Below are 71,083 nucleotides of genomic sequence, written 5' to 3'. Positions count from 1 at the left end.
GGCAGTAGGTAGCAGAAGCCCACTCCCAGCATGGCAGCTCCACAGGGTGGCGACAGCAAGGGCACAGCACGGCACACACAGGGGCACTGTTAGAGCGGTGGTGGGCAGAACGGGTGCCACCACGGGAAGCATGGCACACACCGTCCCCTTCATCATCCAGTACACATCGCCCTGTCCCCTCTCCACCCCCTACACAGCGCCCACACAGGGTATGGGAGCATGGTAGGAGAAGAGCAACGTCAAAACCACGCCTACAGGACGGGCATAGAGAGGATTTAGCCAAATCATGATGACCCTCTTCTTCTCCCTTCTCTTCCTCTTCTTGTTCTGTCTCTTTTTCCTCCTCCTCTTCCTCAACCTGTTGCTTGTTGTTCTTCTGTTGTGTTCCGTCAAGACGGGGTGGTGTCCTACGCATTATTAGCAGATGAAAAGTTGAGTTGAATGCATTTATAGCTCAATATCATATCATACTTGTCATGCGATTATTTTTTTGTGTTCACCAAAGCAGTCAGCATAGTCAACGATTCAATAGTGAGTGGGCCATCCCTGAATCAAGTATTTTCTATGGGTTGATGCAATGTAACATGTGCAGCCACAGTATCCTATTAACCATAACAGTATTCCGAGAGCCTTGCCTTGGCCAACACAAAGGACACACGCTCTCCTATCCTCCTTAGAAATACACAGTGAGGAGAGATCCCCCACTGTACAAAGACATCCTTTTCTAGTAGATTTCAAAATAGATTTTTCCACAACAGGTCACAAAGATATCCAACTCTGGTAAATCAAAGATCCTCTTCTTTGACAGATCAAAGATGTCCCCCACACAGATGGATGATGGATGACACAGCAGGCTGCATTCACAGAGGGCTCCACTCGATGGCGGAGTGAGATGTTAGAGCTAGTCATATTCCTGTCCTTTTCTTCTGCCTCGCTTTTGCTGTTCTATCTATCTCCCTCTGCTGATGTTGAGCATGCTGTGCTACGTAGGTTGGCAAGACAGACAGAAGAAGAGAAAGGAAGTGAAACAGAGAAAGAGAAAGGCAGATAGGAGAAAGAGAACGACAGCCAGAGAGGAGAGCAGCCTTTTATTAGACACTCATTGCTTGCTGTTGCCATGGTGATGGCCTTCCATAAAGACGTCAGTAAAGCCGGCCCACTAAATGAGCACACACTCACACACATACACACACACACACACACACACACACACACACACACACACACACACACACACACACACACACACACACACACTAGTGATTAACGTAATGGTCACACACAGACTCTAATAGACACTAACTTGTCATGCAAAGCTTTTCCTTTCTGTTCCCCTCTCTCCGTGTCTCCTCCTGTACTACATGGATTATCTGAAAGGGTTTTCACTACATGATGTGAATTTAAAGATCTACCCCAGCTCTATCACCGTGGTTACACTTTCTGTCTGTCTCCACATGGGCTGGTGGGGCCATTGTTCCCCAGGCCAATCCACCACACCAGGACCAGGTTGGGGTCAGCTCAAAGGGTGCAGGACGGAGGAGGGGTAGGAAGTAGGAGGAGGAAAGGGTGGAGACAGGAGGATAAAGTGGGAGCTCAGTTGGTAGAGCATGGCGCTTGCAACGTCAGGATAGTGAATTTGATTCCCGGGACCACCTGTACGTAAAAATGGCATATATTATTATATATACTGTTTATTATAGGAGGACTGCGGCGGCTGGGTAGAGAGGTGGGGGGGGTTATTTCTCCACTGAACTACCAAGCACTACTTTCTAATCCAATCTTGATATCTTGAGATTAGGCAGTAGCCTCTATACATCCAGATAGATTATCAATATCCTATAGGGATTAGATTATCTATTGACTCATGAAAGGAAATTGAGGTTGCCTAGGCCTACTCACAGGGATAATGACAATGTAGGAAATAAGAGATTATAAAATGATAATGATATTATTTTCTCTTCTTTGAGATAAAAGAAAACCGGTTTGTCTTGTCGCTTTTGGGAGAGTTTTCAGGAGGACACAATCAATTGTTCCGCTTATGTGCGCACCGTAGACAGGAGGATGGCCGGCTGTCAAACATTAACGCCAGGGTAAATCAAATATGACGTTCACTCTACATTTTTTTAGATTGTTTGGATTATTTGATTTGGTCATACATTTTTTCCAATTTCCGTTTTTTTATATTAATCAAAAGTTAGGCTATACACACTCGCTAACTGGATATTATACGTTTTATGGGCGTGGGAAATTACATATTGCTACATTTCAGGGATCACAAACATTGTCGCACATTAGGTCCAATTGTTGGCAGAAAATAAAGTCAACAAACAAAACAGAGGCATGCGCCAGGATAAACAGTTCTACGGAGCAAGAAGGCAGACCAAAGTGAATGTACGATTTGGTGAATATAAGAGACTTTCATCCTTTATAACGGTGTCGCAAACTCCTATGATTTCCCTCCTGGATTAAATAGAACATGGGGATGAGCACCATGGAAGAAAAGCCGCTATTGAGGGGCGTCATGCGTACAGGAGCGGGTTATGGCTTTTAGCAGTGGGTATCCAACTGCTCTTTGCAATAGGCCTATCATCATACTATACTAATACACATGCAATGTTAATTATTTATGTTTTTCTTGAATAGATCAGTTATCAGCTTGGTTTATTAGACCCATCAAGTGATGATATCTTAGTAGAATAAGTATAGATTTATGCATTGTGACGACCCTCCCACTTTGTCTGCCGTATTCTCTCTCTTTGCTCTTGTTTCCTTATTAGGATGCCGGTGGGCAGAGTTGGGAGGGTCGTCAGCTACATGGGAAACACCTGGGCTTGGGTGTGTCCCAGGATAAATGGACCTCTTCCACATTCATTGGGGAGACTCTCTCCATGCAGACACCTTTATTGATTTTTGTTGTGGTATTTTTGTGGCTTTTTGGTTGTTTGCTTTGGCACCTTTCAACACCTTGCATTATTACATTTATGCATGCAAAACACTCACTTACACTACTGATTACTGATTACACACACCATTGGTAATTGTACTTAGTTTACTTTAGTTAATAAATATATATTTTGGTATTCCTTGTCTCCACGTTGTCTCCCTTTTGTTACGAACTTTGAGCCGGTTCGGGATCTTGAAAGTGGGAGAAAACGTGGAGTTAATGTTAAATTCTGTAGGTGCTTTGGTTGTATATTTTGTTAGTTTGTTTGAGTTTGATAGGCCCAGTATTGGTTGCCTTTGGTGTTTTGGGTTGTGTACTGCATTGGAGAGAGTACATTGGTTAGTTTCCAGGCCCTGCCCAGCCTGGAAACTCTTGCTCTACTCGCTGTTGGGGCATCGGTCTGAGGAGTTGAGTACAATCGGCTGTGTACCTCAGTGGGAGATTTGAGATAGGGTAGGGACATTTGCTACCTGGAGCTATAGCCTTTTCCTCTGATAGGCTTAGTGACGTGTTATGTTTTGGAATACGTTGGGCATGGTTAAATGTTTGTTGTTTTTGTGTGGTGTCTGTGGACTGAGCAGTTGTCTCAGGGGCATATCCATGGCTTCTATATAAATAAAAACCATCTACCAGCGTGCTGGGGGGTTTATTTCCTTGCCAGCGGGCTACAGTGCGTAATTACCCACCGCGAATCCGCACGAAGACTAGGGTTGAGTTATTGTAGGTTTTGGGTAAGCTCCATATCCCATCTCTCTTCTGTGGTGCTCGGTGTGATTGTCATTTCTCGTGTTGTGTCTGGTGTGCTCAGCAGAGGGATTGAGCGAGATTATTATAATACTTTTTTTCTTCTCTTGATTATGGGGTCTAATGTAGACGAGTTCATTCGCTTTCCATCAGAGGAACTGTTAGAATTATGTACTAAAGAACAGCTGTTGAAGGTTGCTGAACACTACAAGGTTGAAATTAATGATAAATGTCAAAAAAATTATATTAGGTTAATATTGAAGGCCAATTTGATGGAGAGTGGTATTCTTAAAGTTACCACTGGGGCAGCCTCTGCTGAGGACTCGTTGTCTCCCCGATATGTTACAATGACCGCTCCATCGGTTAGTCATAGTAGTCTTCTTTTTGAACAGCAGAAAGAACTGCTTCTGTTACAGCTAGGGCATGATCGTGTAAAATATGAAAGGGAATTGGAATTTAAACAGGATATGGAGCGTGCTAAAATCAAGCTGCAACAAGAGCGACTAGAGTTGGTTAGGGAAGGAAAGCTCTCAGGGGAGAGTTTGCTCTGGGAAGGTGACCCAGAGTTACCTAGGGGTCGTTCCTCTTTTGGTCGTGACCCAGACACATTTGATATTGTTGGGAACTTACGGTTGTTGCCTCAGTTTAATGAAAAGGACCCTGAGACATTATTTTCGTTGTTTGAGCGTGTTGCTGACGCTAGGAGTTGGCCTGATTCTTACCGCACTTTGATGTTGCAGTGTGTGCTGACTGGTAAAGCGCAGGAAGCATATGCAGCTCTTAGTGTAGCTGACAGTGTCAGTCATGATAAGGTTAAAACGGCTATGTTACAGATTTACGAATTGGTCCCCAAGGCTTACCGCCAACGATTTAGAACTTTAAAAATGGATGATCAGCAGACATATGTTGAGTTTGCGCAATAATTATCTTCACAGTTTAATCGCTGGTGTTCCGCCTCTGCAGTTATGACTTTCCAAGGGCTGTGATCTGATTATGTTAGAGCAATTTAAGGACACAATCCCTGATCGTATAGCGACGTACGTTAATGAACGAAAAATAAAGACTGTCGCTGAGGCTGCGGTTTTGGCGGATGAATATGTTTTGACTCACATTTACATTTACATTTTAGTCATTTAGCAGACGCTCTTATCCAGAGCGACTTACAGTTAGTGAATACATAGTTTTTTATACTGGCCCCCCGTGGGAACTCACAAAAATGTTTTAGCAGAACCCCGTATTCGGAGTGAGTGGGGGCGTTCGCAGAGATTTGGGTCTCGCTCACCGAGATACTTAGGTTTACGGGCAGAGTTTCATTCAACTAGGGTTGAGCCCGACTCTCGTGGGAAAACTGACTTTGGTCAAGAGTGTCACTACTGTCAAGACTTAGGTCATTGGAAAAACCAATGTCCGGTTCTCAGCTCTAGGGGTAAATTCAGTACAGGTGCTTATGTTAAATCTAAGCCTATGGCGTTAGCTGCGCCTGTTCCACATCAGTTCACTCCTGACACATTTTCTCATGCCCAGGGGCATGTGAAAGTCCATATTGATCCAGGCTATTTACCTTTCATTACGGAGGGTTTTGTGTCTATGTTAGGAAGTAAGAACCTAGTGCCAGTGAAGATCCTAAGAGACACAGGTGCCTCTGAATCGTTTGTGTTGGAATCTGTGTTACCCTTCTCTGCGGAGACTGATTCGGGGAATAGTGTTCTAATTAGGGGAATAGGTCAGTTCCATTGCATAAACTGATGTTGGATTGTGGACTGGTGAAAGGTGAGGTTGTTGTGGGGGTGCGTCCTTCATTGCCTATTGAGGGTATCAACGTGGTCCTTGGTAATAACTTGGCTGGTGAGCGTGTGTGGCCTAACATGTTTCCATCTTTAGTGGTTTCCACTAAGCCGTTCATTGTAGGGATTCCTGATGAGAGTGCACAGAATTTCCCAGAGGTGTTCTCTGTGTGTGCAGTGAAGCGTTCTATGATCCATGACGACCTGGTCACTGAACTGGCTAACGAGAATACCACAAAGAAGTCTGTCACTGTTTTCCCTGTTATCCCGTTATCTGTATCCCGCTCCGATTTAATCGAGGCGCAATGGATTGACCCCACATTAGAAGAGTTGCGGGACCAAATTGTGCCTGTGGAACAGTTGGGAGATGTCGCACAGGGCTATTTTCTCCAAGAGGAGGTCCTGATGAGAAAGTGGATGTCTCATTGTAGTTGTTTTCTGGGGGAGGCGATTAGTCAGGTTGTGGTACCAGTTAAGCTTCGTGAGTTGGTGTTGACAACTTCTCACAACGACGTTGCTGGACATATGGGTGTGAGGAAAACCTACAATCGCATATTAAGACATTTCTTTTGGCCTAGATTAAAGAGGGATGTTTCTGATTTCATCAAAACTTGTCACACCTGTCAATTAACTGGTAAACCTAATCAAGCTATTAAGCCGGTACCACTGTTTCCTATTCCTGTACTCAGTAAACCTTTTGAGTATCTGATTATTGACTGTGTTGGTCCTTTGCCTCATTCTAAAAAGGGTAGTAATTATTTGTTGACTGTTTTGTGTCAGACCACTAGGTTTCCTGCTGCCTATCCTCTCCGGTCTATCACAACTAAGTCTGTGTTAAAAGCTTTGACTCAGTTTCTCTCACTGTTTGGAATCCCTAAGGTCATTCAAAGTGATCAAGGATCTAATTTCACCTCTAATCTCTTTGGTCAGGTTCTCTAACAGCTCCATATTAAACACAATTTGTCTAGCGCCTATCACGCGCAAAGTCAAGGAGCACTGGAACGTTTCCATCAAACACTTAAGTCTTTGTTGAGAGCGTATTGTACTAAGATGGATAAGGATTGGGAGGAGGGGTTGCCTTGGTTACTGTTAGCCGCTAGGGAGGTTTCACAGGAGAGCACGGGTTTTAGTCCAAATGACCTTGTGTTTGAACATAGGGTGTGTGGGCTTTTATCTGTTCTCCAGGATGACTTGAAGTCTCCCGAGCCTCCTCAGTCCCTGTTATCATATGTGTGTGATTTTCGGCGACGCTTGTAGGCCGCTGGTGAAATGGCTAAAGAGAAGCTATCATCTTCACAGGACAGGATGAAGAGCATATTTGATCGCCGAGCTGAGCCTCGTCACTTTAGTCCAGGTGATCAGGTTCTGGCTCTGCTGCCAATTATTGGTTCTCCTTTTCAAGCCAAGTTTCAAGGTCCATATACAGTGGTGCGCCAGTACACTGGGCAAAATTATCTAGTTGCCACTCCAGAACGGAGGAAAGCACACCAACTGTGCCATGTAAATTTGTTAAAACCCTATTATGCACGTTCCTCTGAGACTGAACAGTGGGAGTCTACAGAGGACGGTAAAACTGTTATTTTGGCTGATGCTGTTATTTCCCTGGGTTCTGGTCATGCTAGATCTGTGCATGAGGAGGAAGATGTTCCTGGTCCTGACGATTGCATACTGCAGGGTAGATTGAAAAATTCAGAGACACTGGATATTTTAGATAGCCTTCTTACTCATCTACCTGTTGATGGGCGGAAAGAGATGGTTGGTCTGATTCTGAGATTTCCAGGTTTGTTTTCTAATACACCTACACGTACAAACTTAATAGAACATGATATTGACATTGGAGATGCTGACCCCATTCGTCAACCGTTCTATAGAGTTTCTTCAGAGAAACTGCGTTGTCTGGATGCTGAGGTCAGGTACATGCTGGAGAGTAAAATAGCAGAGCCTAAAATAGCAGAGCCTTCTTTCTCCAGTCCCTGTATCTTGGTCAGTAAATCGGATGGAACAAACAGATTTTGTACGGACTACCGTAAGGTAAATTATGTCACTAAACCAGATTAATTTCCTCTTCCTCGGATGGAGGACTGCGTTGATCAAGTCGGCGCAGCTAAGTTTGTGAGCAAATTTGACCTGTTAAAGGGCTATTGGCAGTTGCCACTGACGAGTAGGGCACGGGAAATCTCTGCCTTTATTACACCTTTTGGTCTGTACTCGTATTCGGTTATGAGTTTCGGCCTGCATAATGCACCTGCCACTTTTCAGCGACTTATGAACAGGGTTGTCTCTGGTCTGGCCGGGTGCGCTGTTTATCTGGACGATGTAGTGATATATGCAGATACTTGGGATGAACATCTGTCCCGTATCCAAGCCTTGTTCGAACGTCTGGCTACGGGTCGCCTCACGATAAATTTGGCTAAATGTGGGTTTGCTCAGGCGACTGTTACATACCTTGGAAAGGTGGTTGGGCAGGGTGAGGTACGTCCTGTTCGGGCTAATAGGTGCGTCCTGTTCGGGGGGGGACGACCCTTCCACTTTGTCTGCCGTATTCTCTCTCTTTGCTCTTGTTTCCTTATTAGGATGCCGGTGGGCAGAGTTGGGAGGGTCGTCAGCTACATGGGAAACACCTGGGCTTGGGTGTGTCCCAGGATAAATGGACCTCTTCCACATTCATTGGGGAGACTCTCTCCATGCAGACACCTTTATTGATTTTTGTTGTGGTATTTTTGTGGCTTTTTGGTTGTTTGCTTTGGCACCTTTCAACACCTTGCATTATTACATTTATGCATGCAAAACACTCACTCACTTACCTTTTCTGACAATGTGACACACTAACATAAAATGTGACATACAAAGGGGAATTGTGTGCATTATTCATTGACATGCATTTCTTTAAGATGTTATTGGAATACACCAAAAGTATGTGGACACTTGCTCATCGAACATCTCATTCCAAAATCATGGGCATTAATATGGAGTTGGTCCCCCCCTTTGCTGCTATAACAGCCTCCACTCTTCTGGGAAGGCTTTCCACTTTCCACCATTGCTGCAGGGACTTTGACTTTCTTCCATTCAGCCACAAGAGCATTAGTGAGGTCGGACACTAATGTTGGGCGATTAGGCCTGGCTCGCAGTCAGCGTTCCGATTAATCCCAAAGGTGTTCGATGGGGTTGAAGTCAGCGCTCTGTGCAGGCCAGTTAAGTCCTTCCAAACTGATCTCGACAAATCATTTCTGTATGGACCTGGCTTTGTGCACGGGGGCATTGTCATGCTGAAACAGGAAAGGGCCTTCCCCAAACTGTTGCCACAAAGTTGGAAGCACAGAATCATCTAGAATGTCATTGTATGCTGTAGCGTTAAGATTTCCCTTCACTGGAACTAACGGGCCTAGCCCGAACCATGAAAAACAGCCCCAGGCCATTATTCCTCCTCCACCAATCTTTATAGTTGGCACTATGCATTCGGGCAGATAGCGTTTTCCTGGCATCCGCCACACCCAGCGTCGTCCTGTCACGACTTCCGCCGAGGCTGCCTCCCCTCCTTGTTCGGGCAGGCTTCGGCGTTCGTCGTCACCGGCTTACTAGCCATTGCCGCTCCATATATCATCATTTCATTTGTCTTGTCTTGTCAATTACACACACCTGGTTCATATCCCCTCATTAGTCCGTCAAGTGTTCCCTCTGCCCCCTTGTCCTTGTGGGTGAATGTTTTATGTGAAGATGAGTGTAACTCAGTTGAGTACTTTGTATTAACGGGGTTATTTCTCCCCGTGTGCCTGTATTGTGTTCCAGTACCCCTGTATTACGCCCTGTGCTGTTGACGCTATCCAGCGTAACTGTGTACTATGGAATAAACTCTGTATTCGGTGATTTACCCTCCTGCGCCTAACTCCTTCCAATCACACTCTAAAAGAATCACCCACCCGCTATGGAGTCAGCGGGAGAGGAGCGCATGCCTGGAGTCGTGGCACGGGTCCAGGAGCATTCCATGATGCTGGCCAGCTTGGGAGAAGCGATGGATCGGGTTCTTCAGGTCGTCCAACGCCTGGAGAGGAGAGGATCCGATCTGTCGAGACCAGCTGGCCAACCGGATCCAGCCACCCAAACCCCAGCACCCGGAGGGATCCAGATATCCCGACCACAGGAGTTCGACGGGACGGCGGCTCTCTGCCAAGGATTCCTCCTCCAACTGAAGCTCTATTTCTCCAGCATCAGGCCGGCCCCATCGGAGCAGGAGAAGGTGTCCGCCCTCGTCTCCTGCCTCTCGGGGAAAGCCCTGGAGTGGGCCAACGCGGTGTGGAACGAAGGAGGAGCCGCGTTGAAGAACTAGGGGGAGTTCGCTCGCCTCTTTCGGGCTGTCTTCAATCACGTTTCATGTGTCTCTACTTAGGCCGGTGGTGGCTGGTCCGCTCCAGGAGTCTGAGGTGCAGGAGGTCCCTCCACCTCCTCTGGACATCGAGGGGGCCCCGGTGTACTCTGTCCGTTCCATCTTGGATTCGAGGCGTCGGGTGGGGGCCTTCAGTAGCTCGTGGAGTGGGAGGAGTACGGTCCGGAGGAACGGTGCTGGGTCCCGGTGAGGGATATCCTCGATCCCGCCTTGTTGCGGGATTTCCACCATCGCCATCCGGCTCGCCCTGCTCCGCGTCCTCCTGGCCGTCCCCGAGGTCAGGGTCGGCGCGCTGCTGGAGCTGCGCGTCAAGGGGGGGGTACTGTCACGACTTCCGCCGAGGCTGCCTCCCCTCCTTGTTCGGGCAGGTTTCGACGTTCGTCGTCACCGGCTTACTAGCCACTGCCGCTCCATATATCATCATTCCATTTGTCTTGTCTTGTCAATTACACACACCTGGTTCATATCCCCTCATTAGTCCGTCAAGTGTTCCCTCTGCCCCCTTGTCCTTGTGGGTGAATGTTTTATGTGAAGATGAGTGTAGCTCGGTTGAGCTACCCGTACTTTGTATTGCCGGGGTTATTTCTCCCCGTGTGCCTGTATTGTGTTCCAGTACACCTGTATTACGCCCTGTGCTGTTGATGCTATCCAGCGTAACTGTGTACTACGGAATAAACTCTGTATTTGGTGATTTACCCTCCTGCGCCTGACTCCTTCAAATCACACTCTCACATGTCCGTCAGACTGCCAGATGGTGAAGCGTGATTCATCACTCCAGAGAACGCGTTTCCACTGCTCCAGAGTCCAATGGCAGCGAGCTTTACACCTCTCCAGGCGACGCTTGGCATGGTGACCTTAGGCTGCTCGGCCATGGAAATCAATTTCTGACGTTGCTTCCAGAGGCCGTTTGAAACTTGGTAGTGAGTGTTGCAACAGAGGACAGATTATTTTTACGCGCTACGTGCTTCAGCACTCGGCGGTCCTGTTCTGTGAGCTTGTGTGGCCTAGCACTTCGCGGCTGAGCCGTTGTTGCTCCTAGACATTTCCACTTAACAATAACAGCACATACAGTTGACCAGGGCAGCTCTAGCAGGGCAGAAATCTGACGAACGTATTTGTTGGAAAGGTGGCATCCTATGACCAGTGGCGGTTCTAGACACATTTTACTAGGGGGGCCAAGGAGGGGCCAGTGTTTAATCAGGGGGGCACACATAAAAAAACTGGCAACACATGATATTCAAAGATTATAAACTTTATTTTACTTTAAAATCATATGACATTTATTATAACACGTATTTTGTACAAGAGTGCAGATGCAAGAGAGATAGTGCCATAAAAATAAAAATATATATATTTTTTTTTAAATTAAAAAGTACAGGGTACAAATACAGGGTTCATATTCAATGTGAACAAAACTCCAGGATACAACAAAGGGTACAACAATGTGCCATTTCCTATTTATGGAAGCCCCACTACTGTGGACAGTTGATTCCACATTTTGTTTTAAGAAAGAAAACTTTCTGAGTGATTTATAAACAAAACACACTACCCTGTATCCATTTAGGTAAAATAAACCAAATCAGAAAAGAAATTCAATTCAAAGAGGCTTTACTAGCATGACCATATTGACATACAGTATTGCTAAAGCACATAAACAGGGAAACGTGTTACACATTAACATCCAGTAGTCCAATAGGATGCAGACAATAAACATTAAGTTAACATTCGTTTAAAAGCAACAATCATGTCAACACAATGTAGCAATATGAACAACACTGATGGATATCAGCAACAACATGAAAACAAGAATATTACAGGTGTCTGTGTGTGTGTGTGTGTGTGTCTGTGTCTTTGTGTACTTCACTGTCAGTTGATGAGCAGGTGTACAAAAAAAGGCTTTACAACATATATGGGCAAGTCCATTTAGGACAGCACATTTCCACCATAGTTCACATTAGGAAAAAATGACAGCATGAATGCTCACTAAACAAACATATACTACATATACCTTTTTATACACATTTTTTTTCAGTAATTTTTTAAGAGTGAAAGGGAAGTAAGCAATCGCTCATCATAGGATCATACATATTTCAGTTACAATATTAGTTACAATATTAGTGTTAGTTAGATCATCATGTCAAAGCTGGACCTGCAAAGTCTGAACGACACAAGTGTGCAATGATTGGAGGGATTTTGTTTCTTTTTTTTCTTGCTTTGCTTGTTTTCAAAAGGAAAAATCATAGTTGGTAAAAAAATAAAATAAACTTTCGTTGAAAGGTATCACACTGTATAATTTACAAATATCTAAAGAGGTTTAGTGGATGCCATAAAACATCTGTGGAGCTTGAAGATTTGAGAGAGAGAGAGAGAGAGAGAGAGAGAGAGAGAGAGAGAGAGAGAGAGAGAGAGAGAGAGAGAGAGAGAGAGAGAGAGAGAGAGAGAGAGAGAGAGAGAGAGAGAGAGAGAGAGAGAGAGAGAGAGAGAGAGAGAGAGAGAAGTGTTTCCTTAGAGCAGTACATGCAGCAATCACTTAATGGAGTGATGTCATAATGGGCCACAAAACTTTGGGGATGTGGATGGAAAGTTACAGGCAGGAGAGGGGAACCAACAGAAGCAGGTCTTGAGACATGAGTTTGCCCCTTTTTGAAAACCTCTTGAGAGAGGATTGGTGGGATATATATACATACATACAAACATACATACACTCTAGTAGTGTGTGGAACTACTGGTACTGTGAGGAAAAAAAGATAGATGATGTAAAATGAAAAATAAAACAAGCTTCAGCTTCTTAAGACACGTTTCTGGGACACTTTTGACTACATCAACTAACACTAAATTCAGACAATGAGCACTACAATGGACGTAGAAGGCTAATTTAGCCTGTTCTTTGATCCTTGCCTGAACCCCTGAATGCTTACCGCTCATAACGGCAGCGCCATCGTACGCTTGGCCTACGAGGTTATTTTTGTAGTCCAGGCCATAACGTTCCAGTAAGTGTACTATTTTTCCAGTAAGCCCTGCTGCATCTAACCTCTCTGCAGATTCAAAATGGAGAAAACTCTCCTTAATGGCCCCATTGTAATAGTACCTGAGTGTGAAGGACATCTGTTCTTTTTTTTGAAATATCCTTTGTTTCATCTGCCATGACGCTAAAAACCTCACTTTTCTTCACTTCTTCTATGATTTCAGACCGAACCATTTCTGCCAAACAACCCAAAACCTCATTCTGGATGATCTTGCTTGTGTACTTTGCATTGTGAATGGAAGTTAATCTTCTCTTAACAAGTTGGTCGTGGTTAGCAACTGTGTTAAGAATTTCCCTAAAGTTTCCTTTGTTAGTGGACCCTTCAGATTCATCATGTCCTCTTTGTGCTATGTTTTGTGTAGCTGTAAGCAACAGCACTTCCCCAACTGTTTTAATGTATGCCTGATTTTCTTGTACTTGTTTAGTGTGTTCTTTGTCAAGGAGATCTGTTAGTGTTGCGTCAGTTCTAACAGCTCTTTGATAATCCCTCCATGCGATCATTGCACACTTGTGTCGTTCAGACTTTGCATGTAGTGAAAACCCTGCATTTCTCATAGTTGCCTTTTTCCAGTTTGTAAAACCAGGTGTTGAAACAAAAACGGTGTCTGGGGCATTTGGTGTGCTAAAATGTCTACATGCATAGCAACATGTAGAGTCCGTCATTACAGAATACTCAAGCCATGGATGAGTAGTGTACCAGTTTGGTCTGAAGCTTCGTCTTCTGTCCCCCATCAGTGTGGTTGGGAATATCTTCAAGTTCGGCTGTACTGGTACGTCATACTTAGACTTGCTGATATCTGAAGAAGATGGACAGTAAACATAGGGCACAACTACAACATTTATTTACTGTACATCTGCATGTATTTCAAAATGTAGGCAAAGTATTTACTTAAAAAAAAAACAGAGCCATATTGACACAAAAAGAATTAACAGCAGAAAGCAGCATTTTAAGGACACCCAGCAGGCCTACCATTACATTGTAATTGCATTGCTTTGCAAATAGTAAGAACCTTCCTCATCACAAACCTGATGGTGCAGTACTTGATCCACATGGATCCACTTGCTGTCCCTCTGGCTGTTCATCTCTCTGTCCCTGTATGCTTTCTTCTTCATGCTTCTCACCCTCTTCTTCATTCTCCTCGCCCTCTTCTTCATTCTCCTCACCCTCTTCTTCATCCTCCTCACCCTCTTCTTCATCCTCCTCACCCTCTGGAATTTCCCTCTCTTTGTCAGACCCCTCACTTTCATCACATGCTGGCTCTCCCTCTTCCTCAACTTTCTCAAAACCTCGATTTGTTTCTCTCACTTTTTTGTTTGCTGGGGCAAAAAATGACTTTATGTCCCTTCCTCGTTTCATGATAACTATTAGAAGAAGAAAAAACGTAGGGGCATGCATTACATTTTGTTACCTAACCATCCCTCCCTACTTAACACTGGCAGATAACCTGTTGATTACTTTACTAAAAATGTATTTGTTATCGCGATGCAACAGCCAAGACGGATGAAGTTACGTGGTTAACATCACAACATTGTGTAGACCTAGCAAGGATAGCCTACTAACATTTGGATATTTGCTTCTGCTTCGATGAGTTTGCTTAGATATGATTACATTTCTAAACAAATCGAGACCAGACATTTAAAAACTTGATTTGATTTATGTGTGAGGAACAAAAGGAACATGTAGGCTATGTGCAAGAACAACAAGTCACTTATGATATTAAATCGTTTTGCTTACCTTCGACTCCTGCAAATCCTCTCGCAAATAGTAGTTGCTGAGCTCTCATTCACCGAAGCAGCACCACACGTGGCAGGCAGGCAGATGGCAGGATACAGTTTTTGGGTGCGCCACTCTAATTTACCCGTGTAGAACGTTGCCGTGTAGAGCGTTGCATTAGTTCCGCTTTTGGCGCTCGCGTGTAAAATAGTTATAAATTCATAATTTTTTATTTGGTCAGCACGGGGGGGCCACAGGGGTGGCCAGGGACATTTCCAGGGAGGCACGGGCCTCCCCCGGCCTCTGTGTAAAACCGCCACTGCCTATGACGGTGCCACGTTGAAAGTCACTGAGCTATTCAGTAAGGCCATTCTAATGCCAATGTTTGTCTATGGAGATTGCATGGCGGTGTGCTCGATTTTATACACCGGTCAGCAACGGGTGTGTCTGAAATAGCTGAATCTACTAATTTGAAGGGGTGTCCACATACTTTTGTATATATAGTGTGTCTTTTAACATTTACCCCAATACATATTTTAGGGATCTGTCTGATGATCTTTTGTTTGTGCAAAACAATAACCATTTTTAAGGGAAATATACACATCAGTTTAATAGTAAATATTATATTCGGTATAATTGTTTTTGTCCAATTTTGTCTTATGGGCCTATCCTTTTAAGATCATACATAGAAATATAATGTTTAGACTTGCCCAATAGAATTATGAACTTTGTTTTTATATATAGAAGATAAGATCTCTGGTATGGTCTTTTGTTGGACCACAGGGATATCAGAGAATGGAACTTGGCATTATGTTTATTATTGAGGAGAACTTGTTGAAGCAAGGAAGATCAGTTCAGTTCACCAGAAGAGTGTTGGGTAATCTATGGACAGTAATAAAACTATGCCTTTTCTCAAGATACAGTGTGAGACAACACTTGGCCTGTGTTGAAGGAGTTGCCAAAAAGTATCCAAGAAACACCCTGTGTAAGAGACATTAGGTGGAAACAGTTTGTGGAAATGTGGTCAAATCTACCTCTTTTAGAGCCACTGAACTGGTCGAGGAACAGAGGCCATCTTGGTATTAGTGTGGGATACATTCACCATTGTAATCCAGGAGCCTAGGTAATCTCCGTTCTTCACTCTTTTAGGACTTCTGCTCCTTCTATTGTGCGTGGTTTCTTCTGAGGTACCCAACGTCCAGATGAGACCAATCGACTTTGTGTGACGCACATGCCAGGAGAAACATGAACAACATGAAGGACCTGGAGATTGCCACGGTGAGAGACAGAGACTTGTCAATCACACAGAAATCTACACATTGTGTGTATCTTATCTGTTTTATATATACTGAACACAAATATCAATGCAACATGCACCAATTTCAAAGATTTTACTGAGTTATAGTTCATATGGGGAAATCAGCCAATTGAAATAAATTCCTTAGGTCCTAATCTATGGATTTCACTTGACTGAGAATACAATAGGCCTCAGGATCTCGTCATAGGATATTTATGCATTCAAATTGCCATCGATAAAATGCAATTGTGTTCGTTGTCCGTAGCTTATGCCTACCCATACCATAACCCCACTGCCACCATTGGGCACTCTTTTCACAACATTGACATCAGCAAACCGCTCGCCCACACGACGCCATACACATGGTCTGTGGTTGTGAGGCCGGTTGGACGCACTGCCAAACGATGTTGGAGGCGGCTTATGGTAGAGAAATGAACATTCAATTCTCTGGTAATAGCTCTGGTGGACATTCTTGCAGTCAGCATGCTCCCTCAAAACTTGAGACATCTGTGGCATTGTGTTGTGTGACAAAACTGCACATTTTAGAGTGGCCTTTTATTGTCCCCAGCACAAGGTGCACCTGTGTAATGATCATGCTGTTTAATCAGCTTCTTGATATGCCACATCCGGTGGATGGATTATCTTGGCAAAGGAGAAATGCTCACTCAAATTTGTGCACAGAATTTGAGAGAAATAAGCTTTTTGTGCATATGGAACTTTTCTGGGATCTTTTATTTCAGCTCATGAAACATGGGACCAACACTTTACATGTTGCGTTTATATTTTTGTTCAGTGTATCTTTACTGTTTCTTTGATCCATCCAGGTTGGCTGTAGTGGTTCAGACCAACTCCTCTCCACCCTTCAGCTACCCTATGTCAGGATTCTAAAGGCATCCTGTGATCAGAAATCTGTACGTGTTTCTCTCTATAACATTTAGATCTATAAAGCTCTATCTCTCTCTCTCGTCCTCTCTCCTATTCTCCCCTCACAAATACTTGACTGTGTGTCTGTTGGTCCACAGGGTGACTTGACAGACCCAGATCCAGACCTAGGCTGTCCCAGCCAACAGAGCCAGAGTCTGACCCAGGCTGTCCCAGCCAACAGAGCCAGAGTCTGACCCAGGTGCTGCAGCTGTATGGCAGGCCGCTCCGGGGGAAGCAGTGGCTCTCCCTGGACCTTAGAGACAGCTGTCTGGACCAGAGAGGATAACCTGGGATTTCTTCTATCAATATAATTCAATTCAATTTCCATTTATTGGCTTTATTGGCTTTATTGGCATGGGAAACATGTTAGAATTGCCAAAGCAAGTGAAGTAGATAATACACAAAAGTGAAATAAACAATAACAATTAACAGTAAACATTACACTCAGAAGTTCCAAAAGAATAAAGACATTTCAAATGTCATACTATGTCTATATACAGTGTTGTAATGATGTGCAAATAGTTAAAGTACAAAAGGGAAAGTAAATCAACATAAATATGGGTTGTATTTACAATGGTGTTTGTTCTTCACTGGTTGCCCTTTTCTTGTGACAACAGGTCACAAATCTTGCTGCTGTGATTGCACACTGTGGTATTTCACCCAATAGATATGAGAGTTTATCAAAATTGGGTTTGTTTTCAAATTCTTTATGGATCTGTGTAATCTGAGGGAATATGTGTCTATAATATGGTCATACATTTGGCAGGAGGTTAGGAAGTGCAGCTCAGTTTCCACCTCATTTTGTGGGCAGTATGCACATAGCGTGTCTTCTCTTGAGAGCCAGGTCTGCCTACGGTGGCCTTTCTCAATAGCAAGGCTATGCTCACTGAGTCTGTACATAGTTAAAGCTTTCCTTAAGTTTGGGTCAGTCACAGTGGTCAGGTATTCTGCCACTGTGTACTCTCTGTTTAGGGCCAAATAGCATTCCAGTTTGCTCAGTTTTATTTTGTTAATTCTTTCCAATGTGTCAAGTAATTCTCTTTTTGTTTTCTCATGATTTGGTTGGGTCTAATTGTGTTGCTGTCCTGGGGCTCTGTGTGGTCTGTTTGTGTTTGTGAACAGAGCCCCATGACCAGCTTACTTAGGGGACTCTTCTCCACGTTCATCTCTCTGTAGGTGATGTCTTTGTTATGGAAGGTTTGGGAATCGCTTCCTTTTAGGTGGTTGTAGAATTTGACGGCTCTTTTCTGGATTTTGATCATTACCGGGTATCGGCCTAAATCTGCTCTGCATGCATTATTTGGTGTTTTATGTTGTACATAGAGGATATTTTTGCAGAATTCTGCATGCAGAGTCTCAATTTGGTGTTTGTCCCATTTTGTGAATTCTTGGTTGGTGAGCGGACCCCAGACCTTACAACCATAAAGGGCAATGGGTTCTATAACTGATTCAAGTATTTTTAGACATATCCTAATTGGTATGTCGAATTTTATGTTTCGTTTGATGGCATAGAAGGCCCTTCTTGCCTTGTCTCTCAGATCATTCGCAGCTTTGTGGAAGTTACCTGTGTCGCTGATGTTTAGGCCGAGATATGTATAGTTTTTTGTGTGCTCTAGAGCAATGTTGTCTAGATGGACTTTGTATTTGTGGTCCTGGCAACTGGACCTTTTTTGGAACACCATTATTTTTGTCTCACTGAGATTTACTGTCAGTGCCCAGGTCTGACAGAATCTGTGCAGAAGATCTAGGTGCTGCTGTAGGCCCTCCTTGGTTGGGGACAGAAGCACCAGATCATCAGCAAACAGTAGACATTTGACTTCAGATTCTATTACGGTGAGGTAGGGTGCTGCAGAATGTTCTAGTGCCCTTGCCAATTCTTTGAAGGGCTTAAGCTGCATCCCTGTCTCACCCCACAGCCCTGTGGAAAGAAATGTGTGTGTTTTTTGCCCATTTTTACCGCACACTTGTTGTTTGTGTACATGGATTTTATAATGTCATATGTTTTTCCCTCAACACCACTTTCCATCAATTTGTATAGCAGACCCTCATGCCAAATTGAGTCAAAAGCTTTTTTGAAATCAACAAAGCATGAAAAGACTTTGTATTTGTTTTGGTTTGTTTGTTTGTCAATTAGGGTGTGCAGGGTGAATATGTGGTCTGTCGTACGGTAATTTGGTAGAAAGCCAATTTGACATTTGCTCAGTACATTGTTTTCACTGAGGAAATGTACAAGTCTGCTGTTAATGATAATGCAGAGGATTTTCCCAAGGTTGCTGTTGGTGCATATCCAACGGTAGTTATTGGGGTCAAATTTGTCTCCAATTTTGTGGATTGGGGTGGTCAGTCCTTGGTTGCAAATATTGAGGAAGATGCCCGAGCTAAGGATGATGTTGAAGAGTTTAAGTATTGCCAATTGGAATTTGTGATCTGTATATTTTATCATTTCATTGAGGATACCATCAACACCACAGGCCTTTTTGGGTTGGAGGGTTTGTATTTTGTCCTGTAGTTCATTCAATGTAATTGGAGAATCCAGTGGGTTCTGGTAATATTTAATAGTTGATTCTAAGATTTGTATTTGATCATGTATATGTTTTAGCTGTTTGTTCTTTGTTATAGGGCCAAAATGATTGGAGAAGTGGTTTACCCATACATCTCTGTTTTGGATAGATTACTCTTCGTGTTGTTGTTTGTTTAGTGTTTTCTAATTTTTCCAGAAGTGGTTAGTCTATGGATTCTTCAATTACATTGAGCTGATTTCTGATGTGCTGTTCCTTCTTTTTCCGTTGTGTATTTCTGTATTGTTTTAGTGATTCACCATAGTGAAGGCGTAGGCTCAGGTTTTCTGGGTCTCTATGTTTTTGGTTGGATAGGTTTCTCAATTGCTTTCTTAGGTTTTTGCATTCTTCGTCAAACCATTTGTCATTGTTTTTCATTTTCTTTGGTTTTCTGTTTGACATTTTTAGATTTGATAGGGAAGCTGAGATGTCAAATATACTGTTTAGGTTTTCTACTGCCAAGTTTACACCTTCACTATTACAGTGAAACGTTTTGTCCAGGAAGTTGTCTAAAAGGGATTGAATTTGTTGTTGCCTAATTGTTTTATGGAAGGCTTCCACAATACTTTCCTTCCATCTATAGCATATCTTAATATTATTCAGTTCCTTTGGCTTTGATGCCTCATGATTGAGTATTGCTCTGTTCAAGTAGAGTGTGATTTTGCTGTGATCTGATAGTGGGGTCAGTGGCTGACTGTGAACGCTCTGAGAGACTCTGGGTTGAGGTCAGTGATAAAGTAGTCTACAGTACTACTGCCAAAAGATGAGCTATAGGTGTACCTACCATAGGAGTCCCCTCAAAGCCTACCATTGACTATGTACATACCCATCGTGCAACAGAGCTGCAGGAGTTGTGACCCATTTTTGTTGGTTATGTTGTCGTAGTTGTGCCTAGGGGGGCATATGGGGAAGGGAATGGTGTCACCTCCAGGTATGTATTTGTCCCCTTGTGTGCTGAGGGTGTCAGATTCTTGTCCAGCTCTGGAATTTAGGTCGCCACTGACTGATTGATTTCCCACTCCAGGATGGAGAAGCTGTCTTCATTAAAGTATGGGGACTCTAGTGGGGGGATATAGGTAGCACAAAGGAATAACTTTTTCTCTGTTGAGATAATTTCCTTTTGAATTTCTAGCCAAATGTAAAATGTTCCTGTTTTGATTAATTTAATAGAGTGAGTTACGTCTGCTCTATACAAAATTAGCATACCCCCTGAGTCCCTTCCCTGTTTCACACCTGGTAGTTTGGTGGATGGGACTACCAGCTCTCTGTAACCTAGAGCGCAACCAGTGGGTCCATCTACTCTATATCATGTTTCTTGTAGGATGACAATGTCTGTATTTCTGATTTCTTTGGTGAAATCCAGGTTCCTGCTCTTTAGGCCAAAGGCAGATGATCTCAGGCCTTGGATATCCCAGGATGAGATAGTGAAGGCTTCGTGTTCCATAAAGTGTCCAATGTTAGTCGTTGGTTTGGTCTCAGACCAGTAAGTGTGATCAGAGCCTGCTGAGCATCTGGCACATGCCATTGGCTTGGGCTAGTGTAAGAGTGGGGGTTGGGCCTGTTTGCCTGCTCACGGCCTGGGCGTATGTGAGACTTTCATGTTGAGGGCCTCTTTGCGGGAGTGGGGGGCATGTTGTGGGCAGGAGGGGCATAGGTCTGATCTGAGGGGGCCTAATTGGGGTGTGGGCATGGTTGACTTGGGGGGTGTTGATTGGTTGCGGTGGGGGTGTGGATGTGTCTGGTGGTGCTGTGTGTGTGGGGGGGGGTCTGTGTGTGGTGTCTGTGTCTCGTTGGTCTGTGTGTGGTGTCTGTTGATCTGTTGCTCCTGTGTGAGGTGTTGGGGCTGCAGTTGAGGGTGATGTCCTTTAGGGTCCGGGCGAAGGTGGGCACTGCTGCCCTGTATAGGTGGACCTGGTCGTAATGGCTGTTCAAGTCCAGGGTGGAATTGTGGGCCAGGTAAACATTTGGTTTTGAGGCACAGTCACGGGAAATACTTTTGTTTACCCGCTGTATGGTAGCAGGGTGGAAGTATTTTCGTGGTAGCAGGGTGGAGATAACCACTTGTGGGTTGGAGAAAGTAGAAGAAGCTTTTCAATCACTCCCTTGAGTGCTGTGACCACCCTATCTCTCTCCCTTCTTGTCAAGACTGAACTGGATGAGGAATCTAGGGTGACTAGAAGACTGCACTAGCACTCCCTGGTGGAGGCTGTCTGTACTACATGGCAGTGTTTTGCTGCCACCTGGATTTATAAATGGCGTTACACCGCCCTCTTCTGGTGATATAAAGCACTACATGGGGTTGTACCTGTTGAGGAGTAGGTGGGATCTGGGTAGGCTACAACTGGCTGCTATTAGATGCAGGCACTATCAGAGAGACCAATACCCAGACCAAAGAGACTGGACCTATGCTCTTATTAGATAAAACAATTCTAAAGACTGCTTCCCTTACTTTAAAGTGCCTCTGTGCCAAATTGGAAGAAGACTTGGTACATTATTTTCTAAAATGGGAATATCAACAGAGTAAAGCTAGCCTAACATGCATGGATTTTCACAGCCATGTCAGTAGGGAAAGAAACATCCATGGAGTGTGTGTTGTATTCTATATGTAGCCTCTCTCTCTCTATTAAAGTGCCCATGTCAACAAAACATTTTGGACTTTGTCATATTTTATATTGGAATATTATTTGCTCATATTTCTGTATTTGGTAAAAATGTGTAATGTGCACGATATAATCTATTATATGAAGTTTTATTACAAAATGAAATCATTGATAAAGGCCCAGTGAAGTAATAATTCTGTTTTTCCTGTGTTTTGTATGTCCAACAGCTGATTAAACTAATGCTGTAAAAGTGTGAAAAAACGTGATCAGTGTTATTTCCTGATAGTTACTGGTTGAAAATACAATCTACACAGGACCTTCTAATTAGCAGGTTTGAGAAGGGTGCAATTGCGGCCAGCAATTCGGGGCGTTCCTGCATCTGCAGGAACCCCTCTTTATACTTCTATTGGTACATTTTTTAACTCGGACTCCGCTACTCAGTCAGGAAGTGGGGGCACTCCAGTACAGTAGGTGGCGGTATTCAGTGGTGTAGTGGAGGGTATACGCAGGTATATGCCGTATACCCACTTTTTTTGGTGGGCATTGCGTATACTCACTTCTTCATCCTCACAATGCGTATCAAAGTAGTGTAGTGGAGGTATACACTGTATCAACTACGAAGGATGATGGAACAGATCAGAACGTTTAGCTTAATGTTGATAAACTATTGTTTCTTCACATTTTAAGTGTAGCATTGTGCACATGGCGGTAGGCCTTACGCGCAAATGTTCCAATTTGTGGGAAAACATCATTCTAAAATGCGCACCCCACGTGAACGGTTTCATGGACAGAGATGGACATATCTGTTAGAAATGTAGAAAGAGGGGTAGATCTAAAGATGCAACAACTCATGGGTTGCACATTTAATTTAACCTTTATTTTAACAGGGAAGACATATTGAGACCTAGGTCTCTTTTCAAATGTGCCCTGTCTGATACAGCATAAATATACACAAAATATATACAGTTGAAGTTGGAAGTTTACATACACCTTAGCCAAATACATTTAAACTCAGTTTTTCACAATTCCTGACATTTAATCCTAGTAAAAATTCCCTGTCTTAGGTCAGTTAGGATCACCACTATATTTTAAGAATGTGAAATGTCAGAATAATTGTAGAGAGATTTTATTTATTTAATCACATTCCCAGTGTGTCAGAAGTTTACAGACATTCAATTAGTATTTGGTAGCATTGCCTTTAAATTGTTTAACTTAGGTCAAACGTTTCAGGTAGCCTTCCATAAGCTTCCCACAATAAGTTGGGTGAATTTTGGCCCATTCCTCCTGACAGAGCTGGTGTAACTGAGTCAGGTTTGTAGGCCTCCTTGCTCACACACACTTTTTCAGTTCTGCCCACACATTTTCTATAGGATTGAGGTCAGAGCTTTGTGATGGCCACTCCAATACCTTGACTTTGTTGTCCTTAAGCCATTTTGCCACAACTTTGGAAGTATGCTTGGGGTCATTGTCCATTTGGAAGACCCATTTGCGACCAAGCTTTAACTTCCTGACTGATGTCTTGAGATGTTGCTTCAATATATCCACATAATTTTTCTTCCTCATGATGCCATCTATTTTGTGAAGTGTACCAGTGCCTCCTGCAGCAAAGTACCCCCACAGCATAATGCTGCCACGCCAGTGCTTCACGTTTGGTATGGTGTTCTTCGTCTTGCAACCCCCACTCCCCCCTTTTTCCTCCAAACATAATGATGGTCATTATGGCCAAACAGTTCTATTTTGTTTCATCAGACCAGAGGACATTTCTCCAAAAAGTACGATCTTTGTCCCCATGTGCATTCGTAAACCATAGTCTGGCTTTTTTATGGCGGTTTTGGAGCAGTGGCTTAGTCCTTGCTGAGCGGCCTTTCATGTTATGTCGATATAGGAATATACTTTTGTACCTGTTTCCTCCAGCATCTTCACAAGGTCATTTGCTGTTGTTCTGGGATTGATGTGCACTTTTCGCACCAAAGTACGTTCATCTCTAGGAGACAGAACGCGTCTCCTTCCTGAGCGGTATGACGGCTGCGTGGTCCCATGGTGTTTATACTTGCGTACTATTGTTTGTACAGATGAACGTGGTACCTTCAGGCGTTTGGAAATTGCTCCCAAGGATGAACCAGACTTGTGGAGGTCTACAATTCTTTTTTCTGAGGTCTTGGCTGATTTCTTTTGATTTTCCCATGATGTCAAGCAAAGAGGCACTGAGTTTGAAGGTAGGCCTTGAAATACATCCACAGGTCCACCTCCAATTGACTCAAATGATGTCAATTAGCCTATCAGAAGCTTCTAAAGCAATGACATCATTTTCTGGAATTTTCCAAGCTGTTTAAAGGCACAACTTAGTGTATGTAAACTTCTGACCCACTGGAATTGTGATACAGTGAATTATAAGTGAAATAATCTGTCTGTAAACAATTGTTTGAAAAATTACTTGTGTCATGCACAAAGTAGATGTCCTAACTGACTTGCCAAAACGATAGTTTATTAACAAGAAATGTGTGGAGTGGTTGAAAAACTAGTTTTAATGACTCCAACCTAAATGTATGTAAACTTCCGACTTCAACTGTATATATATATCAACATCCAGCCCAATATCATTGTGAATTGACTTAGAAGTTCTTTCAAAGAGAAAGCACGCTAAAATGGTGATTAAATGCATCAATGATAAATATAATTTAAACGTGTATCTCATCATGGTATACAGTCGTGGTCAAAAGTTTTGAGAATAACACAAGTATTGGTCTTCACTTAGTTTGCTGCTTCAGTGTTTTTAGATATTTTTGTCAAATGTTACTATGGTATACTGAAGTATAATTACAAGCATTCCATAAGTGTCAAAGGCTTTTATTGACAATTACATTAAGTTTATGCAAAGAGTCAATATTTGCAGTGTTGACCCTTCTTTTTCAAGACCTCTGCAATCCGCCCTGGCATTCTGTCAATTAACTTCTGGGCCACATCCTGACTGATGGCAGCCCATTCTTGCATAATCAATGCTTGGAGTTTCCTGGCCATGGACCCAAGGTCTGGGGAGTTTCCTGGCCATGGACCCAAAATGTAGATGGTTTGTTCCCCGAGCCACTTAGTTATCACTTTTGCCTTATGGCAAGGTGCTCCATCATGCTGGAAAAGGCATTGTTCGTCACCAAACTGTTCTTGGATGGTTGGGAGAAGTTGTTCTCGGAGGATGTGTTGGTACCATTCTTTATTCATGGCTGTGTTCTTAGGCAAAATTGTGAGTGAGCCCACTCCCTTGGCTGAGAAGCAACCCCACACATGAATGGTCTCAGGATATTTTACTGTTGGCATGACACAGGACTGATGGTAGCGCTCACCTTGTCTTCTCCGGACAAGCATTTTTCCGGATGCCCCAAACAATCGGAAAGGGGATTCATCAGAGAAAATTACTTTCCTCAGCAGTCCAATCCCTGTACCTTTTGCAGAATATCAGTCTGTCCCTGATGTTTTTTCTGGAGAGGTGGCTTCCTCGCTGCCCTTCTTAACACCAGGCCATCCTCCAAAAGTATTTGCCTCACTGTGCGTGCAGATGCACTCACACCTGCCTGCTGCCATTCCTGAGCAAGCTCTGCACTGGTGGTGCCCTGATCCCGCAGCTGAATCAACTTTAGGAGACAGTCCTGGCGCTTGCTGGACTTTCTTGGGCGCCCTGAAGCCTTCTTCACAACAATTGAACCTCTCTCCTTGAAGTTCTTGATGATCCGATAAATGGTTGATTTAGGTGCAATCTTACTAGCAGAAATATCCTTGCCTGTGAAGCCCTTTTTGTGCAAAGCAATGATGACGGCACGTGTTTCCTTGCAGGTAACCATGGTTAACAGAGGAAGAACAATGATTTCAAGCACCACCCTCCTTTTAAAGCTTCCAGTCTGTTATTCTAACTCAATCAGCATGACAGAGTGATCTCCAGCCTTGTCCTCGTCAACACTCTCACCTGTGTTAACGAGAGAATCACTGACATGATGTCAGCTGGTCCTTTTGTGGCAGGACTGAAATGCAGTGGAAATTGTTTTTCGGGATTACGTTTATTTTCTAGGCAAAGAGAGACTTTGTAATTAATTGCAATTAATCTGATCACTCTTCTTAACATTCTGGAGTATATGCAAATTGCCATCATAAAAACTGAGGCAGCAGACTTTGTGAAAATTAATATTTGTGTCATTCTCAAAACTTTTGACCACAACTGTATGGTGAAATAAGTACAGCCAGTTATAATTGTAATGGCTTAGCAGATAATAAGAAACGAGGATTAGTGTTTAATTGGTTAAAAGAGAAGTACTATAATTTATATTATTTACAGGAAACTCACTCAACAATTTAAGATTAAGTTGTGTGGAAAAAGGACTGGGGGGCAAAATATACCTCTCCCATGTGCAAAGACACTCACAAAGAGGTAATGATATTAATTAACAATCATTTTGATCCGAATGTCCAAATTGTCCAAACAGATCAGCAATGTAGATGGATTCTTGTAAATATGTTATTGGACCATATACAGATTCGGCTCATTAATCTATACGATCCAAATAATGATGATCCACGCTTCTTTGAACAAATATATAATAATTTATCAAGCCTACCAGCAATACAATACTCTATTATTATGGTGGGAGATTATAAAAAGGGTTTTAAAAACTCAGCATGCAGGTCGATCAAAGTGCTACTGTATGTCTCAGTGCGGCACTGCGATGTGGGCACATTCAGTGCCGGAAAATGAGCGAGAGACCGGCTGCTCATTTGTCTGGAGAACAACATACAGTGGGGGAAAAAAGTATTTAGTCAGCCACCAATTGTGCAAGTTCTCCCACTTAAAAAGATGAGAGAGGCCTGTAATTTTCATCATAGGTACACGTCAACGATGACAGGCAAAATGAGAAAAAAAATCCAGAAAATCACATTGTAGGATTTTTTATGAATTTATTTGCAAATTATGGTGGAAAATTAGTATTTGGTCAATAACAAAAGTTTCTCAATACTTTGTTATATACCCTTTGTTGGCAATGACACAGGTCAAACGTTTTCTGTAAGTCTTCACAAGGTTTTCACACACTGTTGCTGGTATTTTGGCCCATTCCTCCATGCAGATCTCCTCTAGAGCAGTGATGTTTTGGGGCTGTCGCTGGCAACACGGACTTTCAACTCCCTCCAAAGATTTTCTATGGGGTTGAGATCTGGAGACTGGCTAGGCCACTCCAGCACCTTGAAATGCTTCTTACGAAGCCACTCCTTCGTTGCCCGGGCGGTGTGTTTGGGATCATTGTCATGCTGAAAGACCCAGCCACGTTTCATCTTCAATGCCCTTGCTGATGGAAGGAGGTTTTCACTCAAAATCTCACAATACATGGCCCCATTCATTCTTTCCTTTACACGGATCAGTTGTCCTGGTCCCTTTGCAGAAAAACAGCCCCAAAGCATGATGTTTCCACCCCCATGCTTCACAGTAGGTATGGTGTTCTTTGGATGCAACTCAGCATTCTTTGTCCTCCAAACACGACGAGTTGAGTTTTTACCAAAAAGTTCTATTTTGGTTTCATCTGACCATATGACATTCTCCCAATCCTCTTCTGGATCATCCAAATGCACTCTAGCAAACTTCAGACGGGCCTGGACATGTACTGGCTTAAGCAGGGGGACACGTCTGGCACTGCAGGATTTGAGTCCCTGGCGGCTTAGTGTGTTACTGATGGTAGGCTTTGTTACTTTGGTCCCAGCTCTCTGCAGGTCATTCACTAGGTCCCCCCGTGTGGTTCTGGGATTTTTGCTCACGTTCTTGTGATAATTTTGACCCCACGGGGTGAGATCTTGCGTGGAGCCCCGGATCGAGGGAGATTATCAGTGGTCTTGTATGTCTTCCATTTCCTAATAATTGCTCCCACAGTTGATTTCTTCAAACCAAGCTGCTTACCTATTGCAGATTCAGTCTTCCCAGCCTGGTGCAGGTCTACAATTTTGTTTCTGGTGTCCTTTGACAGCTCTTTGGTCTTGGCCATAGTGGAGTTTGGAGTGTGACTGTTTGAGGTTGTGGACAGGTGTCTTTTATACTGGTAACAAGTTTCAAACAGGTGCCATTAATACAGGTAACGAGTGGAGGACAGAGGAGCCTCTTAAAGAAGAAGTTACAGGTCTGTGAGAGCCAGAAATCTTGCTTGTTTGTAGGTGACCAAATACTTATTTTCCACCATAATTTGCAAATAAATTCATTAAAAATCCTACAATGTGATTTTCTGGATTTTTTATTCTCAATTTGTCTGTCATAGTTGACGTGTACCTATGATGAAAATTACAGGCCTCTCTCATCTTTTTAAGTGGGAGAACTTGCACAATTGGTGGCTGACTAAATACTTTTTTTCCCCACTGTATGTTTGGCCTTGAATACTTTCACTTTGGAATACAGTTCATGCACAAAAACACAATTTCCCTACAGTTTCACATTTAGATCTTTCAGATGCCCCAATATAAATATGTCCTCACCGAAAGCAAAGTCGCCCAGCCAGTCTGTGTCTTTCAACTTGGAGAAGTTGTCAGCTTTACATTACATTTTAGTCATTTAGCAGACTTTACCAACCGTATCAAGGAACATACCGATCTCTCAGTTCCCACACATTGATAAATACTTTTCCCAGGCTTAGCCAGCGCACATTTGAATGGTTCAACGATGGTTAAGCCCCCTTGCCCGTATAAAGTTGACAAGTTTTACAACCACTTTGACAACATTTTCCAGCTTTAACACTCTTTTACACAGGGCTTCCTGATGAATAATACAGTGAAGAAATATCAATTCCTCCGAGTTAGGGCTTTCTTCTTTTACTTTGTCTTGTAATCTTTTTAGTAGGCCAATGTTTTTACCGGTTAGATTTGGTGATCCATCTGTCATGACGTTTGTCAGTTTGCTCCACGGAAGATTCATTTTTTCCGTGCAGGCAGACACCCTGTCATATAAGTCAGAGCCCCTGGTTGTTCCCATCATTGATTCCATCGCAAGAAGTTCCTCTGTTATTTCAAAGTTTTCATTTATTCCTCTGACAAAAATTTGAAGTTGAGCGGTGTCTCTGATGTCAGTACTCTACTCCAGTGCTATAGAAAAAGATTGAAGTCATCTGCTTTTTTCTTCAACTCAGAGATTAGCTCCTCACCTATCACTTCCACGCGCCTGTTGATGGTTCTGCGTGATAAGCTAATTTTCTCTAATTGGCTTTTACTCTCAGGACAAAGTATACTAGCAGTCTCCACCATACACTCTTTCACAAACTCCCCTTCAGCAAAAGACTTGCTATGCTTTGCGATTTTATGTGCCACTACGTAGCTTGCCTTAGTTAAGGAGTCTTGAGTAGAGCACTGTTTAGTAAACGTATTTTGTTGGGCTTTTACAGTGCCTTGCAAAAGTATTCATCCCCCTTGGCGTTTTTCCAATTTTGTTGCATTACAACCTGTAATTTAAATTGATTTTTATTTGGATTTCATGTAATGGACATACACAAAATAGTCCAAATTGGTGAAGTGAAATGAAAATTTTTTATAACAAATAAATAACGGCAAAGTGGTGCTTGCATATCTATTCACCCCCTTGCTATGAAGGCCCCTAAATAAGATCTGGTGCAAACAATTACCTTCAGAAGTCACATAATTAGTTAAATAAAGTCCACCTGTGTGCAATCTAAGTGTCACATGATCTGTCACATGATCTCAGTATATATACACCTGTTCTGAAAGGTCCAAGAGTCTGCAACACCACTAAGCAATGGGCACCACCAAGCAAGCGGCACCATGAAGACCAAGGAGCTCTCCAAACAGGTCAGGGACAAAGTTGTGGAGAAGTACAGATCAGGGTTGGGATATAAAAAAATATCAGAAACTTTGAACATCCCACGGAGCACCCTTAAATCCGTTATTTAAAAAATGAAAGAATATGGCACCACAACAAACCTGCCAAGAGAGGGCCGCCCACCAAAACTCACGGACCAGGCAAGGAGGGCATTAATCAGAGAGGCAACAAAGAGACCAAAGATAACCCTGAAGGAGCTGCAAAGCTCCACAGCGGAGATTGGAGTATCTGTCCATAGGACCACTTTAATCTTACACTACACTCCACAGAGCTGGGCTTTACAGAAGAGTGGCCAGAAAAAAGCCATTGCTTAAAGAAAAAAATAAGCCAACACGTTTGGTGTTCACCAAAAGGCATGTGGGAGACTCCCCAAACATATGGAAGAAGGTACTCTGGTCAGATGAGATTAAAATTGAGCTTTTTGGCCAACAAGGAAAATGCTATGTCTGGCGCAAACCCAACACCTCTCATCACCCCGAGAACACCATCCCCACAGTGAAGCATGGTGGTGGCAGCATCATGCTGTGGGGATGTTTTTCATCGGCAGGGACTGGGAAACTAGTCAGAATTGAAGGAATGATGGATGGCGCTAAATACAGGGAAATTCTTGAGGGAAACCTGTTTCAGTCTTCCAGAGATTTGAGACTGGGACGGAGGTTCACCTTCCAGCAGGACAATGACCCTAAGCATACTGCTAAAGCAACACTTGAGTGGTTTAAGGGGAAACATTTAAATGTCTTGGAATGGCCTAGTCAAAGCCCAGACCTCAATCTAATTGAGAATCTGTGGTATGACTTAAAGATTGCTGTACACCAGCGGAACCCATCCAACTTGAAGGAGCTGGAGCAGTTTTGCCTTGAAGAATGGCCAAAAATCCCAGTGACTACATGTGCCAAGCTTATAGAAACATACCCCAAGAGACTTGCAGCTGTAATTGCTTCAAAAGGTGGCTCTACAAAGTATTGACTTTGGGGGGGTGAATAGTTATGCACGCTCAAGTTTTCTGTTTTTTTGTCTTATTTCTTGTATGTTTCACACAAATAAATATTTTGCATCTTCAAAGTGGTAGGCATGTTGTGTAAATCAAATGATACAAACCCCAAAAAAATCAATTTTAATTCCTGGTTGTAAGGCAACAAAATAGGAAAAATGCGAAGGGGGTGAATACTTTCGCAAGCCACTGTAAGTTTGTGACATGTTTTGAGGCCTTCCTTGCCTTTTCCTGAGAGGACAGCTTGCTAGCGTAGTTAGCATGCTTGCTTGAAAAATGACGATTGAGATTATATTCCTTAAAAACGGCAACACTTTCTTGGCATATCAGACATACCGACTTATGTCCAATATAAGTAAAAAAGTATTTTGCTGTCCATTTTTCTTTAAACACATGACATTGAGTCCACTTTTCTCATTTTCACAGCACTAATTTTTCACGTCAAAAGTCGTCAAGCAATGAAGTGGCTATGATGACTGAGCGCATTCTGAATCGGACTGTAGGCCCAAATACAGAGCGTGCTGCCAGGATACAGCGCCATCTATTGGAGGTTGTTTGTATATCATTGAATGAGTAATTTTAGGCCAAAATTCGTAACTCAAATGTAATAATATTTAATACATTTAAAAAATGTCTCGCAGGCAGGATTGAAGTGCCCGGCGGGCCGGAAAAGGCCTGCGGGCCATTCTTTGCCCCCCCCTTGTACTAGATGTAGTTTGAAGAGAGCAGAGTTGGAGAGGCTTGCTTTCTCTTGAGCTATTTTTATAGCCTACCTTTTAGGAGTGGGAAGACGGAGAAATATGGGTGATCAATATTTAGGCCTATTTCTAGGCAATGTAGTAAACTATAGCCTAATCATAGGCCTATTTAGGAACATTTCCTTGGAAAGATAACTGTCCTGTGCTTCTCCGCCCATGTATACATAGGCTATAGCCTACTCAATTTAATTGAGATCACATGTGCACCTGATCTCGCAGGTATGGCTACTGAACTGGAGGCAGCAAGAATGATGACAGCGACACTTGCTACATTTTGCATAGTCCTATAGGATATAGCCTACCATAGGCCTATAGGATATAGCCTACCTTTTAGGAGGACGATTTGCAGGCAGAGACAAATAAATGGGTAATCCATACTTATTGAACATGAAAAGGTGCAACGCTTGCTCACCATAGTAGCCTAACCTATGCGCGCGTTGTGCCTTTTCCTTTCCGTTTGCAGGATTACCACAGTTATAGGCAGCAAGCCAGAACCCAACCACAGACTTGAATCCAGCCAGCACTAGGACCCACAGTAAACACAACAAAAGGCACAAAACTGGCCAGCATAACAACAGCAAGGAGAGAGCGGTGACTGACTCAACGCGATTAAATGCTGGGGCCCATAAAAACAGCAACGCAACGGAGGCCGTGTTAACAGTATGATAGCCAGGAGAGAAGCACATTGGAGGGGACTTAGTTTCCAGTACAGGCCGGTGGAAAGCTGGGATGGAGGCAAGCGCTACACTGGGCCACGGTAGAGTCAAGTAGGCTAAACCAAGTAGGCTAAACCAAGCGGAGATCAAGTTTGGCAGTAGTCCAAAAACATCCAAGGCACAATGTCAAGTGGAAGGATGAAAGCAGCAGTAGGCAGGCGTCTGCGCAGATATTGCCCCAGTGGAGAGGAGCTTGCCCAGATATATCCAAGTAGGCCTCAAAAGTTTCAGCAGACCTATTTTGTATGACTCCTTAAAGACTCTGTATGCAATATTGCACTATTGTCCACTGTGTTCACAGCCAAATGAAACAAAGGTAAAAGGAGACAAAATCCACAAAAAGCTTTTAGCTACAAACACTAATCAGAGAAAAAGACATGCTTGCCGCCATCTTGAAAAGAGGAGTGAGTGGTCTAGGTAATATGACTAGGAAAACACCTTTGCTGCCAGACAATTAATGAAAATGTATTTTGAAAACCAATAGAACATGAGAGCGCATATGAGGCAGTCTTTATAAAATAATTGCCTCCATGTTTCTATGGTGGGATTTTGGCAATAGACTACTTTGAAGCAAGGTAAGACATGCCTCATAATATGAAGTAAAATGTCCAGGTTTCAAACAATTAAGGAACAGGAAAAATATGATAATGATACGCCTAACCGTCTTCTCATAGATGGAAAGTCTTTCCCAAAAACCTTTTCAATTAAATGTTAACTAGCTACAAATTAGCCTAATGCATCCCTGGCAGAATTATGTGATTATTTGCATCAATCCAGGTGCCTGCACATTTGAATTAAAGGGTAACTACACTAAAAATTCTGAATTTCTTAGATTTTTCCCAGACCTCAAAAGTGGTCTCCTGATGTGGTTTAAGCATTGTTGTGAACATCCCATTTTGCACTCAGAAACCTGTGAATTTCTGACTCAGTTGACAGTCTCATTTATCTATTTCAATAATAGGCCTACTATTAGCCTACTTTCACAGTACAGCTTGGGTTGGCCTGACTGTGAAAGACCAATATGGGATTTATCATTTTAGGTCATTCAGAGTGTATGTTACACTTTGTCATATAATTTTTCACACAGGGTGCCTTTCCCTCGCCTGGTTGGCCGTTTGGAATTTTTGTCAAAATTTGAGTATACCCAATGCCAACAGCCGATAAACCCCACAGAAGAAGAGGCGGGGGTGACAATGCCGGTAGCTAGCTAGGACAGCGGTAGACATTGTCCTTCGCCCCCACCTGTCGGGCAGTGTTTTCCCGCAATTCTGTTGACGGCGAGGGCAGGTGTTCAGCAGGCGTTAGCGAAGGACACTGGGTGCTAGCTATCTAGTAGCTAGATAACTAGGCCTCCGGTACACAGTAGGCGAGATAGGTAGCTAGTTAGCTAACGATAGCTAGGACATCGGTAGACAGTGTCCATCGCCCCCACCTGTCAGGCACTGTTTTTCAGCAGTTCTGTTAATGACGGCGAGGGCAAGTGTTCGGCAAGCGGGAGCGAAGGACACAGTGTGCTAGCTAGCTAGCTAGTTAGTTAAGAGGATTCCGGTACACAGCAGGTGGGGGCGACACCGCTAGCTAGCTAAACAGTGTCCTTCACCCCCGAAAAGCTCAGATAATACTTTTGCCTTTTGACTCACATTTGAATCACATAGACAATCAGTGGAAATCCAGAATATCAAAAGTGTCCCACAAGCATGAAGATGGCATTCATGCAGGAACCAATGGGATGCGTTCCTGCAGCTGCAGGAATGCCCCAAATTGTGGGCCGCAGTCACACACTATTGGCAGGTTTGCATGGGCTGGGAGTTTCGGCATTCCATGGTGACATCACCATGCTGCAAATTGGTTAATAGACCAATAACAAAGAGAATTCCAAAGCACTGCCAATAACAGCTAGTTTTCCCTCCCCACTCAGACAGTTCTAGCAAAAATTCTTGCTTGAGCAATTTTTCCCAATTGAATGGAACTATATTACAGTAAAGTACTTAATTGTTACCCAGAAATGATTTGATAGTTCTGCCCACACATTTTCCATAGGATTGAGGTCAGGGCTTTGTGATGGCCACTCCAATACCTTGACTTTGTTGTCCTTAAGCCATTTTGCCACAACTTTGGAAGTATGCTTGGGGTCATTGTCCATTTTTCCTCCAAACATAATGATGGTCATTATGGCCAAACAGTTCTATTTTTGTTCAATTTCTCCAAAAAGTCCATCTTTGTCCCCATGTGCAGTTGCAAACCGAAGTCTGGTTTTGGAGCAGTGGCTTCGTCCTTGCTGAGCGGCCTTTGAGGTTATGTCGATATAGGACTTGTTTTACTGTGGATATAAATACTTTTGTACCTGTTTCTTCCAGCATCTTCACAAGGTCCTTTGCTGTTGTTCTGGGATTGATTTGCCCTTTTCGTACCAAAGTACGTTCATCTCTAGGAGACAGAACGCGTCTCCTTCCTGAGCGGTATGACGGCTGCGTGGTCCTATGGTGTTTATACTTGCGTACTATTGTTTGTACAGATGAACGTGGTACCTTCAGGTGTTTGGAAATTGCTCCCAAGGATGAACCAGACTTGTGGAGGTCTACAATTTCTTTTCAGAGGTCTTGGCTGATTTATTTTGAATGATGTCAAGCAAAGAGGCACTGAGTTTCAAGGTAGGCCTTGAAATACATCCACAGGTCCACCTCCAATTGACTCAAATGATGTCAATTAGCCTGTCAGAAGCTTCTAAAGCAATGACATTAATGCAATGGAATGGAATTGTGATACAGTGAATTATAAGTGAAATAATCTGTCTGTAAACAAGCACAAAGTAGATGTCCTAACCGACTTGCCAAAACTATAGTTTGTTAACAAGAAATTTGTGGAGTGGTTGAAAAACAAGTTTTAATGACTCCAACCTAAGTGTATTTACACTTACCCTTGTTCACACTGCAGGTCTTCATGCTCAAATCAGTTTTGTTTTCAAATCCGTTTTGCAATACTGACTGTCCAAACAGCAAGTTACAAGTGACCAAATCGGATGTGCGTGTGTTCAGATAGCAGTCATTTGCTGACATGGCTATGCTAGTTGTCATAGTAATGACAGGTGTGCGCACAGTGGTGTAGGCTGATTGGTGGTGGTGCTTGTGCTTCCTATCACTCAGACGTTATGTAGCAAGATAGGGTGACATCAATGCCTGCTATGGACGTTTCCCAGTTGCTTTGAATGTTTAAAACCATAGTGTAAGAACACTAAGCCTCAAAAGGATAAGATGATCCAACTTAAGTTAGTTTGACAAGAACGTGGTAGCTTTCAGAGTAGCTAGCAAGCAACAATATATGCCAAACAAGTCTATAAACCACTTGAGGGCAAATAAATCTGATTTGACCGTTCAGACTAGTTGCATGGCCAGGAATCAGATTTGTATCAGACTTCAAACCACCTACGAAGGTGGTTTGAAATGTCTGAAATTCCATGTGGCTTTTGGCTGTTAAGATTCAAATCGGATACGAGTCACATTAGACTGCCAGTGTGAACAAGGCTTCAGACCATTCCTCCATACAGAATCTTTCCAGATCCTTTGTCTGCGCTTATGGAATGCCTTTAATTCAAACCATAGGTTTTCAATGGGATTCAAGTCCGGAGACTGAGATGGCCATTGCAAAATGTTGATTGTGTTCAATTAAACATTTTTGATTTGTGCTTGGGGTTATTGTCTTGCTGGAAGAGTCACTTGTAGGCAAGTTTCAGCCTCCTGGCAGAGGCAACCATGTTTTGGGCTAAAATGTCCTGGGTATAGTTCATGATACCGTTGACCTTAACAAGGGCCCCAGGACCAGTGGAAGCAAAACAGCCCCATAACAAAAGATCCACCACCATATTTTACAGTAGGTATGGGGTTATTTTCTGCATATGCATCCTTATTTCGACACCAAACCCATCAATGTTGTGCGTGGCAAAAGAACACAATTTTAATGTAATCTGACCATAGAATTGGTTTCAATCCAAGTGCCGTTTATCAAACTCCAGGAGTTTACATTTGTTGGATGACATGAAAATAGAGCTCTATGGCCACATCCACACCAGCTGCCGAACCCCTAACAATAAACGCCAACAAATGTAATCGGGTTTCACCCAGCGTCACTGCTTGAACCCCTAATGATAAGTTGTTCATTCCAGAATTTTGATTGTTTTACATCACTTTTAATTTTATCACAGTACAGATGGTGCAACAGAAAAACGGAGCTTCTTATGTCCGTTTCAGGTTTTTAAATAAACAGTGAGTGACACTGTCAGTAAAATCATATCAGGATGGTCTTCAGGAAAACAACAAACATGATTCTGAGGTTAAGTCCCAAATGACACCCTATATAGTGCACTTCTTTTGACAGGGCCCATAAGCACTATAAAAACGGGAACAGGGTGCCATTTGGGATGCACCCTAATTCAGCATTTTGATTCCCAGACTTTCTAGGCCAGTTTAAGCAGCTCTGTAACCATTACACCCACCCCATCAAACACCTCGTGTATGGGAGCGTTACACATGAAGGCGGAGGTGGTGACCAGCTTGTTCTTTACGTCGATGTGGACCTCCCCCACGTTCTTATTCACGTGTTTACAGCCCAGCTCAGTCATGGCGGTCGCCGTCTGGGCATACGGCCATCTAGTGGTGGGAGGGAGGAGAGCAGCAGGGGTTAAAAACACACACTCTTATGTTCAAACAGAGACATATACACACGCACCGTCTCTCTCGCACACACACACACCACTGACACTGTAACCCACCTCTCACACTCCTTGTCCTGTCCCACGGTGATTTCACACCCTGGCAGAGCCCTAGCAGCTAGGACAGGGGAGATGCAGCACATAGCCAGGGGCTTGCCTACTCCGTGGAAACCCTTAATCAGCTCCTCTACCTGGGGCTGAACTGTGTACTCCTTCCCCTTCACAGCCCAGTCAGACAGATTCTTAGCCACACCAAAACCACCTGCAGGACAACAGTTTGGTTGAGTTGAGCACAGTGTAGAGCAGTGGAAACTAGCCCTGGTCCTAGAGAGGTAAAAGGTGAGTAAGGATTGTGGTTGTATGCTGATGGTGATGATAATGGAAGAATGATAGTGATGGAGTACATAATGATGAAGGAGTAACGCTTACCTGGGATGACGAGGGCGTCGAAAGCGGTGATGTCCAGTTTGGTAAGGTCTGACACGTCACCGCGGGCGATGCGAGCGCTCTCCTGCAGGACGTTGCGTTTCTCCGCCGTGGGTTTCCCCTCGCAGTGGTTCACCACATGCATCTGATCCACGTTGGGGGCAAACATCTGGACCTGGGGTGATGAGGGGTTAGACAGTCAATACTGTACATCTGCACCTGCAGTACAGGACAGGCCAGGAGGAGATCCTCCATAGTAGTGTCCATGCTAATGAGATTGGAACCTGCATTCCCAACGACAAGCACTCTGAACAATCAGGGGGAAGACTACGATTAGAAGTAAAAGAAGCAGTCATATAGAGACATATTGACAACATGTAAATCAATGCAAACTCTGCACCACTTCCTAGACTAGAGGAAGTCTGAAGTTGTCACAGGAATCTGACTATAGAGTGGGAATGTACAGTCAGAAGGATAGCGTGAGAAGCGAGAGTTTGAACTAAACGTGTAACGTTAAAAAGAGTCCTTACCTTAGCTCCAGCCCTGCTGAGGTGGACCAGCACAGCAGATGCCTCGTGGATCTCTGTCCCATCATAGACCCCACACCCTGACAGAACTACGGCTATACACTTCACCATGGCTCCTGCAACAGACAGACAATAATTATAGTATGGAGACAGTGATGCACAACAAGCAGTTAGATTAAACTGAATTCTAGACTGTACCCGTCACAAAGCACCTATTGTTTTCTCATCAATACACATCACGTCAGGTAGTGCATCAGGTAGTGTCAGGTTAGGTACACAACATTGTGTCCCAAATGGCACACTATTCCCAATATAGTGCACTACTTTTGATCAGAGCCCTGGTTAATAGTAGTGCACAACATAGGAAATAGGGTGCCATTTGGGACAACCAAGACAGGTGAGCATGAGGTGCGAATGACTTGCCAGCAGCAGAATCTATTAAACATTTAAAGGCCTGGGGCCTCATTTATCAACTGTGCGTAAATTGCTTACTAAATTCTGCCCTATGTGAAGAGTCTAGGATTTTCATGTGCAACAAATTGGGATTTATCAAACTGTGGCAAGCAATATATACCGGTACACGCATATCCATGTTGTGAGTGATACAACCCCGCCCTCCAGTCACCTTTCATGGTAACAAAAACACACATTTGCTGTATGATTTAGAGATATTGGAACTGGGCCATGATAGTTTCTAAAAGAAAGCGCAATAGCACATTTGATCACATTTCTGTAGGGGTGTGGGCAGAATGTTTTAACCTATAGCGAGTGCCAAATGGAAAAACACTGGCCTCCTGAGTATCCCCACACCACTGTGTCTCTAAAGGACTGTGTCCAGGCAACACAACAATGCCTCTAGTCAACAACACCTGGTACAGGTAGAGAGAGCCAGGAGGGTAGAAAAGCTCAGATGTCCGTTGTAGCTCAGTTGGTAGAACAGGCGCTTGCAACACCAGGGTTGTGGGTTCGATTCCCACGGGGGTCCATCATGACAAAAGTATGATCATGTATGCACTCATTATTGTAAGTCACTCTAGATAAGAGCATCTGCTAAATTACGTAAATGTAGATAGGCCTACAACAGGTTAGGAGAATTAGGTCAAGGGTTAGCTAAAATTGTCTAATAGGACTCGAACATATCTAGTTACAAGCAGGTCTGCCCAGACAACAGCCTTGGTTTCCACTATTGCCATGTTGCTAACGCAGCACGTGTAAAAGAAACGGAAACCCACAGAAAGTGGCCTGTTCTTTTGGCAAAACGTACCCGTCTCGTCGCAAGTCTTTAGCTAATTGACATGTTGACTTTTGGAATCTCCAACAGCAGAGATGAGTTCTAAAACTGCATAAAACCGTCGTCTCGGCTGTTAGATGTGAACTGGCCATAAAACTACAATGTTCACCTGGCATCACATATCCACAACTAAATACGCAGCTATTGAGTGACATAACCAACTCTAAATAAAACATTAACGCTAAACTGTTTACGTAGGCTACATAGATACAGTATTAATTGATAGACAACGTTATTCTCACCTTGTAATAGCGCGATGTTCTGTATCCGTCTTCCTGTTCAATGAAACTAGAACGCTGCTGTGTTTATATCCTCCTGCTGTGGCCCCTCCCATGGAGCTGTAGTGAGCTCATGGAGGCAGCTTTGAGTAATGCTGGGAGGGAAAAGGGAAACATGCCTTACTGCCCCTCTCTGTTACATTTTTGTGCTCTGTTCAAAATCTGCTAAGTCACTCGACATCTCTCAGAATCAGACACTGGATGGATGGTGTCAGTGTGTCAATATTGATGGAGATACTGTATGTATACTGAACAAAAATATAAACGTAACATATAAAGTGTGGTCCTCTGTAGCTCAGCTGTTAGTGCACGGCGCTTGTAACGCCAGGGTAGTGGGTTCGATCCCCGGGACCACCCATACACAAAGATGTATGCACGCATGACTGTAAGTCGCTTTGGATAAAAGCGTCTGCTAAGTGGCATATTATTATAAGTGTTGGTTTCATGAGCTGAAATAAAAGATACCAGAAATTGTCTATGAGCACAAAAAGCTTATTTCTCTCAACTTTTGTGTACATATTTGTTTACATCGTTTTAGTGAGCATTTATCATTTGCCAAGATAATCCATCCACCTGACAGGTATGGCATATCAAGAAGCTGATTAAACTGCATGATCATTACACAGGTGCACCTTGTGCTGGGGACAGTAAAAGGCCACTCTAAAATGTGCAGTTTTGTCACACAACAGGATGCTACAGATGTCTCAAGTTTTGAGGGAGTGTGCAATTGGCATGCTGAGTACAGGAATGTCCACCAGAGCTGTTGCCAGATAATTGAATGTTCATTTCTCTACCATAAGTCACCACCAACTTCGTTTTAGAGAATTTAGCAGTAGGTCCAACAGGCCTCGAAACCGCAGACCACGTGTAACCACGCCAGCCCAGGACCTCCACATCCGGCTTCTTCACCTAGGGGATCATCTGAGACCAGCCACCCGGACAGCTGATGAAACTGTGGGTTTGCACAACCGAATAATTTCTGTACAAACTGTCAGAAACCGTCTCAGGGAAGCTCATCTGCGTGCTCGTCGTCCAAACCAGGGTCTTGAACTGACTGCAGTTCGGCATCGTAACCAACTTCAGTGGGCAAATGCTTACCTTCGATGGCCACTGGCACACTGAAGAAGTGTGCTCTTCATGGATGAATCCACAGGCCACAATCCACAGCATGATCAACTCTATGCGAAGGAGATGTGTCGTGCTGCATGAGGCAAATTGTTAAACCAGACACTGAATGGTTTTCTGATCCACGCCCATACCTTTTTTTCTAAAGGTATCTGTGACCAACATATGCAAATCTGTATTCCCAGTCATGTGAAATCCATAGATTAGGGCCTAATGAATTTATTTAAATTGACTGATTTCCTTATATGAACTGTAACTCAGTAAAATTTGAAATTGTTGCATGTTGCGTTTATATTTTTGTTCAGTGTTTTAGAGAAATAAGCTTTTTGTGCGTATTGACAATTTCTGGGACTTTTTATTTCAGCTCATGAAAAATGGGACCAACACTTTACATGTTGCGTTTTATATTTTTGTTCAGTATACAATCTGTAAATTGTCTTACCTGCTACACTGGAAGCATAACTTTTGGTCAGGGCGAGCAGTAAGCAAACCACGCCCAGGTTACGCTCACGCCCAGGTTTCTTTTAAATGCATAGGTATGTCTCACACTCTGCAAAAGTTACGCGTACAATGCAGCGTAATTGTTTCATTAAATGACGGACAAGTTATGATGCCATTTCTGCATGTAAACAATTAGTTTCACATTTTCGGGCAAGTGACCCTAATCTTTGGGCAACCAAAAATACTGTAGACTTACATTTAACAGACGCTCTTATCCAGAGCGACTTACAGTTAGTGAATGCATACATGTTTTGTTTTTTTCATACTGGGCCCCCGTGGGAAACGAACCCACATTCCTGCCGGCCAAACCCTCCCCTACCTTAGACGACGATGGACCAATTGTGCACCGCCCATGGGTCTCCCGGTCGCGGCCGGCTGTTACAGAGCCTGGACTCGAACCAGGATCTCTAGTGGCACAGCTAGCACTGTGATGCAGTGCCTTAGACCACTGCGCCACTCGGGAGACTTGCCCAATTGGCCAGTGCCTTTCAGGCCTTAATACCAGTGTGTGTGTGTGTATGTGTGTTTCTCACAGGTGAATGTCTAATTGCATATCAACCCCACATTGATTTCTTTATCATTTTATTTCTTTAATATTTGTTACATTTGACTGTGTGAAACCTAGTACAACTACTTATTTCTCTGTAGCTCAGTTGGTAGAGCATGGCGCTTGCAACGCCAGGGTTGTGGGTTCATTTCCCACGGGGGGCCAGTATGAAAATGTATGCACTCATTAACTCTAAGTCGCTCTGGATAAGAGCATCTGCTAAATGATGTAATATAGCATTTTGCAAAAAAAACATGATTATTTGTCTCTCTGAAATGAATTAGATAGTGAAAAAAACGCACCAATCTCTTTCATAATTTCTTCAAACAATAAAAGCTAATTTACCAACATTTCTGAAAATGGATATATAGAGTTTTGGACTGAACTCTTCAATTGCATTGTTTACAAACAATCGAGAAAAACAAGCATAGATTTTTTATTTTTTTTTATTTTTTTTTATTTCACCTTTATTTAACCAGGTAAGCCAGTTGAGAACAGGTTCTCATTTACAACTGCGACCTGGCCAAGATAAAGCAAAGTAGTGCAATAAAAACAACACAGAGTTACATATGGGGTAAAAAAAAAACATAAAGTCAGAAATACAACAGAAAATATATATACAGTGTGTGCAAATGTAGCAAGTTATGGAGGTAAGGCAATAAATAGGCTATAGTGCAGAATAATTACAATAGTATTAACACTGGAATGCTAGATGTGCAAGAGATTATGTGCAAATAGAGATACTGGGGTGCAAAAGAGCAAAATAAATAACAATATAGGGATGAGGTAGTTGGGTGGGCTAATTTCAGATGGGCTGTGTACAGGTGCAGTGATCGGTAAGGTGCTCTGACAACTGATGCTTAAAGTTATTGAGGGAGATAAGAGTCTCCAGCTTCAGAGATTTTTGCAATTCGTTCCAGTCATTGGCAGCAGAGAACTGGAAGGAATGGCGGCCAAAGGAGGTGTTGGCTTTGGGAATGACCAGAGAGATATACCTGCTGGAGCGCAGACTACGGGTGGGTGCTGCTATGGTGACCAATGAGCTAAGATAAGGCGGGGATTTGCCTAGCAGTGATTTATAGATGGCCTGGAGCCAGTGGGTTTGACGACGAACATGTAGTGAGGACCAGCCAACAAGAGCGTACAGGTCACAGTGGTGGGTAGTGTATGGGGCTTTGGAGACAAAACGGATGGCACTGTGATAGACTACATCCAATTTGCTGAGTAGAGTGTTGGAGGCTATTTTGTAAATGACATCGCCGAAGTCAAGGATCGGTAGGATAGTCAGTTTTACGAGGGCATGTTTGGCAGCATGAGTGAAGGAGGCTTTGTTGCGAAATAGGGAAGCCGATTCTAGATTTAACTTTGGATTGGAGATTCTTTATGTGAGTCTGGAAGTTGAGTTTACAGTCTAACCAGACACCTAGATATTTGTAGTTGTCCACATACTCTAGGTCAGACCCGTCGAGAGTGGTGATTCTAATCGGGTGGGCGGGTGCTAGCAGCGTTCGATTGAAAAGCATGCATTTAGTTTTACTAGTGTTTAAGAGCAGTTGAAGGCTACTGAAGGATTGTTGTATGGCATTGAAGCTCGTTTGGAGGTTTGTTAACACAGTGTCCAATGAAGGGCCAGATGTATACAAAATGGTGTCGTCTGCGTAGAGGTGGATCTGAGAGTCACCAGCAGCAAGAGCGACATCATTGATATACACGGAGAAAAGTGTCGGCCCAAGAATTGAACCCTGTGGCACCCCCATAGAGACTGCCATAGGTCCAGACAACATGCCCTCCGATTTGACACACTGAACTCTGTCTGAGAAGTAGTTGGTGAACCAGGCGAGGCAGTCATTTGAGAAACCAAGGCTATTTAGTCTGCCAATAAGAATGCGGTGGTTGACAGAGTCGAAAGCCTTGGCCAGGTCGATGAAGACGGCTGCACAGTACTGTCTATTATCAATCGCGGTTATAATATCGTTTAGGACCTTGAGCGTGGCTGAAGTGCACCCGTGACCAGCTCGAAACCGGATTGCATAGCGGAGAAGGTACGGTGGTATTCGAAATGGTCGATGATCTGTTTGTTAACTTGGCTTTCGAATACTTTCGAAAGGCAGGGCAGGATGGATATAGGTCTGTAGCAGTTTGGATCTAGAGTGTCACCCCCTTTGAAGAGGGGGATGACCGCGGCAGCTTTCCAATCTCTGGGGATCTCAGACGTTATGAAAGAGAGGTTGAACAGACTAGTAATAGGGGTTGCGACAATTTCGGCGGCTAGTTTTAGAAAGAAAGGGTCCAGATTGTCTAGCCCAGCTGATTTGTAGGGGTCCAGATTTTGCAGCGCTTTCAAAACATCAGCTGTCTGAATTTGTGTGAAGGAGAAGCGGGGGGGGGCATGGGCAAGTTGCAGCAGAGGGTTCAGAGTTGGTGGCCGGGTTAGTGGTAGCCAGATGGAAAGCATGGCCAGCTGTAGCAAAATGCTTGTTGAAATTCTCGATTATTGTAGATTTATCGGTGGTGATAGTGTTTCCTAGCCTCAGTGCAGTGGGCAGCTGGGAGGAAGTGCTCTTATTCTCCATGGACTTTACAGTGTCCCAAAACTTTTTGGAGTTAGTGCTACAGGATGCAAATTTCTGTTTGAAAAAGTTAGCCTTTGCTTTCCTGACTGCTTGTGTATATTGGTTCCTAACTTCCCTGAAAAGTTGCATATCGCGGGGGCTATTTGATGCTAATGCTGTACGCCACAGGATGTTTTTGTGCTGGTCAAGGGCAGTCAAGTCTGAGGAGAACCAGGGGCTATATCGGTTCTTAGTTCTGTATTTTTGAATGGGGCATGTCTATTTAAGATTGAGAGGAAATTACTTTTAAGGAACAACCAGGCATCCTCTACTGACGGAATGAGATCTATATCCATCCAGGATACCTGGGCCAGGTCAATTAGGAAGGCCTCCTCGCTAAAGTGTTTTAGGGAGCGTTTGACAGTGATGAGGGGTGGTCGTTTGACCGCGGACCCGTTACGGACGCAGGCAATAAGGCAGTGATCGCTGAGATCCTGGTTGAAGACAGCTGAGGTGTATTTAGAGGGTATGTTAGTCAGGATGATATCTATGAGGGTACCCATGTTTACGGATTTAGGGTTATACCTGGTAGGTTCGTTGATAATTTGCGTGAGGTTGAGGGCATCTAGCTTGGATTGTAGGATGGCTGGGGTATTAAGCATATCCCAATTTAGGTCACCAAGCAGTACAAACTCTGAGGATAAATGGGGGCAATCAATTCACATATGGTGTCCAGGGCACAGCTGGGGGCTGAGGGGGGTCTGTAGCAAGCGGCAACAGTGAGAGACTTATTTCTGGAAAGGTGGATTTTTAGAAGTAGAAGCTCAAACTGTTTGGGCACAGACCTGGATAGTATGATGGAGCTCTGCAGGCTATCTCTACAGTAGATTGCAACTCCACCCCCTTTGGCAGTTCTATCTAGACGGAAAATGTTATAGTTGGGGATGGAAATTGATGGGGTTACAGTTTAATTAAACGCATAAAACATTTATAAGTTTGCCAAAATTCCTGAAGAATCTATGGCTATATATCATTAATTTAAAAGTCCAAAAATGGACGTAGCAATCGCAGATTGCCCCTTTAAAAGACAATAACAAAAAAAGGTGTCCATGGGCAATTTCTGTAATTTCAGATTTTCATAATTTTCACATAGATAAGAAGGATGTGACTAGCTTTGACATTTCGGTTTATTCAATGCATGTCCAACATCAGGCTACAAGATAGGCGTGTACCGATATGTGTATCCATGAGTGTACAACATTGGAAAAATACAACTCCTTTCACTAGGCAGACCTTCATGAATAGTTCCGACAAAAAGGATCTGTTGTTGTACCGATGTGTGTATCCATGAGTGTACGACATTGGAAAATTAAACTCCTTTCACGAGGCATTGGAAAATACAACTCCTTTCACGAGGCAGAACTTCCTGAATAGTTATGACAAAAAGGATCTGTTGTTGTCCTGGTGTTGTTGATGAGGTAACTTTCCCAACTATCCTGTGGTGTTGTCCTTTAACAGGAAGAGAGTGACGTAAGTATGTGGCAATTTATTTATGACCTCAGAGCGCTCAGTGGCGCGTGCATCAGAAGATCTGGTGATGGCTGAGCTGGAGTCGCTGCATTTCTCCGTGGGCATCCTCGGGATCTCGGGCGGTAGGTCGAAGTGAAGATTCTGATTTCTGACTGATCATTTCTATTTCCAATACTTTTTATATAGCCTTAAACCGTCTAAAGAAGTAGGTCTGTATTGCGATATATTATTGAGTTTATTGAGCTATGAGAAGTTGATCATAAAACAATACCTAGCATTGAAAACCCGACTATTGATGACTTCATAATACTTAATTGATCGACAATCGAAGCATATTTGATACAAAAAAAAGGAGTGGGAAGTTTTATTTGTTGTTATTTTTCAGTTTTATTTGGATTATCCTAATATGTCTTATATAAAATATTGTGATCACACATTTATTTGTGAAGGTTTATATAGTCGCTGTCTGATGAACTAAATTTTTTGCCAATGTACATTTTTGTACATTTATTTAAAGAAGTAACTCCCCTCAATGTACTCTGAACATTTCATGACTCTAGGACCAAGAACAATTATTCAAAATAGCTTCTTGAAGTTTAAAAATGGTATGTTTGTTAATGGGAAAATATGGTACTTTTTAAATATTTCCTGAAAAGTTTCTGTTTTGGAAATACGAGGATTTCATCACACAGCTATGATATTATATGTATTATAGTATACATGAATGTAGGCAATTAATTAATTCGCTTTTTTATTTATTTGGTTGTTTCACAAAATGGCTCAATGAGAGAAGTGAGCAAAGGTGGCACAACAGGATGCAGAGTGTGCATTTTTTTTTATTCTGATGGTAACCAGGTCAAACTACTGAACCTAGTTGTAGCAGGGACCTTAAGAGTTGTCCTATTGCCTGGGGCAAGTAAAATAGCATTTGGAAAGTTGAGCTTGCTCTAAAGTTGACCCAGGTGATAAAAAAAACCCTGAAAACAACAAAACTGTAAAGAATTCCAGTAAACCTAAAACTGAGCTTTCTGGTTATTCCACATTGTTTAAGTAAGAGATGGACAATTTATGGCATTTCTGGCAGCCGGGCAAGTTGAGCCTGCTCTGGGGATGCCGCATTAGGCAGGTGATTAATAAAACAACAATAACTGATCAGCAAATAATTAATTCCAGTAGACTAACATAGGACTAGGAGCTATACTGGGGACTGGCAAAAGCAGTATATTTTCTTACCTACTACACTGGAAGTGTAACTTTGGGTCAAAGTGAGCAGAGTGCAAACCACGCCCAGGTTTCTCTGAAATAAATAGGAGAAGAGGCGTAGTCCGCTCATCCCACTAGATTGTATTTTTAGCATTTAAAATGAATTTCCTGCATTTTAAAGGCCCAATGCAGCTGTAAAAAAAAAGGTGCTTATCTCAATATCAGATCATCTCTGGGTAACAATTAAGTCCCTTACTGTAATAGTTTTCCATTAAAGGGGTCAAAAATAAACAAAAATAGTTATTTTTTGCAAAAAACTATTCTCATGCAAAAATGTTGTGGGGAGTGGAAGGGCAACAAAGTTGTGCATTAACCACAGTGTGGATCAATCCACCAGAGAAGAAGAGGCTAATGGGAGGGAAATGTAGCCTAACCTGAAAACTAGTTGTTATTAGCAGAGAGGTTTGGAACTGGTCTATTAACGTATACCGCAACTCCACCCATGCTAAACCTGCTGATTAAGACATCCTGTGTTGATTGTATTTTCAAACAGCAACTATCAGGAAATAACAGCTGAGATGATCAGCTGTTGTACAATATGATACAACATTTGATTTGCTACTGAATTTTGACTGCACTGGGCCTTTTACAAGGTTTTCCATTACTCATGGCCTCTCTGGAAGGTTTGTAGAAATACACTGAACAAAAATATAAATGCAACATGCAACAATTTCAAAGATTTTACTGAGTTACAGTTAATATAAGGAAATCAGTCAATTTAAATAAGTGAATTAGGCCCTAATTTATGGATGTCACATGACTGGGTATACAGATACACTACATGACCAAAAGTACAGTATTTGGACACGTGCTCGTTGAACATCTTATTCCAAAATCATGGGCATCAACATAGAGTTGGTCCCCTCTTTCCTGCTATAACAGCCTCCACTCTTCTGGGAAGGCTTTGCCAACGATAAAATGCAATTGTGTTCGTTGTCCATAGCTTATGCCTGCCCATACCACCTTCCACCATGGGGTACTCTGTTCACAACGTTGACATCAGCAAACCGCTCGCTCACACAAAACCACACACGCTGTCTGAAATTCTTCGGTTGTGAAAACCCACAGTTTCATCAGCTGTCCGGGTGGCTGGTTTCAGATGATCCTGCTGGTGAAGAAGCCGGATGTGGAGGTCCTGGGGTGGCATTGTTACATGTGGTCTGCGGTTGTGAGGCCGGTGGGACGTACTGCCAAATTCTCTAAAATGACGTTGGAGGCAGCTCTGGTTGACATTCCTGCAGTCAGCATGCCAATTGCATGCTCCCTCAAAACATGAGATATATGTGGCATTGTGTTGTGTGACAATCCCTGTGTAGGGTATGACATAGTGAGTAATCAGTTTATTTGGGCTATGATGGGACCAGAATTTTTCTAACCAGGTCAGATAGTATAAAAAAAAACTCCTGGAAAAACTCCTGGACCTAGGGAGGGTGAAAACTCTGTCTGAAGCAACCATGTACTTGTTCATATGTATGTATCTATTTTATAACTAGACTAACAGGGGTTTCTGTTACACAGACACAGAGACAACTGCTATTAGACAATATAACTAACAGGGCTGAGCTTGCTTTATGCAGGGTTGCATCATAGGCCTATATGCATCTGTAATTAAAAGATTACAGGTGCATTAACACAGTTTAGCCTATGTCATCACTATTTGTTGATTTAATTATTCCAGTCAATAATTTTCAATTGAAAAGGCCTAGGTAGCCTAGCCAACCGAAGTTTGAATGCAATACAACGCCCGCGCATGTAGTCGGACCGGAACTCGACCATAGGCTACTAATTGTGCGCCCATTGACGAATCATGAGGCAACACGTTTGCCCCTTGACCCTGGATGTGAGTGAAAGTGGTCTGGTGTGTCAGTCAAGTTGCAGTTCAGAAACCTTGCCAATAGAGGGTGAATATGGAGCTGTGTTCATTGGTTCCTGTCAAACAATATACTTTTTGGTGAGTCGGTCTGGTCTAAAGCCTGCTGTGTTTTTAACTTGTGTTTTTTCTGTTGGTTTCTCATGCAGGTTCTCTGCTGCTGCTGGTGAATAACTATGGCAGCACTCCTGACAAAGACTTCATCCCCCATACTGCACTGGGGGTGCTGCTGCTCATCATCGCTGCCCTGCTGGCATACTCTGGTAGCCTACCTACTGTTTATAACTTATACAAATTCTAACCCTACTCTGGTACCCTTTTTTACTGCATAAAGAGTTGACTGTGATAGCCTACTTAAAACTGCAATATCTAACTTTTTGGGTGACACGACCAAATTCACATAGAAATGTGAGTTATAGACCTGTCATTCTCATTTCTATGCTTCCCTTTCTTAAGTTTCGTTGTTGCGTTCTTTACTTTCGGTTTTGTACACCAGCTTCAAACAGCTGAAATACAATATATTGAAAATATATTTCACAGCGGTTTAGATGGTACAATGATTCTCTACATTGCTTGTTCTGTCACATAAACTAAAATTAGGCGAACTATTAGAATTTTAGCAACCAGGAAATGGCGGAGCACCTTTAACTATACTAACATTTGTACTATGGCGTGCATTCATGATTTCATTGTATTGACTGTATGTTTGAACGTGGTATCAGTCAGAGATAAACTATTGTTTTTCCCTCCCTCCCTCCCTCCCTCCCTCCCTCCCCCTCCCTCCCTCCCTCCCTCCCTCCCTCCCTCCCTCCCTCCCTCCCTCCCTCCCTCCCTCCCTCCCTCCCTCCCTCCCACCAGGTGTGCGTCGCAGCCTGTCCCAGTCCCAGTTGTTCTCCAGTGTGTGTCTGACCGTGTCAGCCATGTGGTGTGGGTCTGGACTGGTCTACCTGCTCGTTGGGGAGGGGGTGGTGGGGGCTACAGAGCTGAGGTCCTCTTTGGTCCCTGGCCTAGCAGCCTTCACCCTGGCCTTCCTCATGCTGGCTACAGTATCTGTCCTCCAGAGAGAGGTGTGATCTATTAGATCTATCTATTGATAGATTAATTTGTATTTTAAGCTTAATTACTAAAGGATTTCACCCCAAATACAGTATAAAATGTTAAACAGTGTTAGAATTAGAATGTAGTGTCAACTAACCCACTAACAGAGGGATCTATCTATCTATCTATCTATCTATCTATCTATCTATCTATCTATCTATCTATCTATCTATCTATCTATCTATCTATCTATCTATCTATCTATCTATCTATCTATCTATCTATCTATCTATCTATCTATCTATCTATCTATCTATCTATCTATCTATCTATCTATCTATCTATCTATTCTATCAATTTGAAGGGGGTTGATAATTGACTAGAAGACACATTTTACATTGTTTTCTGTAACGTATGGAAAATAAAGTTGTATTGTATTGTTGTATTGTAGGTGGTCCTGTTAATCATCTCCCTGTCTATCAGCCTGGCCTGTGGGCACCAGATTGCCGGCCTCTCCTCCCCGGGGTTCGGCCAGTCTGCCACGGCCGCCTGCTATCTGCTGGTCACCCTGGTGGGGGCGTATTTTGGCTGTGGCCGCCTGCTCTCCTTTATCACCCAGGGAAGGGTGGAGGCTCCTGGGACGGGCTGAGGAGAAGGGCAGAGTGTCATGGGTCAGGGGTCAGAGCTCCAGAGGACTGTAACGACGTGGGGCCTGTAGGCCTGGTGATGAATCTGCTGTCTGCTAGTGTGTTAGCCTGCCCCCTACTGGCTGTGGTTCCTCAGCTCGCTCCGGGTCACGTCCCCTGGCTTTGGACGGCTGCTGTATTCCAGCTGGTGGTGTGTGTCCTCTCCTACAGATCCATGGACTCCCTGACCGCCACCTTCTACGGCTTCACCTCCATCCTGCACTTCGCTGAGGGCTACATCGCTCTCCTCACAGCCTTCTCCATCCACCCCTCCTCCCCTATCCCCTTTCCCGTCGTCTTTGCTGTTCTATTCTTCATCCTGGCTCTGTTCAGCTGTCAGAAGAGTCTAGCTGAGGGTCTCTACCAGCTGTTCTACGTAGCGTATACTATCGCCCTCGCAGCCCAGCCCTCACGCTCCTTCCAGTCTGGGGCGCAGGGCGTCCAGGCGGCCATCTTTATTGTGTCAACCGTGATGTTACTGGTCACCTCCTATAACAACGTCTCGGCCAATAGGATTCCTACAGGGGAGGGCGTGTTCAAGGCCCTGGTGACGCGTGTCAGCGGCCTGACTCTCCGCCCCCATGACAGACACAGCCACGCTCCCTACCTGGGCTACTCCAGGTATGCTGACGCAGAGGTGTTAGGTCACGCCTGCTCCGTCCTCGCTGTCTTCTCCATCACGGCGTCCACGGGGGACCGGGCCCCGCTGGGCGTGCTGGTCCTGCCCTGGGCCGTGGTGGCAGGCGGCGTCCTCCAGCTGCTGGTCGGCTCCGTGGCTTTCTCCCGTGGTAAGACCCTAACCCTGGAGGTTTCACACAAGATTAACACATTCCATTTTCAATTTGAATGTTGTATTTAGGAACTAGTAAAAATGCACTCTATCCAAACAAGTTTTCAGGTGTTTGTGAAAGCGAAGATTAGGTTGTAGAATGCATTTTTTATGTGTTACAATTTGTAATGATTGTATATCCAACATTTAACGTGTACATTTCCGGTAGGTAAGACCCTTGAGAGCATGGCGTTCATCCTGTACGGTGTCATGTGGTCCATCTGGGGGCTGACACGGTACGGCAGGCTCTATGGGGACACACAGGGATTCAACCTGGCTGTGGGTATCATCAGCTTCCTGTTGTTCAACAGTCTGGTGACGGTAGGAGCACTATTCCTGAACGTAGCCTGGGTTGTCTATGCCGCAACCTTTCACCTCATTATCATCTCCTTCCTCCTGGACGCCATGGGAGCACTGCCTTATGGGTATGACATCGGGGTGTCAATCGTGTTTGGCCTGATGTCATTCTACTGTTTCCTGTCTGGTCTGTTCAGCCTGACCTTCCTGACCCCCCAGTTGCCCCTGGGACGGGCGTTAGTCAGGCTGAGTGGGATGGGAGAAGGAGGGAGGGACATCTGTCTTCATGTCCCCGCACGCAAGGCCACCGCCGTCCACCAGATAGCAGGTGAAACATAAGGGGGCGCCTAACCTGGGCTCCATCCCTAAAGGCACCCTTTTTTCTATATAGTGCACTTATTTTGACCAGGGCCTATAGGGCTCTGGTCAAAAGTAGTGCTTTATGTTATAGGTGCCACTTGAGACAAAGAACTGGTCACCAACTGTGCTCCTGGTGAAATACTGTGGGTGCAGGGTTTTGCATCATTCCAGTACTAACACACCTGATTCAAAGTCCTGGTGAGCAGAATGCAGGGTCTCAGTGCTGGGCTGAAACAGCAAATCTGCACGCCCAGTAGCTCTTTGGAACCATGACAACCATTGGTGTAGTCTAGTGCATCATTCTCATTAAAACACTACGAATAACAGGCTGTGTATGTGTATATATGTGTGTGTGTTGTGTGTGTGTGTGTGCGTGTTGAGGCTGACAGGACCACTTCATCGCAAGTTCTTTAGGTCTTTAGTTAGTTGGGTTATTGATGTGTCTCAACCCAACTCTCCCTATCCCTCTGTGTCTCCAGAGATCATGAAGAGTGGAGGTATATGTGGGATGCCCACTGACACGGTCTATGTGCTGGTGGCAGCTTGTAACAGACCGGATGCTGTGGAGAAGGCCTACAAGTGAGTTACAATTACACTGCATACTAGGTTATTATACGTACATTGTAGAAGATAATTTCATCAGATTAAATGAATAAACTTTGTACTCACAATGCTTCATAGTGGTAGGCTGGTCCCAGATCTATTTTAGTTGTCTTGCCATCTCCTCTGTCACAACCAAGACAGTTCAAACAGATCTGGGACCAGGCTATCATAGTGCATTTAAACAAACTATTCTCCTTGTCTCCCCCTGTGTGCTGCAGGTGTAAGCAGCATGTTGTTGATGACACTCAACTACTTTTCTCCTTCCCCCTTCTGACATCCAGGTGGTGACACGCATCTCTGCGTGCCTGGCAGATATCGCAACTTGCATGTCGGCCAACCACCTCAAGCTCAAACTCGACAAGACGGAACAGCTTTTCCTCCCGGGGAAGGCCTGCCCACTCAAAGACCTCTCCATCACGGTTGACAACTACACAGTGTCGCCCTCCCAGAGTGCAAAGAACCTTGGCGTGATCAAATCAAATTGTATTTGCCACGTGCCAAATACAACAGGTGTAGACATTACAGTGAAAGGCTTACTAACAAGCCCTTAACCAACAATGCAGTTTTTAAAAGAAAAATGTAAAATATAAAAGTATTAATTAAGAAAAATAAAAAATAAAAGCAAATAGCTAAAGAGCTATTTGTTGGACAACACCCTGTCGTTCTCTGCAAACATCAAAGCAGTGACCCGCTCCAGCAGATTCATGCTCTACAACATCTGTAGAGTAAGACCCTACCTCACACAGGAAGTGGCGCAGGTCCTAATCCAGGCACTTGTCCTCTCCCGTCTGGACAACTGCAACGCGCTGTTGGCTGGGCTCCACACTTGTGCCATCAAACCCCTGCAACTTATCCAGAACACTGCAGCCCACCTGGTTTTCAACATTCCCAAGTTCTCTCATGTCACCCCGCTCCTACGCACACTCCACTGTCTTCCAGTTGAAGCTCACATCCACTACAAGACCATGGTCCTTACCTACGGAACAGCAAGAGGAACTGCCCCTCCCTACCTTCAGGCTATGCTCAAACCCTACACCCCAACCCGAGCACTCCGTTCTGCCACCTCAGGTCTCTTGGCCCTCCCACCCCCCAGGTCCCGCTCAGCCCAGTCCAAGCTCTTTTCGGTCCTCCCACAATGCCCATCTTCCGAAAACATCTGAAACCTTCAAACAGTATCTAAAATAATCCTCCTCCTCACATCGACCGCTTACCCCCCTTCTAGCTCTGACTACTGATAGCTACGTTATTGAGGAACAATGTACTTTCTACGACTGTGATATGTGGTTGTCCCACCTAACTATCTTAAGATGATTGCACTAACTGTAAGTCGCTCTGGATAAGAGTGTCTGCTAAATTACCAAAATGTAAATAACCTATTCTACCTGTCTCTCCCTGTGTGCTGCATGTGTGAGCATCATGTTAATAACCTGTTCTACCTGTCTCTCCCTGTGCAGGTGTAAGCAGCAGGCTCAGGACCGACCCATGTCTCTGTGGGTGTCCTCTATAAACCAGTTAGAACCGGTCAGATCCCTGCTGTCTGCCCTGCTCTGGGACTTCATGAGCGCAGCATGGCCCTCCTCTATCAGCATGGTCATAGCCAGGGGTGGGTTATTAACACTGTGTGTGTGTGTGTCTGTGTGTGTATGTGTGTGCATGTGTTTTTTGTGTATGTAGTGTAGTGTATGTGAGTTATTATGATGAGTACTTCCTGTCTTCCCCCACCAGGTCCGTGGATGGAGATGTTTGGTCTGGGGGAATCAGCTAAACACATCGGAACCCCTCAGAGCATTGCTATCAGGAACCCAAACTGTGCTGTGGCTACTCATCTTATCAACCTGGTGCGAGCCCTAACCCTGACCCCTGACCTCTATCCCTAACCCTGACCCAAACCCCTGACCTTTAATCCTAACCCTGACCCTGACTGTGCTGTAGCAACACATCTCATTAACCTGGTATGATCACGGATTAATTACAAAAGCATCCACACCCTGTAGCTTTCTGGGACCAGGGTTGTAGTACATATATACTACATACAGTATACAGTATCTAAATGGATGCTTGCCATCATTGCCAGATAATATTATTTTCTTATTTCTGTCCTGTAGGTGGGTCCCATTGCTGTGACGTCAGCCAACCCCACAGGAGAAGCAGACACCACACACCACAACCAGGTGTATGCCAAGCTGGGAGACAAGGTGAAATAGACACACAGACATATCATAGTTCAGTTGAGTCAAAACTACATTTGGAAATGTAAAATAAATATTGTGATTGTCTCTCACTCACTCACTCAGTCACTCACTCACTGTCTGTGTGTCTGTCTGTCTGTATGTGTGTCTGTGTTTCCGTCTGTCCATCCGTCTGTCGAGGTGGATGGTGTGTTGTGTGATGGCCCGTCCCCAGAGAACATCGCCTCCACTGTGGTTGACTGCACCAAGATAGACAGTGGCCATATTGGATTCTTTCGAGTGGGTCTCATTCCCAAGTCTCAGGTAAACACAAGGACGCTAACATGGCAAGAACCTAAAAACTGACACCAACCTGAAGCACCGACCGTTAACATGATAAGACTTGACATGACAGGAACACCACCTCAAGCTCATGTACTGTATGTAATGTATGTTGTGGTGTGTGCGTGTGAGTGCATGTGTGTGTGTGTGTGCATGCATGCCTTTTAGGGGCCCTTGGTTGGGGGCCCCCGCCCACCCTCGCGGGCAAAACATTTTAGTGGCCCCCCTCTTGACGGCGGAGAGAAAACATTTAAGTTTGAAGTTAATTTCCTGCAATTCTACACATTTTTCCATTGGGCGAAGAGAAAATGTTGCAGTTTTAAAGCAAGTTTTCTGTAATTCTACACATTTTGCCATGGGGCGGCGAGAAAAGGTTGCAATTTTATAACTAATTTCCTGCAATTCTACTCGTTTTGCCATGGGGTGGAGAGACAAATTTGCAGTTTTACAGCTATTTCCCTGCAATTCTATACATTTTGCCATGACTTATGCCATGTTCATGTGATATCTGAGTGAGAGCGACTAACAAAATCAATGGGGGCCCTCTGGAGGTTAGGCCGCTGGGAATGTGCACTTCGTGCCCGGTCGGTAATTGGGCCATGATTACTACAAGTTTAGATAGCTGGGTAGACTAATTTACCAATCTAAAAATGGTTTGCTGACATGGGCTAATTGAGTTACTGTCAGTGGCTGACATAACAAGAGGAAAACTGCTGATGCACAAACACATTTCAAAAATTGCACCTTGTGTATTCTAGTATTCTAAATTGAGACCCAAAAAGTATTTATTTGGGGGGGTCGTGGGCCCCCTAGCGGCGACCGCCTGTGTCGCTTATGCCCTGGGCCGGCCCTGCGTGCATTTGTCTGTACAATGTCTGTAATGTTATGTGTGTTTGTCTCTACCAGGTGCTCCAGATCTTTGAGGAGGTCCAGAAGAGGCACTCTCACGGTCAGATTAATCCAGTGTTTGAAGCAGACCTCACAGAGCCTGATCCTAACCCTAACCTCACAGACCCTCAGAGAAACACAGATGAAGACAACACAGAGTCTACAGAGTCCTCAACTGTTCCTCCACCCACCCAGTCTCCTGCCTACATAGACACCTCTACACTAGCAACACAACCACGAGACTGCCCTAGCTACAGCTAGTCTGGCTAACATCTCCTCCTGACTCCAGAGTCTGGAAAGGCTTGATGCGTTGATAATGAAGGAGATGTGCCCTCAGACTTCAAGGCAGCATCCTACACTGGTTGGATATCCCTTTTTATTTTTTTTATTTTTTCTTGTGTGTTTTTGTTCTACCTTATGTTATTTTTTAGTGCTGCATTGATATTGATTACTGAATTGTTGGGTTTGGAGCTTGCAAGAAAGGCATTTCACTGTATTTGTGCACTTGACATTAAAGGTTTAAACTTTTTTTTATTTTCATTTATCCTTTATTTAACTAGGCAAGTCAGTTAAGAAAAAATATGATTTACAATGACGGCCTACACCGGCCAAACCCGGACGACGGTGGGCCAATTGTGCGCCGCCCTATGGGACTCTCAATCACGGCCGGTTGTGATACAGCCTGGAATCGAACCAGGGGGTCTGTAGTGACGCCTCAAGCACTGAGATGCAGTGCCTTAGACCGCTGCGCCACTCGGGAGCCCACTCAGGAAACTTGAAACTTGAGTGACAGTCACTCTCACGGGATGGGTTGCAAAACATAACTAACTGAAAGCCACACTCCCAATAAGCTACGAATATGACTGCATTGAGGTATATGTCACTGTGCTTCTATGGCTATCTGCCCCATGCCACTGCCTATTTCATTTGTTCATTTTGCAAACATGACAGCTCATAATCCAATGCCTTTACCACAGTCAACACACCTACAGTGCATTTGGAAAGTATTCAGACCCCTTCCCATTTTCCACAATTTGTTACGTTACAGCCTTATTCTAAAATTGATTAAATAAAAAATTTTCCTCTTCAATCTAAACACAATACCCCATAATGAAAAAGCGAAAACAGGTTTTTAGAAATTTTAGCAAATTTATGAAATCAAACTAAAACAGAAATACCTTATTTACATACATTTTCAGACCCTTTGCTATGAGACTCGAAATTGAGCTAAGGTGTATCTTGTTTCTATTGATCATCCTTGAGATGTTTCTACAACTTGATTGGAGTCCACCTGTGGTAAATTCAATTGATTGGACATGATTTGGAAAGGCAAACGCCTGTCTATATAAGGTCCCACAGTTGACAGTGCATGTCAGAGCAAAAACCAAGCCATGAGGTCGAAGGAATTGTCCGTAGAGCTCCAAGACCGGATTGTGTCGAGGCACAGATCTGGGGAAGGGTACCAAAAAAAATTATACAGTATTGAAGGTCCCCCAAAACACAGTGGCCTCCATCATTCTTAAATGGAAGAAGTTTGGAACCACCAAGACTCTTCCTAGAGCTGGCCGCACGGCCAAATTGAGCAATCGGGGGAGAAGGGCCTTGGTCAAGAAGTGACAAAGAACCCAATGGTCACTCTGACAGAGCTCTAGAGTTCCTCTGTGGAGATGAGAGAACCTTCCAGAAGGACAACCATCTCTGCAGCACTCCACCAATCAGGCCTTTATGATAGAGTGGCCAGAAGGAAGACACTCCTCAGTAAAAGGCACATGACAGCCCGCTTGGAGTTTGCCAAAAGGTACCTAAATGTTCACCTTCCAACTTGACAATGTCCCGAAGCACACAGCCAAGACCATGCAGGAGTGGCTTCGGGACAAGTCACTGAATGTGCTTGAGTGGCCCAGTCAGACCCCGGACTTGAAACCGATCTAACATCTCTGGAGAGACCTGAAAATAGCTGTGCAGAGACGCTCCCCATCCAACCTGACAGAGCTTGAGATGATCTGCAGAGAAGAATGGGAGAAACTCCCCAAATACAGGTGTGCCAAGCTTGTAGCTTCATACCCAAGAAGACTCAAGGCTGTAATCGCTGCCAAAGGTGCTTCAACACAGTACTGAGTAAATTTTAGTGTAAGGCTGTAATGTAACATAATGTGGAAAAAGTGAAGGTGTCTGAATACTTTCCGAATGCGCTGTATACAATACATATATTTTTCTAACCATCTCAGGTCAGTTCAAACCATCCACCCTCATCCACTTATTAACTTTTAATTAATAAACAGATTATCTTTAAAAAAAATGTTTTTTAAGTTGCCTGGATTCTGTGGCACTTACAGTAAATGGTACAGGTTTACACACACACACACACACACAAAGACACCCAGACCAGTGGTGGTCGGTGCCATTTAAGATTAGGGAGGACTAATTAAAAAAAAAAAAAAAAACATTTTCCTATATTATGTTCCCCTAACCACAACACTTAGGCTTCTACTTCCAGCCTATACATACTAATTTATATAGATTTTACGGGCTGAATGTATTTTACATTTATTTTTTGTTTTTAATCCAATCCCTCACCTACCCTCAACCCCTCCCTTCTTTATCTGAAGACCATCCAGTTTTGATTTCTATTTGCCAAAACTCAGCAACACAATACACCGTAATGACAAAGCGAAAACAGGTTTTGAATTTTCTGCATATTTATAAAAATTAAAAACAGAAATACCTTATTTACCTACAGTTGAAGTCGGAAGTTTACATACACTTAGGTTGGAGTCATTAAAACTTGTTTTTCAACCACTCCACAAATGTCTTGTTAACAAACTATAGTTTTGGCAAGTCGGTTAGGACATCTACTTTGTGCATGACACAAGTAATTTTTCCAACTATTGTTTACAGACAGATTATTTCACTGTATCACAATTCCAGTGGGTCAGAAGTTTACATACACTAAGTTGACTGTGCCTTTAAACAGCTTGGAGAATTCCAGAAAATGATGTCATGGCTTTAGAAGCTTCTGATAGGCTAATTGAAATCATTTGAGTCAATTGGAGGTGTACCTGTGAATGTATTTCAAGGCCTACCTTCAAACATCATGGGAAAATCAAAAGAAATCAGCCAAGACCTCAGTAAAAATATTGTAGACCCCCACAAGTCTTGTTCATCATTGGGAGCAATTTCCAAATGCCTGAATGTACCACGTTCATCTGTACAAACAATAGTACGCATGTATAAACACCATGGGACCACGCAGCCATCATACCGCTCAGGAAGGAGACGCGTTCGGTCTCCTAGAGATGAAAGTACTTTGGTGCGAAAAGTGCAAATCAATCCCAGAACAACAGCAAAGGACCTTGTGAAGATGCTGGAGGAAACCGGTATAAAAGTATCTATATCCACAGTAAAACAAGTCCTATATCGACATAACCTGAAATGACACTCAGCAAGGAAGAAGCCACTACTCCAAAACCGCCATAAAAAAGCCAGACTATGGTTTGCAGCTGCACATGGGGACAAAGATCGTACTTTTTGGAGAAATGTCCTCTGGTCTGATGAAACAAAAATAGAACTGTTTGGTCATAATGACCATCATTATGTTTGGAGGAAATAGCGGGGTGCTTGCAAGCCGAAGAACACAATCCCAAACGTGAAGCACGGGGGTGGCAGCATCATGCTGTGGGGGTGCTTTGCTGCAGGAGGGACTGGTGCGCTTCACAATTATGTGGATATATTGAAGCAACATCTCAGAAAGACATCAGTCAGGAAGTTAAAGTTTGGTCGCAAATGGGTCTTCCAAATGGACAATGAACCCAATCATACTTCAAAAGTTGTGGCAAAATGGCTTAAGGACAACAAAGTCAAGGTATTGGAGTGGCCATCACAAAGCCCTGACCTCAATCCAATAGAAAATGTGTGGGCAGAACTGAAAAAGCGTGTGTGAGCAAGGAGGCCTACAAACCTGACTCAGTTACACCAGCTCTGAGGAGGAATGGGCCAAAATTCACCCAACTTATTGTGGGAAGCTTGTGGAAGGCTACCCAAAACGTTTGACCCATGTTAAACAATTTAAAGGCAATGCTACCAAATACTAATTGAGTGTATGTGAACTTCTGCCCCACTGGGAATGTGATGAAATAAATAAAAGCTGAAAGAAATAATTCTCCCTACTATTATTCTGACATTTCACATTCTTAAAATAAAGTGGTGATCCTAACTGACCTAAGACAGGGAATATTTGCTAGGATTAAATGTCAGGAATTGTGAAAAACTGAGTTTAAATGTATTTGGCTAAGGTGTATGTAAACTTCCGACTTCAACTGTAAGCACCTGCTCCAGAGCGCTCAGGACCTCAGACTGGGGCGAAGGTTCACCTTCCAACTGGACAACAACCCTAAGCAAACAGCCAAAACAACGCAGGAGTGGCTTCGGGACAAGTCGCTGAATGTCCTTGAGTGGCCCAGCCCGAGCCCGGACTTGAACTCGATCAAACAACTCTGGAGACACCTGAAAATAGCTGTGCAGAAACGCTCCCCATCCAACCTGACAGAGCTTGAGAGGATCGGCAGAGAAGAAATGGGAGAAACTCCCCAAATACAGGTGTGCCAAGCTTGTAGCGTCATACCCAAGAAGACTCAAGGCTGTAATCGCTGCCAAAGGTGCTTCAACAAAGTACTGAGTAAAGGGTCTGAAAACTTACGTAAATATTATATCTGTATTTTTTATACATTAGCAAAAATTCTAAAAACCTGTTTTTACTTTGTCATTATGGGGTATTGAGGGAAAAAATATTTAATCAATTTTAGAATTGGTCCTCTGTAGCTCAGCTGGTAGAGCATGGCGCTTGTAACGCCAAGGTAGTGGGTTTGATCCCTGGGACCACCCATACACAAAAAAAAATGTATGCACGCATGACTGTAAGTCGCTTTGGATAAAAGCGTCTGCTAAATGGCATATTTAGAATAAAGCTGTAAGTTAACTAAATGTGAAAAGTCAAGGGGTCTGAATACTTTCCGAAGGCACTGTATATAACATCCTATAGGTTTCAAGAATTTTGTATAATAATTTAAATATAAAAATTCTAAGTTTTGAATCTGGCGTCGTTTTGTGTATCAGCTCATAAACAATGTGCCATGGAATCGGTACATCGGAAATCTCTTCCCAACTATTTTGCAATCTATATGGCACAGCTATGAATTTTTTGGTCCTTAAATTAAAAACTGGTATACTTTTTTATTTAGCACAATTTTCTTTAAACCAGTTTTGACTAGTTCCTTACTTTCCCCCCTTCCACTTGCCTCTTACATTTTTGTGGTAATGCTGCAATTAGTTTGTTGTAATTTTGGGTAGAGCAGACATTTACATATATTTTTGTTAGCAGCATGTGACATAACTCCACCAGTCCTATATATGATATCATTTATAAAGATTATACCTTATTTAAACATTTTTCCCAATTTTTTTTGTAAAGAATCAATTAGTATATTTGAGTTTAACCATAATATTTGTTGTATTATTTGTTCTGTCTTTTCTGGTGGATTAAACTGAAATTGCAACCAACGTTCTATGGCTTGTTTTAAAAATAGCAATATTTTGTAGAGGATTTCATTTTCAAATAACCGAAAGTGAGAGGTTGTAATCTGCTTGCCGTTCAAAATAAAATGTAAAAAAATGTGCTCATATAATTTAAAAAACAAGTCGCTAGGTTTAGGCAAGGCCATAAGCAAATAGGTAAACTGGGATATGACTAAAGAGTAAATCAGGGTGATTTTTCCACAAATAGACAGGTATTTTCCTCTCCATGGTAGCAAGAGCTTATCTATTTTTACTAACTTTTTATTAATGTATTGTAGTGCGATAGTTTCTGTCTTTCGGGATATAAATACAGAGTATGTCCACATCACCGTCAGACAGTTTAATTGGTAAACTACACGCTAATGTAAAAGTTATAGTTTAGTAATCAAATACATAATACACAGTGAGGGAAAAAAGTATTTGATCCCCTACTGATTTTGTACATTTGCCCACTGACAAAGACATGATCAGTCATGATCAATTTTAATGGTAGGTTTATTTGAACAGTGAGAGACAGAATAACAAAAAAATCCAGAAAAACGAATGTCAAAAATTGTATAAATTGATTTGCATTTTAATGAGGGAAATAAGTATTTGACCCCTCTGCAAAACATGACTTAGTACTTGGTGGCAAAACCCTTGTTGGCAATCACAGAGGTCAGACGTTTCTTGTAGTTGGCCACCAGGCTTGCACACATCTCAAGAGGGATTTTGTTCCACTCCTCTTTTCAGATCTTCTCCAAGTCATTAAGGTTTTGAGGCTGACGTTTGGCAACTCGAAACTTCAGCTCCCTCCACAGATTTTCTATGGGATTAGGGTCTGGAGACTGGCAAGGCCACTCCAGGACCTTAATGTGCCTCTTCTTGAGCCACTCCTTTGTTGCCTTGGCCGTGTGTTTTGGGTCAATGTCATGCTGGAATACCCATCCACGACCCATTTTCAATTACCTGTCTGAGGGAAGGAGGTTTTCACCCAAGATTTGACGGTACATGGCCCCGTCCATCGTCCCTTTGATGCGGTGAAGTTGTCCTGTCCCCTTAGCAGAAAAACACCCCCAAAGCATAATGTTTCCACCTCCATGTTTGACGGTGGGGATGGTGTTCTTGGGGTCATAGGCAGCATTCTTCCTCCTCCAAACACGGCGAGTTGAGTTGATGCCAAAGAGCTCGATTTTGGTCTCATCTGACCACAACACTTTCACCCAGTTCTCCTCTGAATCATTCAGATGTTCATTGGCAAACTTCAGACAGGCCTGTATATGTGCTTTCTTGAGCAGGGGGAACTTGCGGGCGCTGCAGGATTTCAGTCCCTCACGGCGTAGTGTGTAACCAATTGTTTTCTTGGTGACTATGGTCCCGGCTGCCTTGAGATCATTGACAAGATCCTCCCGTGTAGTTCTGGGCTGATTCCTCATTACATTTACGTCATTTAGCAGACGCTCTTATCCAGAGCGGGGGGGTGGTATAAGGATTACTTTATCCTATCCCAGGTATTCCATAAAGAGGTGGGGTTTCAAATGTCTCCGGAAGGTGGTGAGTGACTCCGCTGTCCTGGCGTCATGAGGGAGCTTGTTCCACCATTGGGGTGCCAGAGCAGCGAACAGTTTTGACTGGGCTGAGCGGGAACTATGCTTCCGCAGAGGTAGGGGAGCCAGCAGGCCAGAGGTGGATGAACACAATGCCCTCGTTTGGGTGTAGGGACTGATCAGAGCCTGAAGGTACGGAGGTGCCGTTCCCCTCACAGCTCCGTAGGCAAGCACCATGGTCTTCTAGCAGATGCGAGCTTCAACTGGAAGCCAGTGGAGTGTGCGGAGGAGCGGGGTGACGTGAGAGAACTTGGGAAGGTTGATCACCAGACGGGCTGCGGCATTCTGGATGAGTTGTAGGGGTTTAATGGCACAGGCAGGGAGCCCAGCCAACAGCGAGTTGCAGTAATCCAGATGGGAGATGACAAGTGCCTGGATTAGGACCTGTGCCGCTTCCTGTGTAAGGCAGGGTCGTACTCTCCGAATGTTGTAGAGCATGAACCTACAGGATCGGGTCACCGCCTTGATGTTAGCGGAGAACGACAGGGTGTTGTCCAGGGTTAGCGCCAAGGCTCTTCGCACTCTGGGAGGAGGACACAACGGAGTTGTCAACCGTGATGGCGAGATCATGGAACGGGCAGTCCTTCCCCGGGAGGAAGAGCAGCTCCGTCTTGCCAAGGTTCAGCTTGAGGTGGTGAGCCGTCATCCATACTGATATGTCTGCCAGACATGCAGAGATGCGATTCGCCACCTGGTTATCAGAAGGGGGAAAGGAGAAGATTAGTTGTGTGTCGTCAGCGTGGCAATGATAAGAGAGGCGATGTGAGGATATGACAGAGCCAAGTGACTTGGTGTATAGCGAGAATAGGAGAGGGCCTAGAACTGAGCCCTGGGGGACACCAGTGGTGAGAGCACGTGGTGCGGAGACAGCTTCTCGCCACGCCACTTGGTAGGAGCGACCGGTCAGGTAGGACGCAATCCAAGAGTGAGCCGCGCCGGAGATGCCCAGCTCGGAGAGGGTGGAGAGGAGGATCTGATGGTTCACAGTATCAAAGGCAGCAGACAGGTCTAGAAGGACAAGAGCAGAGGAGAGAGAGTTAGCTTTAGCAGTGCATAGAGCCTCTGTGACACAGAGAAGAGCAGTCTCAGTTGAATGACCAGTCTTGAAACCTGACTGGTTTGGATCAAGAAGGTCATTCTGAGATAGATAGCAAGAGAGTTGGCTAAAGACGGCACGCTCAATAGTTTTGGAGAGAAAATAAAGAAGGGATACTGGTCTGTAGTTGTTGACATCAGAGGGATCGAGTGTTGGTTTTTTGAGAAGGGGTGCAACTCTCGCTCTCTTGAAGACAGAAGGGACATAGCCAGCGGTCAAGGATGAGTTGATCACGAGGTGAGGTAAGGGAGAAGGTCACCGGAGATGGTCTGGAGAAGAGAGGAGGGGATAGGGTCAAGCGGGCAGGTTTTGGGCGGCCTGCCGTCACAAGTTTTTATCTGGAGAGAGAGGGGAGAAAGAAGTCAAAGCATAGGGTAGGGCAGTGTGAGCAGGACCAGCAGTGTCATTTGACTTAACAAACGAGGATCGGATGGCGTCAACCTTCTTTTCAAATTGGTTGACGAAGTCATCCACAGAGAGGGAGGAGGGGGGGATTCAGCAGGGAGGAGAATGTGACAAAGAGCTTCCTAGGGCTAGAGGCAGATGCTTGGAATTTAGAGTGGTAGAAAGTGGCCTTAGCAGCAGAAACATATGAAGAAAATGTAGAGAGGAGGGAGTGAAAAGATGCCAGGTCCGCAGGGAGTTTAGTTTTCTTCCATTTCCGCTCAGCTGCCCGGAGCTCTGTTCTGTGAGCTCGCAATGAGTCATCAAGCCACGGAGCTGGAGGGGTGGACCGAGCCGGCCGGGAGGATAGGGGACATAGAGAGTCAAAGGATGCAGAAAGGGAGGAGAGGAGGGTTGAGGAGGCAGAATCAGGAGATTGGAGGGAGAAGGATTGAGCAGAGGGAAGAGATGATAGGATGGAAGAGGAGAGAGTAGCGGGAGAGAGAGAGCGAAGGTTGCAGCGGCGCATTACCATCTGTGTAGGGGCAGAGTGAGTAGTGTTGGAGGAGAGGGAGAGAGAAAAGGATACAAAGTAGTGGTCGGAGACATGGAGGGGAGTTGCAGTGAGATTAGTAGAACAACAGCATCTAGTAAAGATGAGGTCAAGCGTATTGCCTGCCTTGTGAGTAGGGGGGGACGGTGAGAGGGTGAGGTCAAAAGAGGAGAGGAGTGGAAAGAAGGAGGCAGAGAGAAATGAGTCAAATGTAGACGTAGAGAGGTTGAAAAAAATCTTGCATATCTTAATTTATTTCCACAATTAACAAATAATACACATAATAATGTAGGCAGTTCATGCTAAGGGGTGGTCTGCCATTCACGTTTTTACACTCGTCACATTTAATCTACTGTTATCTTCAAGAGAACACTCTTCATTGGCTGGTGGCCTGAGATGTGTGGGTCCAGTATCTGATCTGATCATCATCGGTCAACAGAGGATGGAGGGAGGGAATGGGGGAAGGAGAGGTGGATGGAAGCGAGGATGGAGGGGACATGTCCTCCTCATAGCATACTGCTCTTCACCCTCGCAAAGATCTGTCGGACCTTGATAGCCAGGACACTGCCCTCCCTCACGATGATCATTGACACACAAGGAACCATTGGGTGGGACTACGATTGCAAAGTCCTGGTAAATTTAACAAAATTCCCGGTCTGAGGATTCTGTAAATTCCTACTTAAACCCTTCTAAAATCCATGAATTGTTCAACCGGGATTTCTGAAAAACCTGGGAATTTTGGGAAAGGTATTGGAACGTTGCAACCCTAGGTGGGACAACCCACAGCCTAAGAGGTTAGTTATGACTTATTCTAGAGGCAGTTGACCACTGTGGAGGTTACGACCTCGTTGGAATCCCCATCACACAAAACATCCTGGAGCTTATGGCCCAGACGACTGAAACGCACACAGATAGAGGAGACAGTGTCACTATCAGTATTAGGAAGACATTATCAGAGTAAGTTCAGGTTCAGAACAGCATGAAGAGTAAATAACATTATGGGCCAGTAACTAGTAGAGGACTAACACAGATACATTAGTATAACTATGTTTACACAGCAGGCTGACGGATATCAAACCAATCTGACAGGAAAGATCAAACCGGTCTATAACCAGCCTCCTGGATGTAGAAATACTTCAATACTGACATCCCTCTCAGCATCACATCAAATAGTGCTCTCCAGGTTAAACAGTCGTCATTTGATGAAACCCAGATGAAGGCAGCATAGCTGTCGAAACGTTGGTATTTAATAATTACATTGGAGCTGCAGTGTGCACCATTTATTTAATTTGATAAATGTGATAATTTACCACTATAAAGGTTTTATGACTAAGCACCAACAGGCTTGAGTACAGGTGAGTATTATGATAGACTGTTACCTGATGACCATGTTGTGGTGCGTGCTGTCGGGTTCTCCGCTGGGATTGGCTGAGGTGATGGCAAGCGGACCGGTGATGTCACACAGTTGTCTGGTGACAGTGTGGTCAGGGACTCGGATCATAATGCTGTCCTTGGTCCCCACGCGGTCGTAGGCCGGTCCCAGACTTCACCAACACAGGTGCGAACACAACGATTAAAAACAATATTTTAATTTAGGTGAACCCCCAAGAATCAACATGTGACTCTTGGGGGTTAACCTAGCCCAGTGCAGCAGAAATCAAATAATATGTAATCTAAATACCCCCAAAACTGTAATTTGCCACCATGGTACTGAGTGACCCAGTCTGAGTAGCCAATCTCCTTTGCTGACGATGCAACTGATTCCTCCAGGGTAGACATTCCTCATGAACTCCCAGAGTAGAGGACTGAAGGGGGGCTTGGCTGTCACCAGCTGTTCCACACTGGAAATACAAATACAGATCCACTTCTCTGCTGGGTGGTCCTGGTTAGGGGACAGAGAGACAGGTCAGGGGTTAGAGGTCAAGGGCCTTGGCTGCCACCAGCTGCTCTACACTGGAAATACAGATATTATTCTCTGCTGGGTGGTCCTAACAGGGGTCAAAGAGATGTTAGAGGTCAAAGTTTATCCAGTTTCATCCCAAAACTAAATTGTGTGAGCCAGCGCATCACATTCCAGTGTAACAATGGGATTGTTCCAGGACAATTGTTCCTATCCAGCTCGTAGGACCAATAGTCTACTTGCTGGAATAATATTGGCTTGATTAAGAGTATGAGCACAGTAAGTTACTGATAATATGAGCACAGTATGTTACTGATAATGTTACCTTGATGTTGTAGATGCTCTCGGTGGCCTGAGGGTTCTTGCAGGAGGCAGCCAGGGCATGGACAGTGTCGGTGTGGATTCCACAGACCCCATCACCCCTCCCACCCCCGTCCCCCATCGTCTAGCAGTCTAATGATCTTTAGGAGTCCACTAGTCAGCCTGGAGCCTGCTATGGCACAGGGCGAGGCAGGGGACGACGCCTTCTGCTGCTTCACATCCTGGAGACAACACAGAGATAGAAGATATAGAACGGAACAGAAGGGAGTAGGACGGAATGGTATGGAACAGAATGGAATAGTATGAAAATGTATGCACTCACTAACTGTAAGTCGCTCTGGATAAGAACGTCTGCTAAATGACTAAAATGTAAAATGAAATGGAGTGTATTGTTCTCACCTTGAACAGTGGCGGGCCGAGGGGCAGTCTCTGAGAGAAGTTACAGTTGACCAGTGATACCAGGGCTATTTTAGGACAGTAACATTTAACTGACGTCTAGGTATCAAAACAATGTGTACATGATGCAATGTTTTGAACAGAAAGCGTACATGGTCACTGTGGTGGAGATACTGTGCAGTAAGTCTGAGACAAGTGCTGTAAGAGCCTTGTGAGTGGAATGAGGTGAGAAGCTGGTTCCTTCCTCTCCATCTGGTAGGGGAGCTGCTGGAGGGTGGCCAGGACCACCTCCATGACCGTGGTCAGAGACAAGAGGACCAGGTTCCCATACGCAGCTGGGGGGTGGAGACATGGAAATATGGAGAGATGGAGTGTAACGTATACACCGGGAGTCAGGAAACAGGTGCAGAAGATGATTTTAATAAAGAACTGAAGCAAATGAACAAACATGAGGAGCGTACATAACGTGAGAGAAAAACAATAACACCTAGTGAGGGCTAAATAAAGGGGGAGTAATCAAGGAGAAAATGATGAGCAGGTTGGTGTAATGATGTTTGCCAGGTGTGCGCAGTGTGGGTTGCAGGACCGGTGGATAGTAGACTGGCGACATCGAGCGCCAGAGGGAGGGAACAGGATTAGGCATGACAGTACCCCCCTTGCCGCACGGTCTGGACGGTGGAGATGGAAATCCCGCATGATGTTGGGGTCCAGGATGTCTGCCACCGGGACCCAAGAGTGCTCCTCAGGACCGTTCCCCTCCCAGTCCACTAGGTACTGGAGCCGACCCCCACGACGTCGACAGTCCAAGAGGGACCTAACAGCATAAGCAGGGGTCCCCTCGATGTCCAGGGGAGGCGGTGGGGTGTCGTGGGGGACGGAATCAGCCAGGGGACCTGGAACCCCCGGCCTGAGGAGGGAAATATGAAAGGAAGGTGAGATCCGGTAGTTGGTGGGGAGTTTGAGGCGATAGATTACCTCTTTGATCCTCCGGAGGACCTTGAAGGACCCCACAAACCAGGGGCTCAGCTTTCGGAGGGCAGGCGGGAGGTTCCTGGCGGAGAGCCAGACGTGATCACCAGGATGGAATACAGGAGCGTCACTGCGGTCGCGGTCCACCTGATCCTTCTGATGGAGGACGGCGTGCTGGAGCCTCACATGGGCAGTGTAACCATTCATCCAATGCAGTGGCCTCGGTCTAGCTCGGAGTCCACGGAGCCAGGGCCGGCTGATATCCCAGGGGGCACTGGAAGGGAGTCAGCCCAGTGGTTGAGTGTCGAAGGGAGTTCTGGGCGTATTCCGCCCAGGGAAGGAGCCAAGCCCACTCCTTAGGAACCTCCCCAGCTCCTGGTTGGTCCTCTCCACCTGCCCGTTGGACTGAGACCGGTACACGGATGTGAGGCTGACTGTGACCCCCAGCTTCTCCATAAAGAACGTGAACTGGGGACCACGGTCGGAAACGATGTCCTCCGGAAGGCCATAGTACCGGAAGACCTGCTGGAATAGTGCCTCAGTGACCTGGAGAGCGGGTGGTAGAACAGAGAGAGGGATAAAACAGCAGGACTTAGAGAATCTGTCAATAACAACCATAATAGGGGTACAACCATCAGAGGGGAAGATCAGTTACAAAGTCAATGGACAAATGTGACCAGGGCCGCTGAGGCACGGGAATGGGAAGTAGTTTCCCTGCTGGAGCGTGCCGGGTAGATTTGGATTGAGTACATATGGAGCATGAGTTGACATCGTGGGTGACATCCTGCACCAAGGTGGGCCACCAGTATTTTTCGGAGAGGGATTGGATGGTGCGGGTGATACCTGGGTGTCCAGCGGCAAGGGATGTGTGTGCCCAGGTTAACAGCTGATCTCTCACCCCTGTGGGAACGTAGATGCGCTCCGGAGGGCAGGTGGCAGGAGCGGGTTCTGCTCCAGAGCCTGGCAGATGTCCATGTCTATGTCCCAACATACGGGGCCAACGATACGACATTGAGTAGAGACAACACTTGAGGTACAGCCAGACAGTGGAATAGGCACCGTAAAGGGTTTGGCGGAAAACAATGAAAATGGAATACTCACGCCTACCCTGGGAGATGGAAGGTCACAGGGCTGCCCCTCTGCTCTAATGGACCCTGGGTTAGGGCACACCGGACACCACTGAAGCAGGTGCTCCTCCTGGCCACAATAGGGACAGAGCCCCAGCTGTCTCCGGCGACACCACTCTGCCACGGAGAGGTGTGTGGCCCCTACCTCCATGGGTTCAGGCTCTGCCTCAGGACAGCCAAAGGAGGGAGGCGAGTGGCGACGTGGACACCGGCGCACCCACAGAAGGTTATCCAGACGGATGGCCATCGACATGAGAGCATCCAAGGAAATATTGTCATCCCGACATGCCAACTCCGTCTGGACCTCCTCGCGCAGTCCACTGCGGAATAGAGTGCGGAGCGCTGGCTCATTCCATCAACTGGAAGCTGCCACAGTCCGAAAGGTGAGGGCGTAATCCGCAGCAGTCTGGGCACCCTGCCGGAGCTGGAAAAGTTGCTCACCTCCCTCTCTGTCCTCTGGAGGATGGTCGAAGATCGCCCTGAACAGAGCCATGAACCTCTCATAAGACCCCAGCTCCTCCTCTACTCTCTCCCAGACGGCCGTAGCCCACTCCAACTCCCGTCCGGTCAGCAGGGAAATGACCATGGCAACCTTGGACCTCTCGGTGGTGGGGGCGCCCGTCTGATATGCGAAATAGAGGGAGCACTGGAGTAGGAAGCCACGGCATTTCGATGGAGTGTCATCATATTTCTCCGGAAGGGATAGTCGGGCATCGCTGACTTGGGCGGACAGCTGGGTAGGCTGGAGGACTGCCTCACTGTGACGATCCGTGGTAGGAGGCCCTCTGATAGGGGAATGGAGAACCTTGCTGGTGGTGTCGAGGCGGTGGAGAACGCAGAGGACCTCCATGGTCGTACCCAGTTTCACCTGCTGGTCGTGGTGTTGATGGAGTAGATGACCTTGTTTGTTAACCGTCTGGAAGAGGATTGAATCTTCTGCTGCTTCCATTTTGTTGAGGTTATTCTGTAACGTATACGCAGGGAGTCAGGAAACAGGTGCAGAAGGTGATTTTAATAACGAACTGAAGCAAATTAACAAACATGAGGAGCGTACATAGGTGAAAGAAAAACAATA

General features: G+C 44.4%; 4 protein-coding genes across 4 annotated transcripts in view; 2 read left to right on the top strand and 2 right to left on the bottom strand.

Moving 5' to 3' along the window:
* Positions 1 to 17,177, top strand: part of LOC121556703 (calretinin-like) — a 40,669-nt gene extending 23,492 nt beyond the window's left edge. The window contains exons 12-14 of the mRNA XM_045211555.1: positions 15,742 to 15,870; positions 16,714 to 16,800; positions 16,912 to 17,177. Of these exons, the coding sequence (XP_045067490.1) occupies positions 15,742 to 15,798 (57 nt within the window). The 3' untranslated portion in view covers positions 15,799 to 15,870; positions 16,714 to 16,800; positions 16,912 to 17,177. The remainder of the gene's footprint in view (positions 1 to 15,741; positions 15,871 to 16,713; positions 16,801 to 16,911) is intronic.
* Positions 17,178 to 36,297: 19,120 nt separating this feature from the next.
* LOC121567019 (glutamine amidotransferase-like class 1 domain-containing protein 3A, mitochondrial) lies at positions 36,298 to 39,576 on the bottom strand. Its single transcript, XM_041876956.2, has 5 exons — positions 39,471 to 39,576; positions 37,941 to 38,053; positions 37,414 to 37,585; positions 37,045 to 37,246; positions 36,298 to 36,922 (listed from the first exon to the last, which is right to left on the bottom strand). The coding sequence occupies exons 2-5, from the start codon at positions 38,046 to 38,048 to the stop codon at positions 36,730 to 36,732; spliced, it is 675 nt and encodes a 224-aa protein (XP_041732890.2). The 5' UTR covers positions 38,049 to 38,053; positions 39,471 to 39,576; the 3' UTR covers positions 36,298 to 36,729.
* A 6,207-nt stretch (positions 39,577 to 45,783) lies between these two features.
* Positions 45,784 to 56,634, top strand: LOC121557720. Its single transcript, XM_045211553.1, has 11 exons — positions 45,784 to 45,893; positions 49,092 to 49,157; positions 49,753 to 49,961; positions 50,384 to 51,406; positions 51,617 to 52,072; positions 52,584 to 52,683; positions 54,162 to 54,310; positions 54,433 to 54,545; positions 54,813 to 54,902; positions 55,077 to 55,199; positions 56,124 to 56,634. Exons 1-11 carry the CDS (start codon positions 45,784 to 45,786, stop codon positions 56,364 to 56,366), a joined length of 2,682 nt encoding a protein of 893 aa, XP_045067488.1. The 3' UTR covers positions 56,367 to 56,634.
* A 9,472-nt stretch (positions 56,635 to 66,106) lies between these two features.
* On the bottom strand, positions 66,107 to 67,637 carry LOC123482771 (threonylcarbamoyl-AMP synthase-like). Its single transcript, XM_045211547.1, has 4 exons — positions 67,521 to 67,637; positions 66,999 to 67,177; positions 66,675 to 66,839; positions 66,107 to 66,191 (listed from the first exon to the last, which is right to left on the bottom strand). The coding sequence occupies exons 1-4, from the start codon at positions 67,635 to 67,637 to the stop codon at positions 66,107 to 66,109; spliced, it is 546 nt and encodes a 181-aa protein (XP_045067482.1).
* Positions 67,638 to 71,083: the final 3,446 nt, after the last annotated feature.

The sequence above is a fragment of the Coregonus clupeaformis genome, chromosome 5, assembly GCF_020615455.1.
Source record: "Coregonus clupeaformis isolate EN_2021a chromosome 5, ASM2061545v1, whole genome shotgun sequence".
Taxonomy (NCBI): Eukaryota; Metazoa; Chordata; class Actinopteri; order Salmoniformes; family Salmonidae; genus Coregonus; species Coregonus clupeaformis.
The sequence above is the reverse complement of the archived record's forward strand: the minus strand, read 5'-3'. Positions and strand labels throughout refer to the sequence as shown.

What these genes read in the sequence shown, in the direction of transcription:
- LOC121567019 (XM_041876956.2), bottom strand. Translation starts at nt 38,048, where the DNA reads ATGGTGAAGTGTATAGCCGTAGTTCTGTCAGGGTGTGGGGTCTATGAT. An exon ending in CGACGCCCTCGTCATCCCAG is followed by an intron (nt 37,247 to 37,413) that starts GTAAGCGTTACT and finishes GTTGTCCTGCAG; the next exon opens with GTGGTTTTGGTGTGGCTAAG. An exon ending in CAGGACAAGGAGTGTGAGAG is followed by an intron (nt 36,923 to 37,044) that starts GTGGGTTACAGT and finishes TCCCACCACTAG; the next exon opens with ATGGCCGTATGCCCAGACGG.
- LOC121557720 (XM_045211553.1), top strand. Translation starts at nt 45,784, where the DNA reads ATGACCTCAGAGCGCTCAGTGGCGCGTGCATCAGAAGATCTGGTGATG. An exon ending in CTACTCATCTTATCAACCTG is followed by an intron (nt 54,546 to 54,812) that starts GTGCGAGCCCTA and finishes TCTGTCCTGTAG; the next exon opens with GTGGGTCCCATTGCTGTGAC. An exon ending in GTCTCATTCCCAAGTCTCAG is followed by an intron (nt 55,200 to 56,123) that starts GTAAACACAAGG and finishes TGTCTCTACCAG; the next exon opens with GTGCTCCAGATCTTTGAGGA.
- LOC123482771 (XM_045211547.1), bottom strand. Translation starts at nt 67,637, where the DNA reads ATGGGGGACGGGGGTGGGAGGGGTGATGGGGTCTGTGGAATCCACACC. An exon ending in AGAGCATCTACAACATCAAG is followed by an intron (nt 67,178 to 67,520) that starts GTAACATTATCA and finishes TCCCCTAACCAG; the next exon opens with GACCACCCAGCAGAGAAGTG. An exon ending in CTGGGTCACTCAGTACCATG is followed by an intron (nt 66,840 to 66,998) that starts GTGGCAAATTAC and finishes GTGTTGGTGAAG; the next exon opens with TCTGGGACCGGCCTACGACC.